This window comes from Vigna angularis, chromosome 5 (assembly GCF_016808095.1).
Source record: "Vigna angularis cultivar LongXiaoDou No.4 chromosome 5, ASM1680809v1, whole genome shotgun sequence".
NCBI classification, from domain to species: Eukaryota; Viridiplantae; Streptophyta; class Magnoliopsida; order Fabales; family Fabaceae; genus Vigna; species Vigna angularis.
Genome location: NC_068974.1, coordinates 34,933,280 through 35,004,198, shown reverse-complemented (window position 1 = coordinate 35,004,198; position 70,919 = coordinate 34,933,280). Strand labels below are relative to the sequence as shown.

Genomic DNA, 70,919 nt, shown 5'->3' with positions numbered 1-70,919 from the left:
AATTCAATATAAAATGCATTGAAGAATTAAAAGCATGTTTGATATTAACTGGTTTATATTACCAAAATAAAATCAAAATTGATAATGTTACTCTTGGGCTATAAAGACAAATTTTACCCTCTCTTTATGAAGTGAGTGGGCAAACGAGAAAGCGGGCACATTAGGGGCAAAGGGAATCCTTCCTGCCAAAATGAACACTGTCAAAGTGACAGACTTGACAAATTACCAATGACAATTATGAGATATAACCAATCTCAGTCAACAAAAATGAATTGGGTATCCCACAGCACACAAATGAATTGTGTAACCCAAAATAGACAGAAACGTTTCTAATAATACATAACCGATCACTTCCAGAGAACAATCATGTCCCCAACATTATGTTTATACACAAAGGTTTTCAGCTGCTCCGGAGAATGCAGAATAGAGACCGGTAATAGAGATATGCCCAAAGTTAATCATAACAAAGGCATGGGTCACGCCGTCCCTGCTGGTTATATTAGTTCGAAGAACAGTATCAAAATCAGAAGCCACCAAAATAATAACCAAGAAACGGGGAGCACAAAAATTTAGGGGGAAAAGCAGTGCATCAGACACTTGTCTCGCGGTAAATATAATATGAAACGATTATAAGAATAACTTCACGGAAAAAGAAGAGGTAAATTTAATAATAGCTATGAAAAACATATGTAAAAGGAAAAATATGGCTATAAGCTATAACAGAGCGCAACAGTATATCATTCACATCACATGGATCTTTCCAGTTAGAAAATGATCTATCTCATACCCAGCAGTAGACAAACTCTAGCATGTAAACTTCTAAAAACAAAATTTGCTTTCACTAGTCGCATCCAACCACTACCAACAAGGGTAGATAAAACTAAATGGTAAGTTACAAGCAATAGATAAGACTGATCTACTTGATTTTGAATCAAGTTTCCATGCTCAGTAATATGAAGGAACACTCAACTATGATCAACTATGATCTACCTGCCAGTTTGATCACGTTAGCACTGACAGTTGATATCTTAAAATCCCAAAACAAGCTCACTTCAGCCAATCCAGAACTACAAAGAAAAGAGAGCGAAATGAGTACACAATCACCTTAAAAAAAGCAAACACCAATGCCATCTTCACATGGAAAACATGAAATCCACTTCAAAAACGTATTAGTTTTTTTATACAATCTCGTTTTGGCACAGGTAGGTAAACACACTTTCATGAACTTTATGCAATATGGGCAAAGCCACTTTAAGCCAATTAAATCATGAAAACAGAGCAAGTTTACTAATTACCAACTGTAGCCATAATTATACTTTGGGGAGCTTCATCATTAGGTAGCACAATACCCGCCAGCAAGAATAACTTCCATGATCCTCAGCAACACAAAAAATTGTTTGTCCATTTCTGCTAGGTTTTACCATTTCCAACAATAACAATGACACAACTAGCAAAAGGTCACATCCCAAATGTTCTGTTGTAAAGATCCCCGGAATTTGGCATCCGAAATTTTGAATCATCGTATCCTGAGTAAAATTTATTAAACCCAAGTCTTTCATTTCTCAAAAGCTCGGCCACACCCAAACCATTTCCAGTCTGCACCTCATTCCACCCATCCCATTGCCCATTTGACAAGACTGCATTTGCAGACTGCTGCATAGACAGCTGTTGGAATGGGCTCAGATTACTGACTTGTGATTGATCTAACCTTGAAGAAACAGCAAAAGAATCACCAAGTTGAGAAAAAGTATTCCCAATTTCAGAAAATCTATGGTTTTGCTGTGGTGACAGAGATCTTTGCATCAATAATTGCAGTCTGGCATCATTTTCAAAGTAATTTAGTTGAGGCATAAAATTGGATCGAATGTCCAGTGTGGGGCTGTTCAGTGCACCTTGAAGTCTCCCTTTGCCAACTGCCAAAATAGCAGGGTCCATGTATTCAATATCCCCAGCACCACCAAGGTTTCCAGCTGAAGGTGACTGATATGAATTTCTCAAGAGGGAAGAATGATCAAGCATAGAATTCCCTGTCAAAAGGACTAATAAATTCAACTAATACTACAAAAAAGGGTGACTAGAAAGATAATAAGAACCAAAACTAACCAACTAACCAGAAATGGAGTCAAAAGCCTGATCCACTCTCTCATTGGAAGAAAAACCAGGTGGTGGTGGCCTGCTTGGAATGGAAAATCCCGGTGGGGCCGAAACTTGTGCTCTTGAGATGGCTGTAACCATAATGAAAGCAAGGTAAAACGTTAGATGAAAACAAAAATCTGAGACACCTGTAATCAATATAACACATTGCCAGGCACAAATTCAGAGAAAAGTAAACATGCAGTGCCCAAATAGTGGATACTTAACCATAGCTAATAGTTTTGAACTCTCTAACCTTACAGGAAGCAATCCAGTAACAGAACCAGCAGCTGGTAAACCACATTTTGTTACAGTGTACATAATTTTCTTTCACATTCAGCAATTCAATAAATAATCAAAACAATTGAAAATTTAAATTCTCCAGTTATTTTTCTCACACTCAACATACAATTTCTACCATTCAACATACACAACACTTTTCAGAATTTTTAAACGAGCCAAATAGGCTTTGAAGTTCCCTTCCAGCTGAAGATTTTCACTATTTAGTTATTTAACTCCTGTGACGTTAAAAAAATTACTCAATATTGGCTCACTAGTTTCAGCAGCTATTGAGTTGAAGACAATTACATCACAAGCCAAGAAAAATGTCATTTCTCAAAGTCTTCCAACCTTGTTAAAAAGTCAACACAAAGATACAACTTTCCCCTTTCCACGTGCACATAGAATACCTTCAAAGCACAGTTGTGTAATCAAATGCCACAAACAGCACAAATAATCAGGTTGCAAACAAGTATACACGAGAAACAGTAATTCAGAAAGTCAAGGAAGCTATAAATTTTCAATTTTCAAGGCAGAGAAAATTATAATATACAATGGAAAAGAGAGTGTAACCAAAATGTGCCTAAGATTACAATATCATGAAGAAATATTTCAAATACATGTGCGTTACAGCAGCAACTTTTCCCCTTTCCACGTGCACATAGAATATCTTCAAAGCACAGTTGTGTAATCAAATGCCACAAACAGCACAAATAATCAGGTTGCAAACAAGTATACACGAGAAACAGTAATTCAGAAAGTCAAGGAAGCTATAAATTTTCAATTTTCAAAGGCAGAGAAAATTATAATATAAAATGGAAAAGAGAGTGTAACCAAAATGCGCCTAAGATTACAATATCATGAAGAAATATTTCAAATACATGTACGTTACAGCAGCAGAGGAAATAATAATAAGAAATGGCATCGTATTAAAGAATATATAAATAAGTTATAGTAGGCTGCTAAAGGAAGATAGTATTACTCACCTGAAAGCTTATTAGATGAAATGAAATGACCACTACCAATATTTTCAGCTTCCTCAAAGTTACTTGTACGAAATCCATTCGCAATGCCCAACTTATCCATATACAAGTCTCTTTCTGAAAAATTCTGGAAAACTTTATTATTTGGACGTTGATGGTTTACACCATAAGAAGCATTCGCATCAAACATTTGGATTTTGGATTCCTCCTGCCTCGCAAAAGAAAATCTTGATTGATTGTTACTGTGAACTTTCCAAGAACTAGATTTGTTTAAAGGACCAGACTGGTTCTCAGTATTGTCACCCAACAACTTAGCTAAATTATGTGGTGATGTTAGTGAGTCATCCCAGGCATCAAAGTCCATGGACAAAATATTTGAAATTATACTACTTTCACCCTTATCCATAGTAACATCATGTCCAGAATTTACTGCTTCACTAACTAATCTTTGAATGCTATGACCATTTCTTTCGTCATTAAGCAGACTATAGGAGCTGCTGCTGACCAATTTATCAGAGTGGTCGTTGCATAATATATTAGATGCATGTAATATAGATTCATCAACAGATACAGAACCTGCACTCATGGCAGTACAACTTTCACCATGCTGCAGAAGACGAGGGCTGGAAAGGTCTGATACATGAAGGAAACCAGTTGACTTGGGCAAATAAGAACGACAAACAACTTCTGGATCCTTGAGTCTTTGATTGTCAAAAGATGTTACATCATCATCGAATTCCATGGCATTTGATGCTACTTGAGATTGAGAATCCAATTTCCAATCACCCTGTTCCATAGAATTACAAACCTCGTTATCCGGCATAGCTTTACCAGCCACATTTGTAGTTATTACATCCCTAAATCTGTCTTCATATTGTGATCCTTGAATTTGGGGAGATTTAATCAAGACATATTCGGTAGGCGGGCTATTAGGTTTGGTTATACTGCAATGTTCAGCATTTCCATCAATGTTAATTGAGGACAACTCAATGGACAACTTCGGAATCTCTTCATTGGTAGCAGGCATTGCTTCCTCAGGACCGGAATTACAAGACTGTCCAGTCAAGTTAGTAGAATTTATTGTGTTTGCTGTAGTACAATTGCCCTCACTATCTCGGGACAATGGTAGAGAAGACAACTGGCTGTTCAAATTCACAGGAACAGGAGCATCAGAGGATAAAGATTTTTCTCCTGAACTAACCAGACTGTCCACACTATTGTTGTATTGTTTAACAGGTTTCAACAATTCACTTTTCACTCTAGTTGTCATACTATGACTCCCATCACTCGATGGTGGTCTCTTTGGAACATCAGAAGCCTGAATTGAGCCTGTAACAGCTGCAGAAAATGCTAGTGAGCTGCTGCCTGTATCAGGTTTGGGCTTGGATGGCCCATTTGGATAAGATAGACCTCCAGCTGGGGGCTGACAATTTGTTGCCGGGGTACCCCTGTGAAATATAAACATAGCTTGGAACCATAACTATCTTTGGATAAGTTCAATCTTCAAAGCCAAATACAAAATTATACACAGTACATACCACGCAGCACTAGCAGGGAGGGGAACATGTCTCTCATAAATTCCATTCGGAGGTGAACCTCTAACAGTGCTAACAGAGTTCTGCCTCAAAAATAAAATTAAATGTCAGTTTCAATGCATCACTGAGTGTATATACACTTAACTCAGTTCAGCCCTTAAAGAAAAAAATTCAAAAGAGCTCTAAACATCAATATGGCAAAGGCTGATATACAAACAAAATGGGTTCCAGGGAAGATTAAAAAATGTCTTACACTTGAAGGATTTTTCACAATAGGATTTGCAGAAGTAGAATTCATATTGTCATCCAGTGGAGGAGGTAATACATTCCCTGACCGCCGTTGCATATTGTTAGTTGTACCAGTGATCTGCTGAACTCGACTTCTTCAAAATATCAAAGTGAGTCAAGATATAATTATTTGAAAAACACTACATTCAGTGCAAGCAATTACAAGTAAAGTAAAGCACAGTCAGTAAACATGCTTCAGAACGCATCTTTTGTCCACCACAATATATAATTTAAACACTCTTCTTCGTTTTAACCAATTAAATAGCTTGAATACAAAGATCGCAAACCTGGTGTAAGCTGAAATTATTTCATCTTTAGTAAAGCTATCTTCTTGAGAGCCAATCTCATGCAAATATAGACAATCCGGATTGCTGCAAGGCTGGGTCATGGAGATCTCCCATCAATTATAAGCACAATTAATTGCATAATTTGAAAATTTTGTGTAGACTAGTAATTCTCATACCACACTTCGAAGCCATGCATGACAATATTTTGTGGTTCCAAAACAAGCCCTGAAATTTTAAATTCAAAAACATAATTCTAAGCATCCTATTTAAGACAAGTTTCAGTGAAAGCAAATATTTTGTACCTTAAAGGTCTACCCTCCAACACAAATCCATGTACATTTTGAATACAACGAATTGCTTCCTCTTCTTTTGAATAAGTTATATATCTGAAACAGGAATCTTTTATTAGGAACTATGCTATTCATATTAATACAGTATAACATAAGGATAAAGATAATCATGTGTGCTAATATGGCAGCAGGAAATAAATCAAGAAAGGGAGAAGATGCCCCATTCTCAGTTTTTTTTTTAACCAAGTAAAGCAGCTTTTTCGTGTTTTCCTTCCATGAAAGAAAAAGATTACAGTACATGAACTCTTCTTTTCTCTAGTTATTCCTCCCTTCTTAAGTGGAAAGAAATGTCCAATAACCCAAAGCTATTCAATTCATATCAATGACAACAAGATTAAACAGTACAGGTTCCATTTACTGTGGCAAGCTAATAATTAACAGAAACCCACAATATCATCTGAAACCACAAACTTGAATAGAATACACTTACACACTGCATGTATCATTTGGAAACTGTTGGATGACACCAGCAGCCGTTCGAGACATTGATACTTTTAAGACCTTCCCATACTGACCAAAATACTCTCTCCGCTGAAGAAGCTATACAATGAATGATTAAAATAAGAAACAGACCCAAAATATCCAAAATAAAAAAGAGAACAAACGAAAAGAATGGAAACATTCAGGTGCTCAAGAGAGAAGGAGGTGAAATGTATACATCTTCGTCTGCAAGATTGAGAGGTAAACCAACTATGTAAACAAGGTTCCTCTGAATCACTCGCACACTGCTGAGCTGCTTGCGCCCATCAGATGATTTTGACTTCGCCTTCTGAGTCTTCATCTTTTTCTCCATAGTAACTTCATTCACCAATCTACAGGAAAAATAGCATCACCATAAATGCACAAGAAAAGTCTAATGTTTCCTCAGTATGCATAACCAATAGAATAATAAGGTCTGAGGAACAACAAATTCAGCTCTTTTGCTTCATATCAAGCAATGAAAGCTTCAGAGTTTCTAATATATATCTAATTGAATTCAACAGACTATTTTGACAAGTAATACAAACATACTCTTCTTGTTAATGCATTATCTACAATATGTTGAAAATTATTAAGAATGAAAAACTCATTGCTAGTGCTATCATCATTTCCTGAGTTCTGATAAAACTCAGCACGTACTAAAAATTTTGTTGCCACCCTTTCTCATTCTGACAAATAGTTATACAAATAAATTAACGCTCATTGAATAAGGAGGTGAAGAAGAGAGCTTCAGAAACAATAACACAAAAACAATCCTACAGAAATAAAATAGGGCTCACAGAATAACCTCTCACAGTTTGCAGCCATCCCAACAATCTTTTCCTTATCATAAGGAGAACGACATGCTGGGCATCGCCCCTCGGTGTCATCCTTCTCAGCCATATCCATAATATGATGCCAGCACCAGACACAGATCTGCAATCAAGGAGGAATGAGACTGACATTAATCATAATGATGCTCTGTGATTAAGACATATCACCCAGAAACAGATCACAGACAGCATCTACATCACATCATGTACAAGTCAATTTCCAAAATATGAAATAATGAGATTTAATTAGGAGTGAAATAATATCAAAAGTGCTGACTAATACGAGAAATAACACCAAAACTCAGTTAAAACAACATAATAGTTACACTGAATCAAAAGACAAATGCTACTCAGCACAGTTGTCGGTTGAATAAAATAACACAACTAATTAGATCAGCTAGCGGGAGAGAGAAATCATAAACTCTGGTAAACATTATATTCTTTAGAAGACAAGGAAAACTTTTTTACAAACCAAGGAACAAGTCACTGACTTCACAAAAAAATTAATCGAAAAAATACTTAGAATCAAACCTCATAACCACATTTGCAAGGCTTCAACTGCTGATCCGTCAAATCCATTTCTTCAGCACAGAGGGGACATGTTCTTTCTCCTTTGTCACTCATGATTGCCCTGGAGGAAAACAGGCATAAACAACAAACACTGATGTCAAATAAAAATACGAAACCATGACATCAAAAACTTAAACCAGAAAAAAAAGAAAAAAAAAAGATGAAAAATATTATCCAGCGTACTCTTGAAAACTATCCAGATAAAAAATATGAGGGGAAAAAAACCCACACCACAGCTGTGATACTGAAAACTATTATATACCGGTCAATACAACAAGTTCACAATGTTTCAAGATTGTTAATCATTCACTGAATGAATATCGTAACCAACAACATACAGGTGAGAGCTGGTGCATTTGCATGTGAATTTCAACATTAAGATGATGACTACAAGAACAACAATAATAATAGCATCGAGGAATCTAGACATAAATCTAAACAAAACCCCCCACAGTCTTTCGACTCTAACATCATTTGATTGATTAATAAAAGCACCAAATCACTCCCAAAAAGATTAATAACCTATGCATTGAAGTACGGCCCAGCACAGACACCACAGATCAACTAAATCGTTAACAAGAACAGAAAGAATCGTGCAGACATACAATAATAAAACCCACAAAATCAACAAACGAAATTCAATATGCAATGATACGAGAACTTCGAATATTTAACAAGAAAAGGGGTAAAACACGGACGACGAGAACATTAACCGTAATTTGAGAAGCAATTAGGGATCTAAGCAGAAATCGCATTGGATATGAGAAATTAGGGTTAGAAATTGGGAGTCGATGACTCACAGTGAGATCGAGAAGACGAAACTGTGAGGAGGAGATTGTCTGTGAAATCGATAAGAGGAGAGAGAGAGAGGGCAAAAAGTTAAGAGGGCAGAGAAAAACCACAGGGTGTCTTTTAAAAGAGAGAGAAGGGGCTGTTTGGATGATGGCGTTTTTGGTTTTTGGCTTTCTATCTCTATCTCTTGCGCGTTGCTGTCATTTGCACTAACAAATAACCTCATCTTATTGGCTAATTACGAAAATTGCCCCTGCCTCTTTTATTTCATCTCTCCCTTTGGGTTTTTCAACACCTCAACTTGTTCCAGTGTTCCACTTCCTATACTACCCATACTCTTCACTCGCCCCTAAGCGGTGCATTAGATATGCGACACGTGTCTAGTCTTTTGATCCTACAAACGTGGTTGTCGAACAATTCAATATGCTGGGATATGGATGCATAAATAAAAAGAATTAATTCCATCTTTTAATTATTAATAGTCACTTCTCTAGACAATAAAATTAAAATAATAGAAAACAAAAACTGGTTTTCTTATTAAGGTGAAGAAATCCTCAAAATTCTTACCTACTAATTTTAAATTTTAATAAAGCCAAGGAAATATAAAACTTATCAATATTACTATAATACTAGAAAATTTTTTTGCTCCGGATTTATGTCCTGTACTGTTTGGAAGTTTAAAAATATTTTTTCTTTTTTCTTAGATTTTTTATCTCAATAGTCAAGTAATATTATTAGCATCAATCACTTCTTATATAAAATATTAATTGTTTTGAAATTTATCTTCTATCACGATTTTATTTTTAAAAAATTGAAAAACATATTTAAATTGTCATAGATGTTTTATTTATATTTATATAATATTTAACTGGTGAAAACATGTGATATGCAAATAAGTATCTTTTTTTAAAAATAATTAAATTTAATAATTAGTGATTTAAAATAATAAAAAATAAAATAATAATTATAATTTAAAAAATAAGTAAAATTAATTAGTGGTGATTTAAAGAATAAAAATATCATTTACGTGTTTTAAAATAACTAATTTATTCGTTATATTATGTGAATATATTGCATAGTATTCATTTACCTTTGGTTTTTTAAAATATCAGGTTAAATATCATGTAAAATTATTAATTTATTTTAGGAAACTATTTAAACTAATTGCTTCATAGAAAATTAATATTGATTTGATAAACAATATTTATCAAATCAGTTAAAATAAATCATATCAAAATTACTGTAATAATATTTAAAATTTCAAACTAAAATATAAATTATTTAATTTTATGTTGTGAAGTGCTTTACAAATAAAATAGAATAATTTGTGTCGACTAAGGTACATTTCTTTTTAAAGATATGTGTATCCACAATAATATATAATTGATATTTTTCTTTTCACATCTTTTCTATTTTTAGTTATAATTTAAATAATAATAAAAACATATACTACCTATCTTCTTAAAGGAACTCCACACACTTTAATTAATAATTACAGAAACTTCAATCACTTTACAATACAGTCACGGCTTTCTTTTTCATGCAGACTTATTATTAATCTATGTCTATAATAAAACATAATGCGATTTCATATACATCTTTAATATTTTTATTTTAACCCGTTTATATTTTTAATTTTTTAAAATATATATAAATTACATATCTACAAAAAGTAACAGTAGACAGTTACACTTATTCTTTTGGTAATCCTACAAATTATAGTCTATATTCTTCTTCTAAAATAATTTTATTCAAAACATAGATTACATATACAAAATTATAAAATTACCTTTATTCAAAATCAGAAACGCAAACACGTTAAGCGATAACGCATGTGTTTTTCTAGTAAAAATAATTATTTGATTCTAATTATGTAACAATTAATTATACACATACACACACACACACACATATATATATATATATATATGTGTGTGTTGGGTAACAAATTAATGAAAAATTATATTTGTAACTCAAGTATAATTTTTCTACTTTCTCTTATAGAAAAAAACGTTTATTCCCATCTTAATATTTTTATATCTATGTATACTATATAAATTATTTTGGCTAGGAAAAATATAATTATAATATTTCTTAATATGAAAAACACGTAAAAATCAATAGAGTTTTCCAAATATAATTTTACTATTAATAAAATTACGTGCTCATAACCCCAAAATCGTGTACCAAAATCAATATATAACTTAAATTTCAATTATCCTCTAGTGATCAACATATACTTTCAAACATTCAAGCAATAGTCAAATACAAACTAAAATTTGTGTTAAACACTACTCTCTCTTTTTTACCTTCTACCAAAACATTGATTAGGTAAGTTATATTTAATTACCTCCTAACAACTTCAATCATATATATATATATATATATATATATATATATATATATATATATATATATATATATATATATAGAGAGAGAGAGAGAGAGAGAGAGAGAGAGAGAGAGAGAAAGAGAAGATGAAAAATGACTTAAAAAAATAAAAGAAAATGTTAAGGAAAACTATGGAGAATTTTATTTTCTAAGATATTGACTTTTAAAGATAAATAATTAAATAGTTAAATTGTAATTTATATTTAAAACGTAACTTCAAATTTTAGTATTTATAATTGTGAAATCTTCTATTTCAAAAAGCTAAACAAAATTGTTATAGATATAACATTACAATTTATTATGTAAAAATAAATATATTTTTTTATATCTTTAGAATAATCCAAGTTGCTCACCAAGATGAATCAAAGATTATAATATTACTAGTGGATCTACTTTTACGTGAGATATCATGAGAAAAATTAATATGTGTATGTGACTTTATTCAATTTATATAAGAAATTGAAATTAATTTTATCTCAAAAATTTATTGGATTTATGTTTTTTAATGACATGTGATTTTCATTTAAAATTCACACTCATGCTTAAATTATTTTTAATATATATATATATATATATATATATATATATATATATACATATATATATATATATATATATATATATAACAAATATCTCCTCATCACATTTTCAAATATATGCATATTTCTACACATTTAAATAGGTGTGTATATATTCATATTTATACGCATTTAAAAAGGTGTATATAGTTAGACAAGAAAATATCTCAATAGAAGAATCAAAATCATCTTTCTAATTCGATACAAAATAAATAGACGTTACTTAAAGATGTTCAATACACTCATATTTTTAATTAACTTCCATTACTTCAAGATATTGTATCACTGATTGGATAATTCCATAATATCTCATGAGCTTAATAAACTATCAGTACTTTTAAAGTGTTAAGTAAATTGAATTTAAGACAAATGATTTTGAAGCCATCATTTAGACAGAGAAACAAACAGAAAAGTGGTTTGAAGTTATAAAAATAAATGGTAAATAGATAATGACTTTTGAAAAGGGGGATAAAGCAAGAGAAAGTATAAATAAAAGTGGCTTTAGTACAGGTACATTGGGAAGTGAAATGTGTGGACATAAATTGTGAAAAAAAAATACATATAGATTTAACTCAAATATTTCAACTATTTATTTTTAAAGAAATGATTTAGTGATAATTTAAAAAACTATATTCAATATTTTAGAAGTATAAAAATAACTAAGAAAAAGTGTTATATGACTTTTTCTACTAATATTATATTATTGTAAGTGTAACATTAAGTTTATATATAAAAAGATTGTAACATTGCGCGTAATTCTTTTTCTAATTAAAATAATAAATTTTAAAATTTACATTTTAATTTATTTTTAGCAATGCTTCTATTCATAGTTGATTTTCTGGAAAGGAGAAAAAAACCAAAACGTAAATTATGAGAGTGCTTTCTATTGACATTCCTGTAAATTTTTTAAAAATTTAACTTTGAAGACCTAATAAAATTGTTGAAAACGCTTATAATGATATAAAAATATTGTTTTTTTATATTTAAAACCATTATGATATCGGCCATTGAGATTTTTAATTAAAATAGTGATTACATTTTATAGTTGATTCACGTATTTCGTAAAAATTTTATTTCATTAATAAGAAACTACTTATTGTTGAACATTTGAATTAATTATAAATGAATTTCTCAAATCTTTGACAATATTTAGTTTTTTTGGTCATAAAATCAAATTAAAGATTTGAACACTCGTAAAGAAATTTATATATTGTTACTAGTCTCCTCGTCCGTGGGTAGCCACGGGTTCAATTTTTTTTGCTATATCACTTTATTGGTTAATAATATGTTTTACTTATATAAAGATATAAAAAAATGGTTAAATTATGACATAATAAGATATAGTGAAAAAGTAATGGTAATTGTTTCGGGTGTAGGGTTGAAGTCTCATACTCAAAGCATTCCAAGTTGAAGACTGGACGGATGTTGCTCAAAACATTCCAAGCCAAAGATCGGACGAACGTTGCTCAACGCACTCCAAGTTGAAGACCGGACGGATTGCCCAAGGCACTCGAGGTTGAAGATTGGACGAACGCTGCTCAAAACAGTCCAGGTTGTCTTGAAGACCGGACGTGCTGCCTAGTAGTCCTCTAGTTGGCACGTAGGGCGGACGGGCTCCCTGGTGGTCGTCCTTCCTCCTCCTTTGTCCAAGTCGTGTGGGCGGGCACATGTCAAAGACATTCTGACGCTCAAGTTAGTAATGTAACCGAGCGGTTAGAAGAGCAAGTAATGCATGTATATTGTGTATCGTGATCCCAAAGTCATACATGAGCCCTTTATTTATAGTAGTTGTGATGGGTCTTCACCTTTCACAAGCCTAATAACGACTCAGTCAATCCTTAATCTGCATTAGGAGCTTAATGAGTCATTATCATTTATAATCTAACATGTGGTCGCCCCGAACCTAGTCGGTCGATCTGGTAGGTGGGCGGCCTGACGGGCGGTGGGCCTAACGGTCAACCGCTTGATCAAATGATCGACCTAGACGGTCGGCATGGTGGTTAGCCGATCAGTAGGTCAACCTGATGTTCGACTTTGTCTGAGGACAACCTAGTCTAGTGGAGTTGTGAGACAGTTCGGTACACAAGAGTGTTAGGAGACCATAGGGAACAATAACTATTGATAGTAAATGATGAAATAAGTGAATATTGGTTGACATTTTATTTTATCACTACAATTTTGGAATTAGATTATATTATTGTAAATATTATTATTAAATTAATGAAGAAGTAAATGTAATTGATATTAGTTTTAAATACAATAAATGTAACTGGTATCACAATTATGTTAAATTATTGCACCTTTTGCAGCTTCCAACTGGTTTTGAAGCTCTTGGACTATATTGCATTTTCATCCTGGAAGGAAGGCAAACACAAATTGTAACATATGTACATGAAATATAGAAAGCAAGTTTTCCACTCTAAGATTAGTGATGCTATTTAGACTCACAAGTCATAGAGATATTTCAATGCTTTTCTTTCACAAATTATTCATAAATCATTAATTCCATAACACATCATCATTTGTATATGATAACAAAATTAATTAATAAGATGAAAAACACCTTAATATTTGATGAATTGTCAAAACTATTAACCATTACTTCATTTAGTTTTAATTTTGATTATTTATTTTAGTTGAGTCGGTAATCACATATCATTTAAAATAATTATATCACAGAGTGCAATTTATAAACAAAATATATAAATAACTTAAATATATTTTTACTGTAAAAATAGTAAAATATTATTATTCAATTTTATAAAAAAAAATACTTGTATTAATTTTTATAAACTTAAATTTATATAATAAATGTTTTCTATTTTTTTTAATCCAGTGCTTCCCTCGGTGAAATTGGCATATTCAAGTTTTGACCAATGTCTAATGGTATCCCATCAAAAGAAAATTTTTGAACATCACTTATAGTATGGGTTTTATGGATCGTTTTCCAAAACTGTCCAAAACGCGGGCTTTTTGTTTTCTGTACCCACAATTTCTTCACTCATCCCTTCAAAATTTCAAAATAGCCATCTTATCTTTCATTACATATTTTGAAAACTTTCCAGAACTATATTTTTGAAACATAATTTTTGAATAAAATTTGAAAAATGTGATTTTCCGAACAGAATTTCCGAAATGTGTTCTAAAATAAATTTTCTAGAATGTGATTTTTGAAAGAAACAAAATTAGAACTCATAAAATGCCAAACAAAATGAGTTTTCCAGAATATTCATACATAAAATACGTTTTGAAAAGAGTTTTAAATACATGAAATATATTTCAGAAAAAAATTTCCAGAATGAGTTTCTTTTTGCATTTTCTCTTCTTTTTTCTATGCAGCATTCTCCCTCTGTTCTTCTTCCTGCGGTGGTAAAACTGATGGTGTGATGTGGTATAGTGGTGAAGAGTGTTAGAGTCTTTTTCTGATTTTAATGGGTTGCAGTTAGTAATTGTGGGGTGTAGAAAGAAATAAACAAAAACTTATAACATTTACAAATGTGGATTTTCTTCATGCAATCCCACATTTTTCTTCCTGAACCCAAACTGTATGTAAGACAAAGATGTTGTAGAATGCACAACCTAAAATAATATCATATATATTAATAACAATCTTCTGTAGAAAAAATCATTATTTTAGTAACATTTTAAAAGAAAAAGATAAAATGTAACAGGAAAAGTGAAAAGCCTAATGTCATTAATATATATGATATTAATGTAAAAGAGTTGAAGGAATTGGTAGGGAGTAATGAATGAGTGTTGTTTTCGGGAAGATATGGATGAGGTTTCCATTGACAGTAGAGAGACTGTGACAAGGATAAGTCCAGCTCCATCTGCTACTGAGAACCAGATGCCAGAATTTCATTAATGCGTCAATTCTTATCAAAATTTATTGCTTTCTTTGCCCAAAAATACTTAAACGTACTTCCACATGCCAGAACATTTCCCTTCTCCCCTCATGCAACCCTAACCTTTCCCCGTTCCATCACTCACCTAATACCACTCTTAGTTCTGCTTCAAATTAATAAGATACTCTCTTTTTTTCATTATGTTTTTAAACTTTCAAAAATAAATATAAATAATTTTAATTTCAATTCAATTAAGATGACATCACTAAGATAAATTATCATAGATATTGATATATTTTCTATTTTAGAATTTGAAATTCTCTATTTTGTTATAAAAAAACATTGGACTTAGGTTAAGAGAATATATTTAAATTCTTATAGACCAGTTTAATCCATATTTATCTTACTATAAATAAAGGTATTTAACAAAAAAAATATTAATTATATACATATAATTTTTTATTATATTCAACATGATATCTAGAGTATAAGATTATTATATAAAAAAATATTGTTGTCTATGTCACCAAATCTACCGCTATCAACAACGATGTCATCTATCGTTGTCAACAGCGACACCATTAGGGATGACAAAAAAACCTGTACCCTTGAATATATACGGATAAAATCCATGGATATTTAGTATCTGCAGGTAAGAGGTACCCGCGGGTAGCGGGTATTTTAATACCCGCTTGTTAACGGGTCGGGTTCGGGTTTCACACTATCTGTACCCGTGAGTACCCGTTACCCGTTAGAAAAATAAAATTACAATTTTATTCACTAGGTTTTTTATTCTGACTTTTTAATTAGGCTTTTTTTTCTATTAAATCTACTTTAAAATTGGACCAAAGCCCAAATTCCTTTTTTAGGGTTTCATCCTCTCGTGTGCACGCGTCATTGAAGCTTCCGTGTAGAAGCCGCTCCACCAACATATCCATTCCCACCACTCTCAATGGTAACAACAAACAAAGCATGTTTTTTCATCTTCTACTACAATGCTCCTACTTCATTCAATGCTTCTTTAACTATTGAAAAATAAATGAAACTTTCAGGCAGAGGCAAACGTTTGCTCAAACCCCAAAACCTGAATTTAGAGGTTTCTCCCCGTGCCTTACCACATCAACAACGCACCATTTCCTTCGCACAGAAATCACGTTTCATTTCCTCCCTCGCGCAACAAAGAGCATCTCACTCTCTCAAGAGCGCTCTCCTCGTCGCCAACCTATTTCACGTCTCACCATTCCAAATCATGTATTATCCTCACAGATCCACATCTCCTCTGCCAGTTCTTATACTTTCAATGATTAAAACGTCCTTTTCCACCTTTCCCACCGATCAAACACTTCTTCACCGATTGATATTTGATTTCCACTATTCAACCTCTTCTTTTTCAACCCGGAGTACACTGACGAGGCGCGCACGACGGTGACGACTGAGTCTGCGACGAGGCGGCAGAGGTGGCAGACGAAGTCGTCGACGATGTGAGGAGACAACAATGAGAGGCAGATCTGAGATGCTTTGGTGCAAATATGAGATGCTTTGGTGCAGATCTGAGATACTTTGGTGCAGATATGAGCTTGGACAAAATGAACTCAACAACTTTTAGAGTCTCGGTTTCTCTTTGATACAGATTTGAGATGCTTTGGAGCAGATATAGGATTTGTGAGTTTTGAAAAAAAAAAAAAGAATAGAGTTTGGGCCATTGGGCTTGATTAATAATGCACACACTATTGGAAAACGGGTATAAACGGGTATCCGCGAGTAACGAGGCGCGTAACAGGTACAATTTTTACATGCAGGTTGGGTTCGAGTATCACACTATCCGTGCCCGACCCAACCCGTTGCCATCCCTAGACACCATCTACCACTATTGGCGTCATCGTCTACCGCTACAACTACTGGAGTTCAAGTTTTGATCGACAATCACACGGTTTTGATCATCACGGCCAGGTGACCACCATATCGTCAATGACGCCTTCATTAGAGCTCCTACACGCTTTTAGTGTCTTTTGAAGTTGTGGATCTGCTCCTTTTTTTGTCGTATCGTCTCCTCTTAAGTAACGATTCAAAACGTCGAAGTCACTATTTTTCCTTTTTTAGGTTTGTCGTGCATTGTCGCACGTCCTATCTCCTTTCAAACAACTATTCAAAGCATCGATATAGTTTTGTTTCCTTTTTCAAGTGCCTTAATTGGAGAATCTAAGATTTTTAAGGTTTTTCTATGCTATTCATCTATGGTTTTTATCCTTGTTATCTCTTCTAACCTTCCTTTTATCATCATCGTGTTTGACTCGTCCATATTTTTTTTTCTAGTGACAAAGACGAGTTTTGTTAGTTTATTTATAGTTGTGGTGACTCTTGAACAATGACTTCTTTATCCACTAGATGTCAACAATGCATTCCTTAGCAACAATTTATAATAAAAGATTTATATGGAACAACATATTTGTTGCTTAGGGGAGTCTTTTGGTTTAGTATTTCATCTTTCATATTGTCTTCCTAAATCATTAATAACTTGGTGTCACTCAAGTGCAAAAACATATATTTTCATTAAGTATTTATTGATTATATCAATAACAAACTTCTTGTATGTACTAGCTTGAAGGGGAATGTTGGATATACTATTTTTATTTTATATTTACGTTTTATCTTTAATTAATTTATTATTATTTCTTATTTGTATTTTGGGTTTAGTCTATATTTCTTCTGTTATAAAAAGAGGACACTGTGTATATATTCAATACAAGGAAAATTAATCTCATACATAGTTTTCACTATATTCAACACTATGCATATTTTAGAGTGTATTCAAACTAAAAAAAATACACACAGCTAAATAACAAAATAGATAAAATAATAAAATCACATCTTTATCACTTAAACACGTTACTCATATTGTACAACAAGAAATTTTCACCAATCAAGTGACAAAATTTTATTTTCCTTATTTACTTTTAGTCTTACACTCAACACCCTAGAGCATAAAGACTCACTGATCTTAACAACGCTCAACACCACAAAATGTTGCTCAACGCCACACCAAAAAACTGCATCATTCAAAATATGATCTAATTGTGCTCAATACATATTCAAATGACCAAATTGGTATTCTTGACACTATGATTGATTTGACAACATGTTTAAATATAAGATTGAATACCAATTTATTCAATTGGCCAACGACTCAGTCAATCAGATCAAACCAATTTCAACCAAAGTCCAAACATAAATTCATCATCATACCAATTATTCAAATTTGAGCAACACATTTAACTAATCAAGTCCTAAACTTCATAATCTAAGACCATCAACACCAAGTTCATTTAATAAACAATCACCATAGGATTTCACTTATTATACCACTAATTTCATTTCAATTTCCAACATATCAAATTACACCATATCATCAATCTCAAAGATATTTTACAATGATGAAATCAATGCAAACATACATTCCAAATCAATCACAGTCGACAAATCATGCACAAACAAATTATATTACATTAGGACTTAAGAACAATGCTATTTATCTTCTCTTACGTTATTGATGACCAAAACAATTTAAAAAGCCTAAAATAGCACCAAACACACAGAAACCTCTATTTGCTCCTACAAATAACAGAAATATAATCAAGGTATACTGTTATGACTATTAATTAGTAGAAAGTCTTATAGAAAACCCAAACATCACATGCAACCACGAAAAACTTACATGCAAAAGGAAAAAAGAAACTAACCAAAGAAAGAAACAAAAAACAACTTACTCTTTTGTAGAAACTGATCAAATAAACTTGAAGATCTCACATCAATAATCACTTAGGCGGTCTTTGATTTTCAAACAAATGAACAAGGAGTGAATAGGGATGACAACGGGTCGAGTCAGGCACAGATAGTGCCTACCTGCTACCCGACCCGAAAAAAAATCACCTACTACCCACACAAATACCTGTCTAAAAAATATGTGCGAATATTTTAAAACCCGCAGTACCCACGGATACTCGCAAATATTTAAAAAAATATATTTTATAAATTTTCTAAATAAAATTACAATATATATATAATATAATATAAATTAAAATTTAATTTTAATTAAACTTAACCTAACAAAATATAAATTAATTTTATTTTTAATTAAATTTAACTTAATAAAATATAAATTAAATTTTTATTTTTATTTTTTTCGGATAGTGGATACCCACGACTCGATCCATGTATAAGCAAGTAATAAATTACCCATTACTTGCTTCCTACGGGTAATAAATACTCTTGAGTACCAACTATTCATCGCGAATTTTACCTATAGATACTCGCGGGCACGGGTATTTTTGTCATCTCTAAAAGTGAGAATTCTTAAAGAAAAGTCAAAGAACTCTAGAGAAGTGGTTTTTAGAGAGATAAGGTGTTATAAAATTATGAAATTCATTCATAACCAAACTATTTATGTTAAAACCTTTTAATTTTAAAATAATCGAATCTCACTCTTTTTAAATCACTACCACATCTAAAATGTTATTTTCTATAGTTTTACAATTAACATTTCAACAATTCTATAAGAGTTAGGGATAAAAAAAAGATACAGAAAAAATAGACTTTCATTAACTTCTAATGTGTCATATACAAGTTTATATACAACATTTAGAAGAAATGAAAAACAAATGTAATAATACAAAAAAAAAAACTAACTTTCATAATAAACAATTTTTGACTTAACAATAATACACATCCTTAAATTAAATTTTCATTTACATTTACAACACCAATTAATTTCCTAATTTTGTCACGTTTTAGGACTTTGGTTAGTACATTTGGTAGCTTCAATTCTAATATGCAATATACAATCTTTAGTTTCCATTTCTTACTTACTTACGTATAAAGTTATACTTGGTTTTAATGTGTTTGCGAGAAGTTGGATTCTTAGCAAGATAGTATGTAGTAATCTTTAGAGCAACATTTGTGTTTTTTTTTGGAAATTGGATTTCAAAACTAAGTGTACCTTACAATTAGCGTATAGGATCCTCTTAACATCATTTATGTGAGATTGCCTTTAATTTTGCATGTATCTGATAATCAATCTAAGAATGAAACTGAGATAAGATCGTGTATTGCACAAGTATCTCAAACTCCTAACTATTTTCTGATAAAAGGTAAGATCAATTGTCTTTTTTGTTTATTTTTTTCCAACCTTAGACCAACTTCAACGTTTGTATTGGTTAAATTAATTCATAGATTTTAACCTTACCTATTTGTACAGTTAGAATTTTATCATCAAACACCAGTTTAGATGCTTCCTGTTAATTTCAATTCCAACTCTAATTTGTAGCCTTGTATACTATGACATCTTAGTTATGGTAACCTAAATACCAAATAAGAATGTGGAATAGAATCTCTATATACATAAAGAATATACTTTCATCAACTTCTAATGCTGTCATATACATGTTTATCTACAACAATTAGAAAAAACAAGAAAACAAATGTAACGCTTCATAGGAAAGAACTTACTATCATACCAAAGAATTTTTCGCTTAACATTAACAAATTCAACGTGATTAAAAAATGTTAGTTTGTATAACATTTACATTCTAGAAAAAAAAGTTTCATTTCTTAATAATTTAAAAGTTTTTAGACTTAAAACATCAAAACTAGGCAATTGTTCTAATATTTTTGGTAATTTAAATTTTTGTAATACTTTATATATATATATATATATATATATATATATATATATTTGTATCTATTTATTTTTCGTTGATGAAAATATGAATGACAACATAAAAAAGAAGATATGATACAAGTTTAATTATCTTATTTTCATCCTCAAAAAATAAGTTTATTCATATTCTGTTTTATATAATTAATGAGTAGTTTTTCTTTTCTTATCTAATTTTTATTAGAAATTAGAAAATGAGTAGATTTGTACATGGATTCCTCCACTTATAAATTGTTTTAAATATTAATTAAATATTTAAAAAAAAAGTAAATATTATAACAAATAAAATTTAATATTATTAAATATCCATAAAAAGAAACACATCTCCTTTTTTCCAATATTAAATATAAAAAAGAAAATTAATAACTGTATAAATATTAAATTTAAACTTAATAAATATTAAATAATTATATAAAAAATATATAATCATTAAATATATATCTTAAAAATAAATCAAGGAATTAATAATTTTAATATAAGTTTGCTACGTTTTATAATTTAAAACAGGTGTATAAATATTAAATAAATATTAAATAAATATTAAATAATTATATAAAAATATATAATCATTAAATGTGTGCCTTAAAAATAAATTAAGCAATTAATAACTTTAATATAAGTTTGCTAAATTACCTGTACAGTATTTTTATAATTTAAAACATGATTAAGTCCAAACATGTGAATTTCATGGTTTTGAAACAATAATAACCAATAAGTGAAATTATTGAAAAATGAACAATACAAAGTCAGAGGCACGTGTTGTGAATTCTTGGTCTTTTACCAACATTTTACGTTAAGGGAGGATTTTTCATTATTTATTTATTTATTAACTATTGAAATAATTACTCACATGTGATATATATTATTTCATCCCATTAATGCGGAAAGGATATTTAACGTTAGTCTTTTAACGTCAGCTCCAGAACCGACGTCTTATGGGTGACGTTAATCAAACATCAGACTCAAACAGGTCCGACGTCTTTACAGACGTCGGTTACTACATGACCCTGACGTCTAAAGGGCTCCATAGACGTCAGACATTGCATTAACCGATGTCTACTACAGCTCGTGTCTTTAGGTAGCGTAGTAGCACCTTTTTCTTTTGCTAGTTTCGTCATAGAAAATGTTGCGTCTTTTGGATCTCTTATGGCATTTCAACCGAAAACCGAATCTGGATTATTGCCTAGTTCCACTAAAATCGCCAATAAAAACGAACGGTGACAATAGAATTAGGCAAGGACTGAAGTTCGGTTTTGGGTTGAAACGCTATAAGACATCCAAAAGACGCAAGCTTTTCTTACAAGGAAACTAGCAAAAGGAGAATGCGGTACAACACTAACCAAAGACACGAGAAAAACTACACCAAAACACAACAAAAACTCATTTTAATCGGTTCAAATGAACGATAATCAACCAAAGACTAATATAATCGGAATAAAAGTACGTTTAAACAGTTCAAAAGAGATAAAAACGCGCCTGAAAAAGCAATGCCGCAGAGAGAAAAGACGAGAAGGAAGACAATGAAGTGTTCGTAACAATGGGTTTGATGTCTGATTTAACAGCAAACTAGACATCGGCTCCCCAGGTGAACCGACGTCTATTTTGGCATAGACGTCGGGGCCCTCACTAATATGACGTCCAAAACAACTTTTCATCAAGCCATTTAGACGTCGGATGGCATGATCCAACGTTTGTACGACGAAAAAAAATAACTTTTCATCTACCTGTCAAACATATACACGTCCGTTAGGAGGGGCACCGACGTCTATAATCGAATATAGACATCGGGGTGGCTGGATCGGACGTCTCTAAGACGAAAAAAAATGACTTTTCACCTACCTGTCAGACATTAAGACGTCTGTTAAGAGGGTCCGACGTTTATAATATTATAGACGTCGGGGCCCCTCCTAACAAACGTCTATATATATGCCCACTTATTTACAAAAGTGCCACTGGTCAATAATTTACGTTGGTTATTTTGTGATCCGACGTTTACGTTAAGTTAAAGTTCAATTATGCAATAGTGTCCTATTTTATATTGTGGTGTTCTAAATTAATAATAATCACTCCTTCTAAATAATTATCATGAAGATGCAATGCTTTCACACCAAATCCAACAACACCAAATTTTATACCGTGAATAGAATAATTTCAACCTAATTCCCATACTTATTGTGTTAAATATTTAATCTCTTAATAATAATCAAATATATTTCCAAATTAGTATGAACATGTTTCTAGACTAATATACGTTAACACAAAGGTGATATACAATTTCATCTTATGACAACTTAATCACTTGTTTTAAACTTTAAAACCCTAATTGTAAACGATAATGACTAGATTACCAATCTAACCTATTTCATAAACCTTCTTATTCAGTCTTTAATTGATGTGTTTTATCCAGACAACAAGCACATGTGTTTGTACTATACTTACAGAAATTAACAGTCAGAAAGACACGCCATATACTTCTCAATAATTGAACAAATCCATATTTATATAACATTGGGTTATTTTTGTTTTGTCATATGTTTATTTTCTTTTGTTATATTTCTTGAGTGTTTTTATCCTAAAATTATTAATTGAATTCATATAATTAATGATTTTATATTTTAATGTTTATAATCTTGTTTATTTTAATTTATTTAATTTGTGTGTACATGGACTACAGACTAAGTATGAAATGCAGAATTCCATTAAAACAGACAATGATTTCAGACCACCACGTTTCGCCCGTGGTATCCTCACATTTCTTAGTTTTATAATAATAAAAATATCTTTTGCAAAAGTTATTGAATATCAATGATAATTACTTATATATATATATATATATATTGTATGAAATGCTGAGTCCATTGAAATAAGAAAAAGTTATTCTAGGATCACCACTGTTTTCACCTGTAACCCCAATTATTCTTTACCTATTTAGATGTTATAATATAAAAAAGATTTAATGCAACAATTATAGAATATCAATCACAATTCGTAACAAATCTTTATGAAATACTGAATTTATATTAATTATTTCAATATCACCTTTCACATAGTATCAGGATCATCATTATTAATTCGATATTTATAATTACATTAATTCATACAAATACCTTGGGCAACACAAAAAGCCAAACATATCCAAGTCCAAGAGGGATTATATTGCATCAGCACAGAAGGATTGTGGAAGTGACTATACCTCACAGGTGACATTAATATTGCCCAATATGGAATCTTCCGGAGTGGAACGCGTTCACACTTGAATTTTGAACATTTTTTATCAGTTCAGCCACGCAAGCCTCCCGCTCCGTTTATGCATATAATCTTCAATTACGAAAATATCCTTGCATGGAGACTCACGCTGAACGCAAGTTTTAAATTAATGTTGCTTCTGAAATTAGGTATAATTATTTTAATGTGAAGTTAGGTACAGATGTGAATATTTAGCAATATTTAATATAAAAATTGTTTGACCATTAATTTATTTATTATTAATTACTGAAAAAATAATAATCTACAGATAATTATTTGAAAGGTTTTATTTATACTATAAATAATTATTTTTACTCTTTTAAAATGTTTGATATTAATATTGTATTAAGATAATTCAAGGCAGAATGAAGTGTACATTTTTTTTTCTTTTCTAGAACTAGGTTTAGCCAGCTGCAAAACTTGCCTTCTGCACCCCAGTGTTTCTTCCTGTCAACGAGGGTAACTTCGTCATTTACACCCAAATTTAATGGTCAAAGTGTCTTATGGCATAACGCCAGGAAATCCGTTCTCACTTTTTCCGAAAACAACACTTCCATCCAGAACCTAATCCTCTACGGTTTCCAAAGCAAACAGCAAACCCTCCACGTACAGATCTAACCGTTGCAATCACTTAAAAGATAATTTAAAGCATCAATTTATTATTTATTCATTATTTGGATGGAGGTGATTAATGCAATCCCAGTTGCAACTACAGAGGATCAAAATCCAATCAATGACCCTTCACTTCTTTCTCTTTTATTTCTCTTTCTCTGTACTGGTCAGTCATAAAAGCTTTCTTCACCTACCCCACGATGTGTACTGTGTAGTTTACACGTGCAAATCCATCTGAGCCATTGATTTCTGAAATCAACAAAAGCAGCACATCAGAAAAATCCAACGGTTCACAAGCACCTACTAGAACTTTCTCCTCTTCTCTCCATTATATCTACCTTGCTCCTCTCGGCTGAAATACTCGCTGGGGCTCGTGGTCTGCTCGTGTCACTAGGGTTAACATTCTATTTCTTCTCCAGTTCCAAGGTTCGTTAGCCGGAATCTTTCTCGAAAAATTGCATGAATCCTTGACTCTGTTCATGATACACATTTTAACTGATTGGTCTTTATCTTGCATAATTCCCTGTTCATGCGTTTTAAGTGACTGATTTCTCATTTTTGTTCAGGATCGTAAGCCATGGGAAAATCTTACCCAACCGTCAGCGCCGATTACCAAAAGGCCTTTGAGAAGGCAAAGAAGAAGCTTAGAGGTTTCATCGCCGAGAAGAGATGCGCTCCTCTGATGCTCCGTTTGGCGTAGGTTTTCTCTTTTTGAGTTAGATCAACATTACGCTGCACTCTGACTTTGTATATTATCGTTTTGATTCGTTTTGGTGCGTTTTGTGTGTAGATGGCACTCTGCTGGTACCTTTGATGTTAGCACCAAGACCGGTGGTCCCTTCGGAACCATCAAGCACTCTGCTGAACTCGCTCACGGTGCCAACAACGGTCTTGATATTGCTGTCAGACTTTTAGAGCCAATCAAAGCGGAGTTTCCTATCTTGAGCTACGCAGATTTCTACCAGGTGAGAAGTTATTTTTATTTTAGATCTGGGAAGTGTTTTTTATTTCTGGAGATTGTGCGTGTAATGATACTTTTCTGTAAAACGCAGTTGGCTGGCGTTGTCGCAGTTGAGATAACTGGTGGACCCGAAGTTCCTTTTCACCCGGGCAGAGAGGTATAATATTGCATGTCTAATTGTTTTTATGCCTGCTTATTATTGATATAATGTAACACTCTTATTTGGTAAAATGATATGACTTTTTTTTTGTTTTTTTTTTCTGGTTGTGTAAATATTAGTATTGCTAGATCATGGATTCAGTGTGTAATTTTTGTCAGTTTCATTGAATATCTGTTTATTTCTACTGTGTTCACGCATTTAACTGCTTACTATTTGATGGAGATTAAGCTGTTAATCTTTTATTACTATTTGATGGAGATTAAGCTGTTCCTCTTTTATTGGATTAAACCTTTGACAGTGCACACTTCAGACATATGATCTATTTTCACTGCACTTAATTTGTTTCCTTGAATTACTACAATTACATGCTTGTTTGACTGATTTATGGATTTAGCTATTCAAACTATGATTAAGGTTCCAGTGTCTGAAATGTTTTTTCATATATTTTGTTTTATTAGCAATGCTCATAATTTATGGCACCAAATTTTGCTTTGATGATTTCTCAATTCTTTTTAAATGGTTATTTTTGATACTATTTTTGTCCTCTGAACTTTTGTTTTTCTGAATTACCATGAAATAATTTTTGTTTCTGAATTATTATGAAATAATTTTTGTTTCTGAATTATTATGAAATAATTTTTGTTTCTGAATTACTATGGAATTTGTTTATTTTGAAATGGTATTACTGTGCAAGTAATTTTTATGATCCATAAGTGTTTAATGGTACTATTTTCTTTCTGAGTAGGACAAGCCAGAACCACCTCCAGAGGGTCGCTTGCCTGATGCAACCAAGGGTCAGTACTCTGTCTGGGTGATTGTCAACAAAATCTCTCGTTCATAGGGTTTGTGTTAATTACCGTTGGGTCCTTGATTGTTGCAGGGTCTGATCACCTTAGGGATGTGTTCGGCAAGGCTATGGGGCTTAGTGATCAGGATATTGTTGCTCTATCTGGTGGTCACACCATTGTATGTTATGATTTTGTGCTCTTCTTTTGAGTTTTAACAGAGGCACATTGAAAATGACATTGAACGTACTTTAAATTGTATCCTTGCTGGTGCAATTCTAACAGAAGTATTTTGCAGGGAGCGGCACACAAGGAGCGATCAGGATTTGAGGGTCCCTGGACCTCAAATCCTCTTATTTTTGACAACTCATACTTTAAGTGAGTACTTTTATGTTTTTCACATTTCCTTCTCTCTCCGTTTTAAAATTCTTACCTAACTCTTTTATTGATGTCCAAAAATGTTTTAGGGAGTTGTTGAGTGGTGAAAAGGAAGGTCTCCTTCAGCTGCCTTCTGACAAGGCACTTTTGTCAGATTCCGTATTCCGCCCTCTTGTTGAAAAATATGCAGCGGTGTGTATATTTCACAGTCATCCTAACATTGGAGATAAAATTGATTGATCAAGTGTATGTATCTAATCTCGGTTTTCTGATGATTTCAGGACGAAGATGCATTTTTTGCTGATTACGCAGTTGCTCACCAAAAGCTTTCCGAGCTTGGGTAAGTCTTGGTATTCAGTGTTCTTATTTTAAACCTCTTTGTCTAACTTCGAGTTGATAACAATTGGATTCTTATGTGTATGAAATTTACCTCAGGTTTGCTGAAGCCTAATCAACATATAGGCAGTTGGAGATCTAGAAAACAAAAGAAGTGGTTTTAAATTTCGATGTGAGGATGTGTTTTGTCCCCCCTTTATTTTTCACCATTGGCAAGTTGGATTGTTTTTTTCCTTTGTTGTGGTTGATCCTTTTGTTAAATAACATTGCTAAGATGCTAAGAGTTAATGGTTGAACTCATTGGGACCTCACGTCTTCTTACGTGCCTACTGGTAATTTGTTGTTGGTATTCTTATTATGTAGCCTTTTTACGTGGTTAGAGTTAGACCATTCTTGGTTTTCATATAGCCAATGCGAATTTTGTTAAGTAGTTATATCTTTATTATGTGGGCTTTTTTTGTTTTTGCTAATATTCAAAACGGAAATAATAATTGTTGTTTAGTTAATGCAATATCCGATTAAATTGTAGAAGTTTGTAAGTCCCTATGAAACCTATCTCACCTTGTTGAAGTGTACCTAAAAGCAACTGAGTGATAGAAAATATTTGGACTGGCTTTAAAATAAGCTTATTTGATTTTTTGACTCAGGAAAACTTTTCTCCAGATTAAGATTGTATGCTTTTTAAATCTGAAAAATACCATGCTTCTTTGTTATAAGTGAAAATCAAAGTTTTATTCAAGTACTTTGTATAGCTTTGTTACTCTTTTGTATAAATTATTTAACTGAACACTTTTGCACGCAATTTATATGAAAGGATAGATTAAAGTTATAAAAAATGTATAAAAAAAATACAGATTATTATTTAGTTCGTAGTTCTTTTGTTTGTTGAAATTCTTATTTTGGTGTCTTAATAGTAAATTTTTGTGTCTTATAGATTGGTCCAACATTCGTATGAAATTAACTAAGGTTCTTGTGTCATCATAATTAAATAAGATTTCAGATATTCTTGATTTTAATCCTATGTCTACACAACACTATTTGTTTCATATTTGCTTTAGTATTTAGGATTTTATCTTGTTAAATAAATAATATTGAGTATCTCATTGTTGGTCCGGGTTTAAACATTTTAAATAATGTGTCATGGAATTATTTGGTCTTATAAGGTAGTTTTTTCAAATAATAACAAACTAAATTTACCATGAACAAAATAGAAGTTGCAATAAATGTTATAAATAGTATAGACTGCTTGTGCGCCACGATCACTCCTACAAAAATTTTTTGGGAGCTTCTGTACCTCTAAAAAGACACATTTACCCTTAGAATAAAATAAAAAATACACATACAAAAAGTAATTAAATGTTACCGTATTATATTTGATCAACTAAATTTAATTCATGTAATATATATTTAGGTTTAATGTTTATGTAGCTCCTTATTTTGGTTCGAAATTTTAATTAAGTCTCTTTTTCTTTGGCGTTTCAATTGGATTCTTGTTTTTGTAAAATTGGAGCAATTAGAGATCTGTCGTCAAATTCAACAAACAATCGTTTAATTGTGCATTACGTGGCATGAAGAGTGTTTTCACTGGTAACACTGTGCGTTACGTGGCATGGTGAGTGTTTTCACTGATAACACGTGGAATTAAAAAAGAATTTTGTATTAAAAAATATGAAAACACATGTTAAATGAGCTTTTGGGAAAGGGTAAGGGGGAACTTATTACGATTCCCACTTCAATCATCCGTTTCTCCTTCTCCTTCTCATACACCACAAGAACAGAACATGAATAGAAACGATAGAGTCTAAACCTCAAACCACGCCATTAGCTCCAACAACCGCTCGGCGTCAAAAACCTCCATCGCAAAGTCGCAATCGGGGTCGGAACGAGAATCGTCAGAGTTGGAGGAGGAAACAATTTGCGGAGGACCAGGTCGACACCCTTGGCGAAGAGAGTCTGGAGGAAGGTTCTGGAAGGTTCCCAATAGGAGAGGGAGTCCTTGAAGTCGGTGAGTCGGAAGTCGAGGGGGATGGTTGAGGTGGTTCTGTCTTTGCTGAGGCACAGGGGGGAACTTATTACGATTCCCACTTCAATCATTCGTGTTCTCCTTCTCCTTCTCATACACCACTAGAACAGAACATGAATAGAAATGATAGAGTCTGAACCTCAAACCACGCCTTCAGCTCCACCAACCGCTCCAAGACGGCGTCAAAAACCTCCACCGCAAAGTCGCAATCGGGGTCGGAACGAGAATCGTCAGCGTTGGAGGAGGAAACGAATTTGCGGAGGACCAGGGCGACACCCTCGGCGAAGAGAGTCTGGAGGAAGGTTCCCAAGAGGAGAGGGAGTCCTTGAAGCCGGTGAGTCGGAAGCCGAGGGGGATGGTTGAGGTGGTTCTGTCTTTGCTAAGGCATTTGGCGATGTAGACTTCAAAGTGACCGAGGTGCCAGGTTCGGGAGCCGATTTTGACATCCATGACGGAGGGTTTGGTGTAGGGGACAATGAGGTCTTAAAGGAGAAGGTGGGTGTGGGGGCCGGAGCCGTCGGAGGCGGGGACGACGGCGGTGCCGTGGAATGCCAGGAAGAAAGGGCGAATGGAGGGTGGGACGGCGAGGGAGGTGTAGAAGGAGAGCTCGGCGGAGCCCCTGTCGTGTTCCTGCAGTGGTGTGTAGAACTTTCCAGAATCGTCCACCAGCGGACCCAGTACGTCGTTCTTTGCCATGTGACCCGCCACCTGGTGCTCCCACACCTTCAACATTTTCACAATTCCGAAACGGAGAAGAGAGGTATGAGGAAGAAAACACCCACCACAATACAACAAATCAACAAAACCAATTATACTGTCTGGGGAAGTAGAAAAAGGTTGGAGGAGGAGAAGTAGAAACATTGATCAGTTCGGTCTGCCTGGGGAAGAAACAAAATTGGATTGATGTGTGGAGGGTGTTCGTGTTTAAATGGAGCAAGACGTGAGAGAAGTATTGGGAATAGGTTTGGCTTTCGGAGAGAAAAAAAAATTTTAATTAGAAAGAAGGAGAGTTGGAGAGAGGTGCAAGCCGTAAGTACTAGAATGCTAAAATTCTTTGTTGAGAAGAGAAATAGGAAATGGTTATCTAGTATTGGGTGGGCCCCATGTGTAGATAAAGTAATTTAGGTTTTAGAACGGCAGGGTACAAGGTTGCAGTAGAAAAAGGTTGGAATAATAATATTTTATAGCTTTCATATTTTTTAATACAAAATTTCTTTTTAATTCCACGTGTGATTAGCAAAAACACTCTCTGTGCCACGTAATGCACAATTAAACAGCCGTTTGTTGAATTTGACGACAGGTCTCTAATTGCTCCAATTTTACAAAAACAAGGATCCAATTGAGACGCCAAAAAGAAAGGGGACTTAATTGAGATTCCGGACTAAAATAAGGACCTACAGAGACATTAAACCTATATATTTACTTGTACTCCTCTCGTTTCATCATATATTTTTGTTTTATTTTCTGTTGACCTTTAATTCTCCTGGTGATCCTCTTGCTTTGTTCACTATGGTGTTTTTATATTTGTGATTGTCCATGTTGTGATTTGTTATTTTAATTCTGTGGTAATTTTTTGTTTAACTGTTGTTTGTGGTATCCGTGGAGTACATTTGTGAGTTTTGTGGTATAGGTAATTTAATCAAAAATTCTCTTATGTAATGTTAATACGAGTTTCAAAAATTATTGAATTCTTAACCGACTTTTAATATCTATTTAAGAGTTCGTTGGTTTTCGAAAATTGGTTAAAGTTTCAGCGAATTTCGAAAATCGTTGAACTTTTAATTGGTTTTCGAAATTCGACAAACTCTAAAATTGGTTAAAAGTTTAATGGTTTTTGAAAACGGTTAAAACCTTGACCGACCACGAAAGGTGACAAACTCTTAGTTGGATTTCAAAGTCAATTAAGAGTTCAAAGATTTTCGAAATTCGTCAAAGTCTTAACCAATTTTCAAAATCCAATTAAGAACTTGTCGACTTTTTAAAGCCGGTTAAGAGATTAATGGTTTTCAAAAATTGTTCCGTCATTAATTTTTTTTATTTAATTTTGATTATGTTAGAATTTTATTATTATTAGTATTCAGTGGGGTGTTTGAGTGACAAACTTGTTTATGATATAGGTGGCTAATATTTTAAGATGAACAATTATTCATTTAAGTTGATGGAGTCATAAATAAATTCCAACTTCGTGTCTAAATTTTCTCTTTTCATCAATGAAGTGACAAATGGTGGTTATACCAATAATTTTACAACCGATAAAATATTTTCCTTACGTGATGAGTTAATTGAATGAGTTTGAGGGATTACATTTGATATTGAATTTGTTGTGGTTATTATAAGATCTAACACCTCAACTGGTGAACCCGGAAGAAAAACGTTCGTGTTGTTAAGTTGTGAAAATGAATGAGAAATATAGGAAGTACAAACCTTATGATTAACTGAGTGTATCAAACACACAAGAAAATGTGAGTGTCCCTTTAAGTTGAGGGGAAAACCTTATTCTAATGGAGAGTGCTGTGTGTTAAAGGTAATACGTGAATATCACAACCATAAGTTGGCTGAGACTTTTAGTTGCCACCTTTTTGCTGACATGTTAAATCTTACTGAACAATCATTATTTATCGACATGACTAACAGTTAAGTAAAGCCTTCAAATATTCTACTCACTCTTAGAGAACATAATGATTGTAATGTGACAACAATAAAGAAAATATATAACGCAAGATATACATACAAGCGATCGTTGAGAGGGTCGGGGAATGAAATGCGGTAGCTGATGATGATGTTGGATTACGATAAATATATCCAATGGAGTATATGTGTCGACTAATTCAAGGTGGTAAGTGATATCTTCTGTACACATTTTGATGCAATGCACTTGTTGAATGATTTAATATTGTGTTCTTGATGGGATACCATATACAAGACAAACAAATATTGGCTCCCCATACTTGAGATAGTTGGCATCACATCTATAGGGTTGACCTTCTTAGCCACCTTTGCATTGTTATAAAGTGAATCCAAAAATAATTTCACTTGGCATGATTCAGGGGTTTATTTATGACATCTGAGGACGATTTACATATGATTGTTACTTATAAAGACCTTGCTCCGATGAATACCATTGCAAATGTATTCCCTCAGTCTTATTAGATGATATGATGAATGCATTTAATAAACCTAAAAAAAACTCCAAGCACATACATTCAAAATTCAAAAACAAAAACATCAGAAAAACATACATTCAAAATTTTAAAAAACAAATAATACCTAATTTCAAAATTCGTCGAAGGCTTAAATGAATTTCAAAATTTAGCGGAGGCTTAACCGACTTTTGAAATTTGTTTAAGAATTCGCTAACTTTAAAAAGTTTGCGAAACCTTAACCATATTTCGAATGCCAATTCATTTTCGTTTTCCATCAACCACGAACCATGAATATACAAATCTCCTATTCTCTAGGCATTTACTATGTTGAATTCAAATCAATATTAATCATCTTAATCGCAAAACGAAATTTAAAACTAATGCTTACTGATTTGTGTAGTAAGGACGAAGGGGGGGGGGGGGGGGGGGGTGGACAAGTAGTGAGGAAGAAGAATGGTGGATGTCTAAACCTTCCTAAATTCGCCAATGCACTAAACTATGGAAGGAGTGGAGGAAAAAAAACAAGGTAAAGGAGGAGACCAATGTGATGCAACAATGTAAGGAACAGGGGAGGAGAGGGCAAGAAGTAACGATGCAAGGAGTGGGTGTAATGGTTAGAGAAACAAAATCAAATTTAAAAACATGAAAAGAGACAAGTAAAAAAAATTATTTTGGTCAAAAGAATATTTACATGGTTAAATGAGTTTTTACTTTTGTTAGAATGTTATATTTGAAATATTTACAAAAGTTGGAGGTGCACGAAGAAAGTTGTGAAGTACAAGAATATGTCTAAAATTTTCAGGTGGGATGAGGCAAAAATTTGATAGGGTGTAGGAAGCTACAACCATAGAATTAGAATTATAAGACAGGGCAAAGCTCAATTCAAAAACTTTCGCTACATGGCTTTTATTTGCACTAAATATGATTTATTTGCAATAAATATGAGGGTGAATGACAATTATCGTAGTAATTGAGTAAAAAATGTCTTTTATATCTTTTAAATTAGTATAGATAGAAATTATTATAGATACAATAATGTTAAAGACTTATCTATATTTTACGTTTGAAATTTATTTAACATGAAAAGAGTTTTTGTATATCTTTTAAATTAGTAAATGTTATGAGTATTTAAAAGAAAAATACAAAAGAGATAGACTCAAGTTCATTATATTTAAAATTAATACATAATCTTTTGAGGTGTAAGGTCGAGGTCAATGTCCAATATCTAGGTAACACTTTAAAAGATCCAAATGCTATCTTCACTCTAAGTTCTTTGTAGGTGTTCGTCCAATACCATTCAAAGGACACCTGTAGAAGATGCATTAATGTCAAAATCAAAGTCGGTGGTTTGACAATTCATATATATTAATGTCACAGTAAATGCAACCACCTACTAACCTATATTATAGATTTCAGAGTGAGTATTTGATTAGTAACAATCTAATTGTTGTCCAATTGGTGGTAGTTACACTTTACCTTAATTTTCTCAACATTAGAATTAATCTCTCCATCGATTGACTATTTGGTCATATTCTACGGCTATCCGGTTACAAGAATAGTTTGTTGACGTGTTTGACTAAAGGTTGACTATCCAGTCTGTAACTGACTGAACAATCATACAATAAACATAATATTGTAAGTAAGAGCCATATGTAACACATTCCCAAGTTATGCATATAATGATATAAATTTTATGTACTAAGTTTATTATAAATATAATTAATTATAAGTCTTCACAAAGAATTGATGAAAAGTATACTAATTGATCACTTGAGTTAACAAACTCAGTTTTAATGTCTTTAAATATGATTTTTTTCAAATAAAATGTTAATCAATTTCAATGTGTTTGGCCTTTTTGTTAAAGACAATATTAGAGCTAATATGAAAAACGATTTAATTATCACATAAATTTCTTCTAATTAACATTTTCAAATTATTATTTTATAAGTAATTGTTTAAGCCAAATAAATTCACAAGTGTCTAACACCATAATTCTATATTCTTTTTCTCCACTAAATCTTATTATTGCACTTTTTTCTTACTTTTCTAAAAGATAAAATTATCAAATAAATAATAGTTTTTTTAAAAATAATTACAATAATGTAGAGAATCTGAGAAGAAGAAAAAACCACTAAAAGACTCTTAATTTGAAAAATATTAAATTACACAAAAAACTTTCTAAAAATTTCTCAAATTACTTTGATATCCCAATTTTTTTCAAAATCCTTCACAAATAAGTCATTTAAGAAAAAGTAATTTAACTTATTAATTTTTTTGAAGGTCTGAACTTGCTTAAGTGTTTTTCATCATACTAAATTCTATTCAAGTCATTTTCTTATGTTTTCTTTAGGATATAGTTAATTTATACTTTTAACACGTGAATTGTTCCGCGGAATTGTTTTTATTTAACCATAAAAGTTCATAAAATGCTGTACCTTATTTATTTAAACCGAGATTAGTGTTAATTTAAATATTATGCCGAGGGCCCAGAAGTATAGAAGGCGATTTCGGGAAGATTCTTCATTGATGTAGATTGAAAAGGTTGACCAATAATAACTTCAGTTATTATTCAATCACTGCTTGAGGAATAAAATCAAATAGTATTTTTTAATCACAAATAATTGATAACTACGATTAAACTCCAAATATATGAACTATAATTTCTAATTATGGACAAAAATTTAAATTTAGATTTTAAGTATAGGTACGCGTCACGGTTTTAAAAAGACTGTTAAATGGATAATATACGGATTTAAATAAAAAGATACAAATAATGTAAAATAAATTCACACTACCATTCGATAAATTTTAATTTTGGAATTTTATCCTTCCATTAAATTAAAGACACGCAATACATTATGTAAAAAATTAAGTCCAACATTTGAATTATATAAGTATTTTCATAATTAATAATTATAAAAATATTCTGATTTAAAATTTAGTAATTTGAACCAATGTATTTGAATGATTTAAATTTAGGTTATGTTCATATTTGCAAAGAGGAATTTCTCTTGAAGTTTACACATGAAATTTCTTAAATACTGAAAACAACCTCTTCACAGAAGTTGTATACTGAAAAATTAATTTTGTGTTTTGAGTTGATTAATTCTTAAACTTTCAGTAATAATACATCTTTTTTTGGGGTAAACTTAACCATAAAACAATATAATAAGATGTATTATCTAATAATTCAACTTTAAAATATTTCAATAGAATATAAAAAATAATGAACTTAGTCGAGACAACGCAGTGGACTTTTTGGCATTGTCACTGGCACAGCTTTGTCTAATGTAGTTGTTAGTGATAGATTAGCAAATAATGGAATTGTTTATTATCCTAATCAATTATTTGCGCAATAGTAAAAAATAATTTAACGAAAGTATTTATCTTAAGTGAATGAAAGGGTCCAAAAAGCCCAAACAAGAGAATCAAATAATTTTATTGGTTATACATTAAATATATGGAAATCGGCACAAGTCAAAATTTGTACAAAATAATTACACGCTTCTGACTCAATTATTCAGTTTCTTCAGGCTAAGGATAACATTTGATATTTATTTATTGTTATAGATTTATTTATTTATTTAAATCTATAATATAAAATCCACGAGGTGGCTTTGACGAGCATACAATACTAATCACGTAATAATACAAGAGGAAAGAAAGGTTGATGGCTGTTGAAATAATTGAACAAAACGGTGGCCGTAGATGAGAGGCGGCTGAAATCAGAGCCGTCCGATTAGTCCCAAACGCGTCGCACGTGTGCGTGTGTGGTTCGTTCTGTTATTTTTCTTCTCATGGCGCGTTTTCGCCCCGTCTTCCTGGCACCTGCTCCGAAAGAGTGTGAAGACTCAACGTGCTTACCAGGCCGAGTTGACCGAGCGAAAGTAGTTACACGTACGCACGCACGCACACACTGACTCGGTGACTCACTCGTTCGTTGATACTATTTAAGTTAAAACCGCTCCACTCGCCTCTTCCACTCTCCATCTTCATCCCTTTCTTCTTTGACGGTTTCTAGAAAGAGAAAGTTTGTTAGAGGGAGAAAGCGCGGTGGTGCGGTTCGCGAGTGAGAAGAGAGAGAAAACGCTCTTCTCTGAACGGTTTCTAGAGAGGGAAAGTTTCATTGAGGGAGAAAGTGATGGCCGGAGGTAATCCGAATGGCGTAGCTGATTTTCCGGCGGTTTCGACGCACGGCGGACAGTTCATTCAGTATAACATATTCGGCAACCTCTTCGAGGTTACGACGAAGTACCGTCCTCCAATCATGCCTATTGGACGCGGCGCTTACGGAATCGTTTGGTACTGCTTCGTTTTCTTCGAGTTATTGTGGTTTTGGAAACGCGATTGGTTTAATTGAGAGATTGTGTGGTTCTCTGATTATATGAATCCGATTCGGTTGTGATTGAATGTTGGCTAGTGCATGAGTGTTTGGTTTTGTTGTTTTTTTATTTTTATTTTATTAATGTTTTTGTGAGATTATGAAATCTGAATAGTCCGTTGATGTGATTTTTGAAGCTCGCTGTTGAATACGGAGACGAATGAGCTGGTGGCTGTTAAGAAAATAGCGAACGCTTTCGATAATCACATGGACGCTAAGCGAACGCTCCGTGAGATTAAGCTTCTTAAACATTTGGATCATGAAAACGTGAGTGATCTCTCCTTTGTTTGACTTACAGATATATCGTATCATCGAATGGTACAAATGTAATACATGCTTGGTTTTGGTTGGCGAAATTATTTTCTTAAACTGTTTTTATTGTGACACGTATTTAACTGAAATTTTCACTTTATAATCAATTAAAAATGAATAAATGGAGTATGGACTCAGAATTATCCTGATTTATAGTTACAAATTAACATGATAAATTTATTTCCCTTATATTTATCATAACATCCTATCAGTCGTGTTTTTTGAGTAGTTGACATTTTTCGTACAAAATAGCAGTACATAGAAATTCAACCCATTAAAATTATGCTAATCACAACTTGATATGATAAAATTGTTAATTTTACAGTCAGTATCTTCAAAATTATATCATTAGTTGACATTTTTATACAGTAGTGAAGAAATTAAAACCTAAATTCTTTTGAGATTTTGTATAACTTATTTACGAAAATTTGTAGAAGCATTAAATGCCAGTAAAATACAAGCGAGTGGCGACTCGTTTGTTGGGATTTAGCAGGGTCAAGTCCCGAGATTGAGCATGACTTCCTAATTTGGGGAACACATGATAACATGGAACTGGGATTTGGTTATAAACGTTTGCTATTAATAACATTGAATTTAATTTATCTTATGAAACAAGTTGGTTGTGTTGGTACACCTTTAAGGTTTCACTATAGTGAAAATCATAAAAAAATGTGGATTAATAGAATGTAAAAGCAGTGTCTAATTTGTTGTGATTAATATGTCTGTTTGGATACAGGTAATTGGTTTGAGAGATGTTATTCCTCCACCATTGCGTAGAGAGTTTAATGATGTCTACATAGCGATGGAACTCATGGATACTGATCTTCATCATATCATTCGCTCTAATCAAAGTCTTTCGGAGGAGCACTGCCAAGTGAGTGCTCTCAAGCTGTTGTTTTTTAATTTCTATGTATCATGATTACTATGTTTTCAAATTGGAACCTTTTGTTTTTCTGATGATTGGATGCTCTTGTTCTTGCAGTACTTTTTGTATCAGATTCTTCGTGGGCTAAAGTATATACATTCTGCAAACATAATCCACAGAGATTTAAAACCGAGCAACCTGTTGTTGAATTCTAATTGCGACTTGAAGATTATTGACTTTGGTCTTGCCCGACCAACTATGGAAAGTGACTTCATGACAGAATACGTAGTCACAAGATGGTATAGGGCTCCCGAATTATTGTTGAACTCCTCAGATTACACCTCTGCGATAGATGTGTGGTCTGTTGGTTGCATCTTCATGGAGCTTATGAATAAAAAACCTCTCTTTCCAGGCAAAGACCATGTGCATCAGATGCGCCTATTGACAGAGGTGAGATTGAAAAAACAAGAAAAGACAATGACCTAAAAAATTGCATAAAATGCTTGCCGTAGCCTCTCTTAAAATTCGAGGATGACATGTTTCAAATTATTTAATACCATGGATAATATAGTCAGTAGTTCAATTTTAAAAATTAATTTTATTTCCATGCTTACGCTTCTTGTCTTATCCACAGCTTCTTGGCACCCCAACTGATGCTGACCTTGGGTTAGTAAAAAATGAAGACGCAAGAAGATATATTAGACAGCTTCCTCAATATCCTCGCCAACCTTTAGCTCAGGTCTTCCCCCATGTTCATCCCGCAGCCATTGATCTTGTTGATAAAATGTTGACAATTGATCCCACCAAAAGAATTACAGGTACCTTTCCCATTCCTGTCATATTTTATTTTATTTATAATTTTGTATCTGGATGAAGCTACATGTAGGTTCATTTTGAACATTGATGATATATGCAAACCTACATATTGAATGAAAATGGGCAATTTTTTTTATATATTTCTGTTTAAATATTGGCAGTTGAAGAAGCGCTAGCCCATCCATACCTTGAAAAACTGCATGATGTAGCTGATGAACCAATCTGCATGGAGCCATTCTCTTTTGAGTTTGAGCAACAACCATTGGATGAAGAGCAAATAAAAGAGATGATATACAGGGAAGCATTAGCACTCAATCCTGAGTATGCTTAAAGCAGAAAGACTCAATCAAGGACTTGTAAGTTGTATCTTTAGAAGGAAAAATAAAAAAAATCTTCATTTTTTAATCACTAAGTTCGCTCCTTACAAGCAGGAAAGTATCAAGTTGAATGAAATTTCAATCTTGTTCCCAGCCAAGCTCCTTAGGTATTTTATTCAATCAGTGTGACTAGTTAGGTGCAACTACGTCTTGGTGAGTGCCCTTTTGTTGTAAAGTGCCATGCAACGATATTAGGCTCCACAAATTTTTTTTAACCCTGATGGGTTATTTATTATTTTATTTTCTTTTGGGCTTGGGTTACTCATCATGTATCCTGCCTAAGTTATTTGCATTGTAACTTCTTGTATCTTAGTTTTATCTATTTTCTGCTATATTATATGTATAGTGGATTTGAATTCAGTGAGCAAACCCTTAAGAGTAGTTCCTGTAATGGTTCAGAAAATTGAATGAACGAAACTTGGTCTGACTTTTCTAATTTTTAAGTTTAACGTGTGTCTTGAGTATGATATATATAGATTTACATTAACATGTTTCTGTGACAATGAGTCTCCTTACAATATTATGTCTACATTTATTCCACTTTTTTTATATAACTACTTGATCTATAACATCAGGCTAGTAAAAAGATGGGGTTAATTGTTTTCCAGACATCTAGCCGAGTTTAAGTCAACAATAAAGGTATGCAAGTAATCAGATTCAGGATATGACTTAACCTCTATTCAGAACCTCATCTTTTATGGATAAGATGTAAGCTTTTTCATGCTTGTTTGAATAACCTTTCCTATCAATGAAAAAGCATCATGCAAAAGAAGGTGAAAATGAATGCAAAAAAAGTGGAGACTAATTACCCTCATATATATAGCTCGTGGAAAAAACAAAAAGTTCTTTGTAATAAGTAGAACAAAAAATATCATTTACAATTCGAGAACAATCTGAATCAGGATACTATTTACTATTTATTTATCGGGCATCTTCAGACTATGGCATGATTCTGGTAACCGGCAATTCTATATGCGTAGCAGAAAAATTGGTTAGTAATTTACTAAGGACTGAATCTCAGTTTTGTCATTATGAACTGGAAGGCTGGATATTGTGTTTGGTACAATCAAAGGGTCCAATTGATTGATTCTTACGTCTCACCTGCAAAAACCAAAATAAAAATAAAAAAATACAAGAAATTAATGTTACACACAATAATGTCAAAATACAAACATATATAGAGATAAAAAGAGATTCATGACATAAGAGAAACTGATTGGTAAACGGGTTTGAACCCCAAAGTTGTAAAAATGGGGTGCATATATGTTTCTTGAATATTTTCTAGGTAAGAAAAGTACTCCACTTGGTACATAATAATATCATGAGTTCTTTTCTCTACATTTGATTTTCCACTTTTACCAACAAATATTTAAATTTTGTTAATTAAAAAATCGTTTTAATATTATATATTTAAAAAGTTGAGTCCAATTCAAAAATAGCAATCATTTGACTGTAACTGATAGGGTTTTCCTGCAATATCATACTCACGGTTTGATTTCCAGATGTTTCGCGAGGATTTTTCTCATCTTTACAAACTGAGCTCAGAGCATGAAACTCGAGCAGCTTTAGTATAATTTCTCGAAAGATATTAAAACTTGATATTTTATAAATAATGTCCAAAATTTTTAAATTATCCGAATTCTAATGTGCAAAATAGTAGCAGGAGTTCCAACACCAAGTGCTCTTAATTCTCACGCACATTACTTCTTTTTAAGCGATAAAAAAAGTTAAATATTCTCCAAATTTTCTGAAACTACAAAGGCATGATAAGTTCTTTTTTATTCGTGTTGTTTCGAGTGACCTCGTCCTATCAACATTGTGTTATCTTTCCATAAATATTTATGAATCTTGATAGGGTCCCCTTTATTTAAAACTGTAAAAATAGAGACTGAATTATACACAATTCAGTTAGAGAATTCATAGGTATGTGAGTTTACTTTATCATCCGATTAAAAAAATGTAAATTGTCATGCTAGATCTCTAGGTTTAAAGTTGAATCAGGTTTAGAGGGCGAAGTATGAACCTACCGGGGACCAAGGACCAGGTTCGTGCTGAGGCTTCTCAGTGGGAGAATTTTGTACAGCACCGCCTTTCATCGTTAAGATCTCCTGTCAACACCAGGTGTAAAGTGAATCTAACATTGCAAAGAACATACTTTATATAATGCCGTGATGCTAATTGAAAATAGAAAAACAACACTACGTGACATGAAAAATCGCGCCATGCGAAAAGCTATTAATCAGTCATAAAAAATGCAGTTCCGTCAATAAATCTGTCACCTCTCCGGCGGCTTCAATTGCAGCTAACCATTCTTCAGAAAATGGAGCAGCATTTGGCGGAGGCTTCAATGTAGGAACTTCCCGCTTGCTTTGAGTTGCGGATTCCTGCCTGCCATTCAAAATATTAATTTGCATCACTCAACTTGTCAAGTTTCAAGACCGTATCTCAGAAGTAGAAACGAAAGAATTTCCAAACTGTGATTATCAAATATTATCAAGAACTAAGAAACTTACAAATGAATTATTTTGTTGCTGTCTTCTGCATAATTAATGTCACCTTTTGATTGGTGCTCCATGTCGGTATTAGGAGACTCGTCTTTCTCAAAAATATTAGTTCCAGCTTCTTCTGAAAAAGTTGTAGAGTTCAACAAACTAATTTCACAGACCTGCTGGACTCTCTTGTTGGAGGCAAGATTATCTGAAGCTGGTAAGCTTGAACTTTCACTTGAACGATGCTCTTCAGGTTTCCAAGCAACTTCATCTGTAAAGGAGTCTTTGCTCTCTTCTATAAACGAATTGCATTCAGAAGATACAACGTTGTCTTTGAGTTGAACTTCAACTGCTGGCAATATGTCTGAAGAACCTTTCTTTGCATCATTCGTTTGCAAATGCTCTCGCCTCTCATCCGCATAAAGATATCTATCTTCGTTTTCAGGCATGGCCTGAATATGGTCATTGGAAGCCTTGTACTCACCTGTACGGACATCACATCCTTTTAATGCATTTTCAGACAAATTTGTTTTCTTGGTTTCTTCAGAAGAAGCTGTATTTGTGGACAGCCAATTACCATCCAAGGGTAACTGTATGTCATCAACATTCTGGAAATCTACACCAACAATAGCACAAGGCCCTTGAAAATCAGGATCTTGAGAATTTTCATTTACATTGTCACTGGCGGCCAATGGAAACTTACCATAAGAAACAGCAAGACATTGTTTACTGTTGCAGTTGTATAACACTGGGTTTTCAGTAAGTGACTGCACTTGTGTGGTCAAATGTGATTCCTCAATTTCTCTGTTAGTCTGATTAAATTCGTCGACAAACTGACCCAATAGTGAATGCTGTATATGGTCAGAAGGTTTTTCTGCTCCACTGCCCATAGAATCTTTGGTGTTTGAAATGAAATCTTCACATACTTCAGAAAATTGATTGTGATCAACCACGTCATCATGATTTGGTTCCAAACCCTTGTACTCACAAAGCATTTCTTCAGCTTTAGAATATGTACTCGTGCTAGTTTGTTGATCAATGTTTCCCGTCACATCACCGTGAACATGATGCTGAATAGAAGCATCCCTAGAAGAACCATCATCTCGAAGCTGCAACTCAAAAATGGTACTGCAGTTATTAGTTGATACATGAATCTAAATCTTCTTTCACCATTGGAAATAGTTGGGCTATAAAGTGGAGATTTTCTCCATCATTCTCACTGAAAGGTCAGCTTTCCACAAAAACATTGCTTACCTCAGTATCACAAGCAACAGTTTCCCGCCTATCTCCACGGGGGGGATTTTGATTCAACTTCTAAATGCACAAAAAAAAGACCATAAATTCAACAAAGAAAACCAAAAAATCATTATTATAAAAGGATCAACGTTTAAAGCCCAAAAAAAAGCATCGTAAGAATTGAAAGCAGAAAAACAACCACCAAAGTGGCATGAAACACCACCATATGCAAAAAACTATCATTAAGAACATGCACGTGCAGTCGATAAATCTATAAGTCACCTGTTCAGCGGAATCGGTTGCAGTAAACCATTCATCAGAAAATGGAGCAGCATTTGTTGGAAGATTCCCTGTAAGAACTTCCTGCTTGCTTTTAGCAGCAGATTCATGTCTGTCATTCAAACGATGTTAGATGTAGAAATGAAGGGGTTGTCAAAGCGTAATTGACCAAATAATATCAGAATAAACTAAGATACTCACAAGTGAATTATTTTTCTGTTGTCTTCTGCAAAGTAAATGCCACCTTTGGACTGATATAGCATGTCAGTATCGGAAAATTCATCTAGGTTGAAGGTTAGATGATCTGAAGCTGGTAAATTTGAACTTTCACTTAAAGAACAACGCTCCTCAGGTTTCCAGGCAACTACATCTGCAAAAGAATCTTTGTTCACTGCTGAAGAAGAAATGCGTTCAGAAGATATAATGTTGTCATTGACTTGAACTTCAACTAAAGGCAATATGTCCGAAGAACATTCTTTTGAATCATCCATATCAAGATTTCCCTCATTGTTTTCAGACACATGCTGCATATTGTCACTGACTTGAACTTCAACTAAAGGCAACGTGTCAGAAGAACCTTTAGCAAATTCCACTTGCAAATCATCCATATAAAGATTTCTTTCACTGTTTTCATACATGGCCTGAATATTTTCATCGTGTTGAACTTCAACTCGAGGCAATGTCTCAGAAGAACCTTCTTTTGCATCGTCCATGTCAAGCTTTTCATCATTGTTTCCAGAAATAGCCTGAATGTTGTCAATGAGTTGAACTTCAACTAAAGGCAATATGTCAGAAGAACATTCTTCTGAATCATCCATATCATGATTTCCATCACTATTTTCAGACACATCCACAATGTTGTCATTGACTCGAACTTCAACTAAAGGCAACATGTCAGAAGAATCTTTTTTTGCATCATTCATAAAAAGATTTCTTTCATTGTTCTCAGACATGGCCTGAATGTTGTCATCCAGTTGAACTTCAACTAGAGGCAATATATCAGAAGAACCTTCTTTTGCATTGTCCATGTCAAGAATTTCATCATTGTTTTCAGAAATAGCCTGAATGTTGTCACTGAGTTGAACTTCAACTAAAGGCAATATGACAGAAGAACATTCTTTTGAATCATCCATATCAACGTTTCCATCACTGTTTTCAGACATATCCTGAATGTTGTCATTGACTTTAACTTTAACTGAAAGAAACATGTCAGAAGAACCTTCTTTTGCATTTTCCGTTTGCAAATCATCCATATCAAGATTTCTTCCATTGTTTTCAGTCATGGCCTGAATGTTGTCATCGAGTTGAACTTCAACTAGAGGCAATATATCAGAAGAACCGTCTTTGACATCATCCATATCAAGATTTCCATCTTTGTTTTCAGACATTTTCTGAATGTTGTCACTGAGTTGAACTTCAACTAAAGGCAATATGACAGAAGAACATTCTTTTGAATCATCCATATCAACGTTTCCATCACTGTTTTCAGACATATCATGAATGTTGTCATTGACTTGAACTTCAACTGAAAGAAACACGTCAGAAGAACCTTCTTTTGCATTATCCGTTTGCAAATCATCCATATCAAGATTTCTTCCATTGTTTTCAGTAATGGCCTGAATGTTGTCATCGAGTTGAACTTCAACTAGAGGCAATATATCAGAAGAACCGTCTTTGACATCATCCATATCAAGATCTCCATCTTTGTTTTCAGACATTTTCTGAATGTTGCCATTGAGTTGAAATTCATCTAAAGGCAACATGTTAGAATAACCTTCTTTTGCATCATCGATTGGCAAATCATCCGTACGAATATTTCCATCTTTGTTTTCAGGCATAGCCTGACTATGATTATTGGAAGCACTGTTTTCACTTGTATACATATCACATAATGCACCCTCAAATAAAATTGTTTTCTCTATTTTTGGTTCACTTGCAGCAGCACATTTGATTTCTGGTGTAGACTTCTGACAACTATTTACATGAGATTCACTTTCTCTTGTTGACATGATTTCCCCCACCCTAACAGCACTTGTAGTCTTAAGTTGTTCCCCCTGGAACTGTTGATTAACTGCCTCTAAATTACTTTCGGTGGTTTCACTACAATTGACTGAGAGATTCCATTTCAACAAATGTTTTTGAGCATCTCCTCCACTTTTAACAAGATCAGCAGCACCACCATGATGGTGCATCGATAGTCGTTGCTGCAATACAGATTGATACCCTTTTAACGAAAGATCAGGCTGACCAGTTTCTTTCTCCAATTTCACTTGAGCGTGACTCTCTGAAAGAAGCTTTTTTTCATGTCTAGGAAATACCGCATCCTCCACGCTAGAAGCATTATTACTGCTACATAGTTCTCCGTGTTCCTCGTATGTTACGTTGACATTACCAAGAATGTTTTCAACATTTTCTTGCTTGCTTATTTTTTCAGAGCCCACAGAATTATCTTTCGCTTCTACACAAGTCATCTGCTTATCATCCACTTGCATGCTCAATTCTGACTTTTCATCTAAAAGGCTTAACTCCTCAGTGCAATTCTTCCCTTTGACAATTTCAGACCTCATCGCAGGTGCATGTTTGAGTCTTGCCTCATTAACAGAATTTGTTTCTAAATTCTGTAATTTAAGAATGTTACTCTTAGCAGGCTTGCAAGGTTTAGAAGTTTTCTGTAATTGGCTATGTGAACTGGGAGCTTTTGCCTGCAAATAAGTAATAAACATGAATATGAAATCGTCACATGAGCATTATATTACTCATGATACATGTACTTAAATAAAATAAAATAAAAGAACCAAATAAAATCACACACCATAGAAAAGAATCCCAGTGAGGGAGATGGCATCCGCAGGCCTGATAATTTTGTTGTTTGAAGTTGTGTCTCTTGCTTTTTCTCACTAACGTCAGATGGGCCTCGTGAGAGACTAGTTTCTGACACCTTATTTGCTTCAGTTCCTGACTGAATCTTTCTGGCTGGTGGATGTGTTTCAACTGAGTTATTCTGTGCAGTCAAAAAGTTTCAAGAGACGAATCATGAGACTACTAGTTAAGTAAAAGGAATTGAAAACTTGATAAATGTTATAAAATCACAGCCTCCAGAAGTTTAAAGTTCCTACCAAGTGTTTCCCAACTGGCGTGGCTAGTGTTCTGGTAACCGAACCTTTATCAGCATGAACAACCTTAGGGTTACTTGGGATGGTTTTAGGATTTTTTGACAAGGCTTTTACTCCAGCGTGCTTCAGAGGATTAGTGGCTGTAGAACAGAAACAAAATTAACTAAATATTACCGCTAAATTCATGTCATGTAAAAGTTAGAAAAGCTCATTGAGATCACAAACCTCAATCAAAAATAAATTTATTAGATGATCTATTTTCACATTGTATTATGCAACAGATGTATCTCTTCTATTTAGTCTTGTCAAAGTTCATAAGATAAAAAGGAAGAAACAAAAGCGAGTTGAACAGTATACCAGGAGGTGCATTCTGATTTCTCTTGGAGAAACCTGCGGTCAAGATTCGACTCCTAGCAGTTGTTGTACTGGCAGAAACATCCAATTTAGGACCAGGTGTCCTGGCGACTTTCACTTCTTTACTCGGCGCTTTCACTGTGCTAGGTCTTTTTAATTTGCAAAGGGGTCAAGGTAAACACTTCCATAATTCGACAGAGAAAGAAAGAAAAAAAAAACAACTCAATTCCATAGCAGAGACACTCCACTTAATATCTATCCTAAACAAGAAATGACAAGGATATGAGGACGAAGCTACTGGCAGCCGTGGAGGACAAGCATTGCGTTTAGGTCTGTTGCCAACGGAGTCATTGACAGTAATTATTTTCCTCTTGGCCTAACCAACAAGTAAACAAAGTAACGAGTGACATAAATCAGAAGAGTTCAATTATACACTATCATCTTTCGCGCAAAGAGTATAAAGACTGACCGATGAAACCGGGGCAGTAGAAGCTTTGGCTAATGCAGCAGGCTTTGGAGAAAACCGAGCACCAATCTTTCTATCTTCAAAAGGAAGAGCATCGGATGAATGCATAAACAAATTTTCTCCAATCTCCTGCAAATTTAACGATGTACCTACGTACTCTTCTTCGTGGATCACTTCCAAATCCAACCCTGACTTAGAAGAGGCAGTGCCACTAATCATAGAAAGCTCCTCCGGATTCAAAACACCTGAAAAGTAAGATTCAGAACAAATCAACCAATTAATTAATTAATTAATCAATCAATCAAATAGTAGAACAATTAGAGTGATCGATTTTCATTGTTAATTAACGGATAATGGAGAGAAGATAGTGCCTTCTTCAGTAAAGAAAGCTCGATTCCACGCCAAGCTCTTGCGCAAATTGTAACCGCCTCCTTTCTTCTTCTTCTTCATTTGATGAGGCTCCAAGCTAAGCTTCTGCAGTTTGTTCCAATCCGCGTTCTCTTTGTTCGCACTGTCACTAACGGAGGAATTTCGATTTTCAGAATCCGCAACTCCGTTTTCTGCAGGTGCATTGCGTAAATCAGTATTAAATCAACAATTATTCATAAAAAAAATCATCCAGAAATGGAAAACAAAAAGAGAGAATTCCATAGCAAAAAATACTAACCGGTTTGAAGAGGAATCGATCTGATAGGTATGAGAGGGGAGCAAGAGAAGACATCTGCGGTGGCCGGTGCTGAATCATCGAAGAGCAACGAATCGTCTTCGTCTAGAAGCGGAATGTTAGAAACGGAATCCATGATAATACGATATTATCACTCCTTTTCTGTTAGTTGTAGTTTTGTGTTTCCATGAATTGGTAATTGGATTTGGAATGAATAGATTACTGTGTCTGCTTCTGCAAATTCGTTCGGAATTTCAAACTACAGTGAGCGGGAGTGTTACAACGGTAGGGTGGGTAGTAATAAATATAATTGGGCCCACATGGGTTTGGTTTGGTCAATTACTTTCTGAAACTCAATATTTACTTCCTACACTCCTCATCTTTTAAAACTACCTGTATTTTGTATCGTGTAGAAGTGTTAAAACAAGCTAATCCGGTTGCTCACCAACGGATTTAATAAAAAATGAGTAAGTTCAAATCAGCTTACATTTTGAGGACACTATAAATTGAATGATGAGGTGGATTGATGTTTGTTTTCTTAATTTATTTTATATATTTGTATGTTTTTTGTTCAATGTATTTTTTTTATTAACAGAAATAATAGACAATTCCTAAAATATGGGGTAAACATTTATCTGTCTTCCATTTAGTTTGAGATTAATTAACTTTTATGTATTTATCGTTTGAAATAATTCGTGTTTTATTAGACATAAAATAAGATTACATACATACGGTTGTATCATCTTTTTATACGAAATACTTGTATTTATAATGATTTATTATGTATTTAGTCATAATATTTTTATGTTTAGGTGTATTTAGCATTTTAAAAAAATCATAAAGTGTTGATTTTTTTCTCTAATATAATATATATAATGTGATAAATATGTATATAGATGACACAACTTGTTTCGAATTTGTAAGGTCGATGAATGATTGTCTAGACTTGTTTGTCTCGGGCTTCTTGTCTTTGCTTTTTCTCCAATTTGCTCCAAACCGTTGACCTGTAAAAAACACTTCAACACTCAAGTTAGATGTGTCTCAAGAAGTTCAAAATATACACATCAAACCTTTATTTATAGAGTTGAAAATAATCAAACCAATTAATTAGTTGTTATCAGCCGTTGAGACATAAATTAACCATCCATTAATTATCGTCACCGTATTAATAAGCTTTAAATGATGTCTAAAGTCTATCGTTACAGATAGGTCCTATTGAACAAATAGTTAATTTACCTGGATATGCATCGATCGGTATATCACATTATACAAATGGTTTTCCCTAGTATTGGTCTACAACTAAAATGCAATTTTTTAGAATATAATAATGCATAAAGATGTATTTTAGAGTAAAAATATAAAATACTTTTGATTTACTTTTCCTTTGATTATTTTATATGCATAAAATCCTTTCAAATCTTATAACTTCATATTTTATAATGGTTTTGAATTTAAATTACAAAATCTTAATAATATAAATACTTTTAAAAATCCTCAAACTACCATGATAACTTACAAGATATTTATTAAACACTCTTAAAAGGAGGAAAAAAAAAGTGTAATTCTAATTCACAAACGGACGAATTTTAACCTTTTACCTCAAATCAACAGAAATTATCAAAATGCTATATATTTTAGTTACGGTGGACAATTTTCCTCTCTTCATAATGTAAATGACTAAACTAACTAATAACTATTTTTCATAAATTAATCTAATGAAATTACTCAGGTAATACCAAACCAGAGAGAACTGTGAATAAAAGTGATAAATAACCTATGCATATATATACTTTTTTTTGGAAAAAAATAAAGCACGATGAATAAATAAATTAAACCTGTCGGTAGGTGTGTCCGCAAAAAGGATATTTGGAACATCACTTTATTTTATTGCCAGAGAAGGGCACAGATACCAAACCAGATCACATAGGTGGTTCTATAACTTGTGATTAATCATTAATCATTACAAGAAAAAAATCAGAGTAAACGCCTACATGACTGTGTCCTATGAAGGCCCGCGCTACATTATGTGTGTATATGTAACCCCAAATAACCAATAGATAAACTATGATGGATTTCTTTTTACAAAATTAGTCTAACCATTCCCTTCCCTAATCTCTTCCCATTCTCCTAGTCTAAGAAAGAAAAAGAAAAATTAGAAAGTAAACATTCTGTTACAGATGCCGTTCATTACTGTTGGTCTAAATCTGTCACACCAGCATAGGCATGGGAAAATGAGCTAGAATATTGTTGCTGGGTGAAATTATCAAGCAAACCAGTAGTTATAGCCACTAAAGTGGATCCCACAATTTCTAATTGTGTTCCTTCTTCTACTTTTGTATATATGCTTTTTGCACATATTTGCCAACAGTGTTGTTCCAAGACAGACAAGAATGGATCAACTTTCATCCTCTGTTAAGGAAGCAAAGGAAAAAGGCTTGAACTTGCATCCATCGCCATGGTAAAATTTATTCTGAAATTCCACCCAGTGAAGACGCAACGCGTGAAGAAAAGCACTGAGACTCTCCATCATTAATAGTATAAAGGCAGTTGCAAAGGAAAAGACAGCTAGTCCGAGCAACCGAATGATAAGATTGTCATACCTGTTATAATTGCAACCAGCGATGATATCAACAATTGAATATTAAAAACTGATACTAAAATCTATAAAGGCCGAAAAGGGAATGCAAACTTATCACAGACGTCACGCTAATCTAAATTTGCAAATGGCTCGTGCAAAATACATTACACAGAAGGCTCTACTGGTTTAATTTTAAGATAATTATGTCAGCCATATGCACATGATCTGTTCAAAATTACTCTGCACCATTAAATACCTTACTGACTTATCCGAGTTTCTAACTGTCACCATTGCAATAATGCTGCTCATTCCATACCGTGATCTCAATTTACTAGACTTTAAGTTTAACTTAACCCAACAAAACCGACTTGTAATATGATATGAGACTTGTATCTATTTATATATTATAAATTGATTTTATTTCTACAACACTTGTCTTACTTCTAATCGATGTGAGATTCCAAACAAAATCTATAGATGTTACTTGCACAATATCAAAAAAATACATCAAAACTAATGCATGCTATTGCCATAGATCAAACATAAAACAGTACTTCAAAATAACAAAATATAAATGATGCAATTTATTGCAGCCACCCTTCCTCTGTGTTCACACCAAAAATATCACATCTTCCCGGTGTTGTACTTTGAGTCTTCTCTGCTCAAAAGATCAAGTTTGGTTTTATGGACTATGAAAACCTTTTCCTTTATTTGCTTTTCATTGTAACCATTCAGACAACTTTAATTATACATTATAATTTTGTCTGTCACAGGATGCCCATTGGTTGGGGAGGGGGATTCAAAAATAATAAAGGAAATAGTATGCCATATTAACGAAATATTATGACTCAAACTCACCCCCAAGCAAGTAGCAGGACTTTCTCATAAAAAACAGTAGAAAGTTCTGAGTGAGCCAAGCTGCATTTTGGTAAAAAATATCAACCAAGGATGAATACTTTGATAAAATAAGGACCCAAGACAATGAGTCAATCATAGCTGACCAAACCTTAATGCCCAAAGTCGTAGATATGAGGCCGTATTTGAAACTGAACCTAGAACAAACTCAATGGAGTGAATCATTTGGTGAACGAAGACTTCTGTGAAATTGAAGTCATCGTCACGTTGCCTGGCAGAACCTGGTTCCAACTCAAGATCAACCTCAGAGGAATTAAGCACACCGTAAGTGCGTCCTTGAAATCTCTAGATTATCATAAATGTAAAAGATTAGTAATCTTTATAAACTCCTAGCACTTCTTTAATAAATAGCTGCTAACAGAAGTATAGGATTGGGGCAACTGTGTAGCTAAAAATTGTCTGTATAGCCATTAGAGGTTGTAAGTGATTTGAAACTTGCATATTTAGTCTTTAGAAAAATGATCTTATCGTGGACCTCCAAGAGAATTAACTTGATAACCTAAGAATTTTTTTTATCAAAAGGGGAAAATCAAACCAACAAGGATATGTGTGTAATGTGAAAATATTAACAATTAAACAAAAAATGTGGTGAACAACGTTCTCAATTTTCAAGAAATAAAATCACACACGCATGGGAGGCAAAAGTGGCACCTCATTATGAAGCTTCTTTAGCATAAAAGGTTTTGGAAAGAGCATCCACGGAACTGCAATTACAGACAAAAGCAACAACACAACCTGCATATCATGAACAGTAACTCAGAATGATGTAAAATAGGAAAGGAACAATTATTAAGCAATAAAGAAGCAAAGAAATGAATCATACTTGAAGTGGTCTTTGGCCCCAGAACAATTGATTATCACCAAGATTGTCGAAAGGGCTTAAAAACATGTAAATCATTACATGATAAAGATCTGCCTGAGAGCCAGTGCACCACTTAACAATGATGAGAAGGGAAAGATACCCAAATAAACAATTAAGGAAAATCATCTGTGGCACAAACTGGTACCTAAAAACATCAAAAAGAGTATATTACAGCATTATACTCAAAGGAAAGAAAAAACATTAACTGTGGGAAGAAGTTAGAAGAAAAGTGTCCACCTTATATCCAGTGAGCTGCCAAAGAAATGAGCATTGAAATAACTTAATATAATTCCCAAGTTCATGTGCACCACACCAAACAGAATGGACATCTTCATCTTGAGAGAGTTTAGAAAAGGCAATTCTGATCGACTTCCCCGCCAGCTGGGATCCACACCAAATGGATATGGTTCTCGATATTTTACTAAGCCAGTAGTATGTGCATCCCTGGGATGGAAAGTGATAAAAAAAATACACATCACGTAAAAGCCTTCTTAGAAAACAACTTAGCAATATTTTGCAAGCTCTGACAATATTAAGTTTTGAAGGAGGATGGAGTGACCAAGAGCATAACTAAAGAGGGCAATTGTGGAAGTGATATAAAACAAATTATTCCTAATGATGCAAATTTGAAGGAAACATTTTTAAGTAAAATGAGAATCAATTTAAGAACTTGGTTTTCCAACGTAAGAGTCATAATATCAGTCATGATGTAGATTTGGAGATAACATCTTAGAACTGGGATGTAAGTGCATAACTTATGAATAGCAGAAAGATTTGAACCAACATTTGTAAATTAAAAATAAAAATAAAAATCTTCGTAACCATGGAGTCATTACCAGGAATTGAATGGTTGATTATAAGTTTCAAGTTTGTTTTTTTTTTTTAGGAAAAAAAGGCAACCTAAAACACCAGCAACTAATGCATTGTGGATCCACATTATGGCACCCAAAAAAAGAGAAAGAATTGAAACTGGCAATGGAAAGTGAGAAATAAAAGACACCTGCATGTATTATCTCGGCATTTGTAAGCAGAGGCACCAAATATGTGATAAGGAACAGAGAAGAATTCATTGTATATTAACCCACAATAAATAGAAAATAGTGACATCAAAAGTATCACATAGCGCCCACCAAATAGCATCTCCATAAAGCTTCCAAGGCGCTGGAAGAAATCAAATCGAAGAGCTGTTATGCACTTTAATTTCAATTCCAAGAGCAGAACAAAAGTAAAGGAAATTGTGCAACTCCTTTTGCACTTGTATGCGGTACAGTAGAATTATTACCATACTGCACTTCAAGATACTTAAGGCCATAAAATCACAATAATCATAAAAAGAAGGTAACTTAATTATTGTGTTGTTTACCAGCTAGAAAACATTGGACAATGACGATCCTACTATAATAAAATTGATAAGACTATTGATCAAATTTGATATAACTCAATTTAATTTTTTTCACAAAGATTAGATGTCACACTCATTTTTTGGCACAATCCTCCCCTTGCAACTTTATTTATGCCAAAGTTAGAATGAAATAACCTGGGTGCTGAGCTTGCTCTCACGTGCTATAAGAACCAATGCTCCCAGCAACAGGCAAATTCCATGACCCCAGTCGCCAAACATCACCGCAAAAAGAAAAGGGAATGTAATAACTGTATAAACTGCAGGGTTTGCTTCTTGATATCTTGCAACACTGCCGAGTACAAGGGATCATTAGGACTAGGAATCTTTTCAGTTTTTATAGAAAAATTGCAAAATAAGGGTTCCATACTAAACTGACTTTATCCAAATCTTGGTATATTAATAAGACATTCATTGATATATTTACATGAGCTAGCACGTTGCCATCATTTATTACTTCAAAGAAAGTAATTTGATTCAATACATTAACATATTGTGTTGCCACTAATAAACATAATGAATATTAGTCTCACCCATATGCATCAACAATTTCCTGATATGGACCTGTGAAAACGTTGGTCCTAAAATATGTAGGTGGTGATTCCAGTGCATCCATTGAATGAAAGATTATGCCAACCTCAGAATTGCTGTCAAATGTTGCACGTTGCAGTGCCTCCTGAATCTGGAAAATTGAAAGAGGTAATCTCTTTAATAGATAATATAAATAAAAGATGTTTTCAACTCCTCAAAAATCAAAGCGCAAAGAAATTGGTAAGGATCCAACAAAATTGAGGGAGGGGGATACCTGTGTTTTTGCAAATACAGGGCACCAGCCCTCTCCAACAAGACATTTTTTGGTGACATCAAAGTTTAACATGTTTAGTGTATCATACACAGACTTCTCTCTTCTTACCTAGCACAAAATGATAAGAATGAGAACCGTTGGTTCATAATAAATGTCAATCCCTTGCAAATGCTGATAAGGTATTAGTAACGCCTTGCAGGTACATCACAAGGAACAAAAATGAATTCAGAAGCTAATTCTTACCATATCCATCCATATTGTTAAAGGGCCTCCTACAGAAGCTAGAGCCTTGTTCCGATGCCTAATTCCAGCTTCCAGAGTTGCCTCTAAGTCTGCAAGGCGTGCCGAAACCTGTAACCATAAACTATATTTTCTATTAGAATCATAGAATCTCTATTATGACATCTAAAAAAATATCCTTGGTATCACTAGTGCATCTTATAATAGTTTAGAATATGATTAGAAAACCAAAAACTCAAATACTTCTACTACTTGATGTTAGACTTAGGCATCCAATAATACTGAGGTCCCTCTCATAATATCTTATATATCTCTTATATATTGATTCTTTATTCAATTAAACTAAGGAATATAGCATTCATGTTAATATTTTTCACTGCTTTGTCTATCACAATATTAAATTCAGATTATTCAATCTCCATTTTCACCCTTCCTTTTTAACACTATCTAAACATGATACTGAAGGAGTAATTTCACCATGATGACACACTGTTCAGCTCCTGCATTTCCTTAAATATTGAGCTCCACTTTATTTCCACGATTGTTTTCTTCTTTCAATTTGTCATATCTCCTGCCATGTTCTACTGCTATCTCTGTACACACTTGACTATTTTTCTTGGTTTAAGTGCATCTTTTTTCAGCGTTATTATTCTCAATGTAAAGTTACCTTTTTTTCCTATTGATAATGTCCAACAGTCCACTAATGATCATACCAATGGTGACTTTTCTCCCATGATCATTCCAATATCGACTCATTTTAACTGTATCTCACATCAACCACATATTTGTCCCGAGCATTCTAGCCCCTACATTTGTTCCAAGTGCAATTTGATGCCTATCTTTTGCCCCAAACTCTAGTCCAAAACATAGTATGGCTCTAATTGTAGACATTGTTTACCTGCTGTCTACATTGTTATACCTCTCCTTTAGTCTCAGTGGTGACTTTAATTGTAAGAACCTTCAAGTTCGATATACTTATGCTCGAAGAGGAGTGTTAAAATATCAAAAAATATCTAATAATATCACTATTATATCTCGTACTAATTTGGAGTGTTTTACATATCCCTTTAACAATGATTTCCAAACTTCTTATGTTTCATAATTTATTTCTTTTATTTAATTACTAAATGAAATCTAGTAATCTCTAAATTTGGGTAAACGTTTTATCAATAGTATCACATCAAATCCATCAATTTCACATTATTTAGTCTCTTTTTCTCTTCTTCCTACACCTAAACCCAATAATTTGAACAGTTTCCTACTTCCCATTTTTCAGTCAACAATAATAACTTGTAATTCTATTAAGGAACATTAAGAACCTGGAGGACAAGACACTATGGTTTCATTTAAAGAATGGAAGTATTAAAGAGCACCAAAAGACTATGTAGTTAAAATCGAGATTTAACTTTTAAAATTGTACTATCCATGATTTTGCACAGTATTTCTGATTCAAATATCACGCATGACCATGGCACCGCAAAATCGAACGGAATGTCTAACAAAATCGAGAAATAAATCAACATTGTTTTCTATATTGTTCATTGCACTGCCTGTTCACCATCTTAGGTGAATGGATTTGGTTCAATTAAAACCTAAAACTAATTAAAAGTTAATATGATTAAAATTTCACCCTGTTATTTGTGTTGTTAGCAGCAAAAACACCCAATTAACAGTTAATGCAATTAGAATTCACGTTTTTTGCAGCCACAACACCTGTTCACTTTCTTAGTGAATAGGGGTTTCAATTAAAAAAAAAATCCAAACCCAATTAAAAATTAAGGGTGTTTTTTATTGCCCCATTCACCTTCTTGGTTGAATGGGTTTCAAATAAAATAAAAACCCAATTAAGGCACTTGTAACATACAACATCTCTTCTCTTCACATAACTTGGATTGGTTCCGTGTAGGTTTTATATATATGTGTGTGTGTGGGTCATATTTTTGTAGAAAGAAAAATCTACTATTTGTGTTATGATCACACAATTTGATTTTGTAGACCCTTCACAATTCCAACCATAATCTCAATTTTAACTACCTTGCCAAAACAGAGCCTCTTGGATTGGGAAACAAGTTCTCTAGATAGATATTAGGATAAAGTTTGATATTTTTTCACAGAAATTTGGCTTATATATCCACAAAACCATTTTGTAAGGAGAAACCGCCCAAGGTTTATAAGAGCTACAATAGTCATATCTCTGGTTTAATGAAAGATTTAAACACATCCCCTCATGCCCAAAACATTATATCAAAACCATGGACAAACATGGGTCACCCAATAACAACATTTCCTCATGCCTAGGAATAAACATCTATTGCAGACAAACATGAGTGATGTAACGAATCTAAGATAGACTCAAATACAATTTCAGAATTTGTAAGTACGGCTTAACTCACCACACAAAAAATTGGCTTATATGGTAAGGAGTGTCCATGCCTTATAAGGACTACATTAGTCATAATATACGATACATCTGTAGTTGATGTGGGATCCGAACAATATTATAATGTTGAATTTTAGACAATTTTCCCCCACAGAAACTGTAACAGCAAAAAGTTAACTTTTGTCTACAAATTAGAGTACACCTGGCTCCTATGCTGTGATAGTAAGAATAGTTCAAAGAGGAAAAAATGTTCTTAATCTGGGCATACATACCTCTGATGTTATTTGCCTCTGCTTACTTATATCTTCAGGGACAGGGTAACAATTTGCACCAAATGCTTCACAAATTTTCAGGATCTTTGTTCTTGCTTGCTCCCCAGAGAAGAACACAACAAAGACAATTTTCTCAACCTGAAAAGAACAGGAAATAGTCTAGTCATCAGGAGGACTGATAATAAATTATTAGGAAATAAAAAAAACTAACCAAGGGATTGGTGAAAGTAATAACATGTTAAGTACAGATTAATAAAACTACAGCCTAATGATAAATATTCTTTAAATCAATAAGGAAGATAACCATCTCATATGAAATAGGATCTATGATTTGTTCATCAGCTGGTGCCTGATTGAAAAGCATATTCCCTCTCGTAGCTCGAAACAACATCCTTTCAAATCTAAGAACCTTGGATTTACAAATTATCCCACTGATAAATCTTAAACCAGATTGATCTGATGGTGCAGGTGTCATTTCCTGTAAAATAAACCATTTATAACTCACTTACATCACAAGACAAAACTGAAAAAAAAAAAAACTAGTAACAGAATTTACACTTTATAGAGTAGAAAGATATCCACAGTAATAAGACATGTTACAAGGAACCTGTTGATATAAAAATGGTGTCTCGACATAGTTTCCCTTTGAGAAAACATTCTCCTCCAATTCTCGCTCTTCTGAAATGACAGCACCATGGCTTGAAACAAGAAAACTACATGCCTGAAACATGTGCACGGTATTATATATCTTACATAAATGAGAGAGTAGGTAGGATGTATTCACTAATAAAAAGAACAGAATTACATCCATAGTTCAGAGTAAAATATAAGCGACATTTGACCGAATACATTAAAATCAGAAGTATAATAGAAAAGCTTATCAGTAAAAAATATCTCTAACAACTAGTTTTTTGTTACATTCAAGCAGGAAAAACTTTGTAACATAAAATCACAATTAGTGTATCAAAACTTCCCGTACTTTAAAAGAGAATGTGCTTATAGAAATATCTATCATACCTTTTCTAATACAATCTTGAACTCCAGCAGTTCATTATATGATTGCCGAAGTTTCTCACTGTTAGAGTTCATTTCAATTAGCTCATGTTCATGCTCAGCAAGTTGAATCTGTTTAAAGAGAAATCCAACAGAACTCACAGTGTCAGATTCAATAGTGATAAGTGATAACCACCCACCAAAAGTTTTAAAATTGCAGACAACCAACTTAAGTTTTATCATGTTATTGATGGCAACCAGACAATATGCATATATCGAGCACACCCTACAGACAGTGTTCACATTCGATGGAGGAAAACCAGTGCAATAGAGAAGGACCTCTAAATCCTCCAGATGAATATCTGCTTGCAAGACCGAAGGAGAAGACATTAGACCAGCTTTATTGATTTGATCCTTGAAGAATCTTAGCTTTCTTGACATTTCTGCACATCGCTTTACCTGTCAAGCAAAATGCAGTTAATATTGGTAAACAAAAAATATATATTTGAAGAATATTACAACAATCCGACCCTGGAGACAGATACCAATATTCAAAGAATATATGAAAAGCTAATCTGTCTGTTAGAATATCTACAAATCTCATAATATATCCTTTTAAAGTCCTTCGAATATTTTAAAATATCATTGATGATCTCTTATAATGGTTCCATATTTCATTATCTGTTTCAATATTTATAAGGATTATGGGTCAAGTATATAAAGATTATTTACCTTGTCTTTTGAGTCGCATATCACATCAATATACATTGGAGAACATATTCCGTACTCTCTTTTATATCTCTTTTCACATCCTCTATCCTAATCCCAATTATTTAAACAATGAAAATATTTTATAAGCCAAAAATTCAGTTTAGTTCTAGAAAAATAAAGGGAAAACAAAAAATAAATTATTTCCAAAAGTTTGACCAAGTTTCTACCTTATTTTAATATGAAATCTGGATATTTTTGAAATAATACTCTGATTAACATGAAATAAACTAGGTAATTAGAAGACATTTCCTTTCTTTTCTAACTGGAAAATGGAAAGCATAGCTTCATAATATCTGGTCCCATACGAGACAAAGTTCTAACCTCAAAAAATAATACTAATGAGTTACCACTCCAAAAGTTGACAAAATTAAGGGAATTCAAAATGCAATAGAATTTCTAATAATTAGCACAGTGTAGACTACCTGGTTAACAAATGTTCTCTGGAAGGGGCTTTTTTCAGCATTTAACTACAAATGAGAAAACAAAATCCATAAGTAATGCAATGATTAATATCAGAAGAATTCTAAAACTGAAATTTTAGAATACATGGCAGCAGAGGAAAAAGTAAAATCAACTTTGAAGATTTCCTAGCACACACACCTAAAAGTTCCCATCCAAAATATCATTTGTAATAGGATACAGGAATATATGATATTGCGAAGAAGATAAATAATTGAAAATTTAAATAACTTCACCACTTTTAGTTTGTCCATTCAAAAATGTATGGGAAAATAGACCATGATTGAACGTTAATATCAAAGTTTTCACATATCCAGAAACTTGACCTGAAAGACCAACAATTCTCTACACATACAGAGATTCTCCCATGGTAAGAAACAACTTCTAAGGAGAGCCCTTCTTATACCACAAAATACTTCAAATAGTAATGAATAACTATTTTAAACAGTATGGCTCTTTAATACAAGAGTAAGCCTCGGTGCAACAGTAATATTTTTGCATGTGACTTGATGATCACGGGATTAGCCTCAGTTTATGATCTGCCTGCGCATACCCCAAACCCTATTAGGTGAGAGCCTCGTGCACTAGATCACCCGTTTATAGTTATCTAACACTACTACGGACATAATGAACCATTCATTAATAGAATTCACCATTAAAGTCATTGGAGGAAAAAGTAAAAAAAGAAACCAAAAATCAAGTTTCTAAATTTAGCCTTCTGAACATAAATTTATATGCAGCACAGAACAATATAAGACTGCGATAAGAGAGCAGCAATCTTATTTGGAAGGAAGAATTCAAAAGAAACCATCATCCGTATCAATACAAGACAGGCAATAGAAAATTTTAAGTCCCACTTCTATTACTATTTTCCGTTACTTCAGTAACTCAACTTATCCTTAGAGGAACCCAATCATAGATGCCTAAGTTTTAAACACAAAATTAAACATGACTAACAATGCAACTAAATTTTCATCAACAAATCTCTCAAATCATAATTTGATTCGACAAAATACAAAATCTATTCTTCAACGTTAAATCATATTTCATCTAAACTATCTATTTGTGCATGCATCCATATCCAAATCAGCCACAAAACAAATTAAAAAGAGAACAAAGCGTTCAAACAAATCCGCTCAGTTGCTCCAGATTCCAAAAACTCAACACACGAAAACAATGTCGCGCATTAACGGAAAACGCGCCAAACCTTCATGCACTCACAAACACCAAACTAATGCAGAGAAACATGTTTCCGCAGAACAAAAAACAAGAGGCGCACAAAATGAGAAAAAAATTTGAAAGAATTGAAGAAAGGTTGGATCTCAGAGAGAGTTACGTCTCGAAATTGGATGAGGCCGAGTTCGCCTAAATAGGTGATGGCGCGGTGCGAGGACTCTGCGGGGATGATGAGCTGAACGAAGGTCATCATCTCCGAACGCATCAGATCCATTGGCGGTAAGTTTTCTACGAACTGATTCATTTTCCCGGCAATGGAAGTTCGACTCTGGATCTGAGAAAACCGTTTTGTTATATGTTTGGTTTTGTTTGTTTGAATTTGAAGCGTGCTGTGTTGGTTTGTTAGAGCGAACCACTCTGTTTCAGTTTCCCTTTGGCAACTGCCACTGCATTAGAAATGAAAAATTCACATTAGTCCCACTGAATCTTATTCGCCAAAATGAAAACATAGCTTTCGGCTTATAATTCCTAAGTGCAATTGCCTCTTTTATGTCTTAAGTAAGAAAGTGCACGTGCTTTTCTATAGTTGAATTTCTTTTTATCCTTATGGTGTTTATTATATTTTACTTCAGTCAGTGACAAGTGTTTATTTTATTTTATTTTACTTAACTCAATGATAAGTGTTTATTATAATAAAAAATTGAATTTAACTGAATTATATTAATAATAGCATTTTCTTAAACCATCATTTGACAATAGCTTCTCCTACAGTGTTATAGTTCACTATTGTAATAATTATTTTTAAATTATGTATAAGCATTTTAATCAATGAATAGACTTATATATATATATATATATATATATAATGTTTTTTTGTTTTTCAATTAAAATAATTATTTTATTAATTTTATTGACTTTTTTTAAAATTTAATTGTTTCCTTTTTTAATTTGATCAAATTTTTAAATTTAATTATTTTTTAATTAAAAAATTATATATAAAATAAATAAAAAAATATTCACAATAAAAAAAATTATAATTTTAATAATAATAAAAATTATAATAATTTAATTATTTCTATTATCGGTTAACATACATTCTGTTTTCACTGATATATTTAAAATAAGTATAAAACTATTGTAATTTCTTTTTGTATTTAGGAGAATTAAGTAGAAATAAGTGTACCCTTAATGTAGAAAAGTAAACCTGGCTTTTTAACCATAGGTGCAATTGGGAGCAGACTCATTCATGTATTTATATATTTTACTCACAAAATTTTGAATGCTATAAACAATTTTTTTTTATATTGTATGATGGTGAACATCAAGAAACTGGTGTATGAATTACTATTGATCAACATCAGCTACAAATAGTTTAGTTTGAGAAACTAAAAAAATAATTGTGTCTTAAATTATTATTAATACGTTTAGTTTAACTTTTATTTTCAAATTTCTTTTATTGCATTAAGCTAATAAAACTTTATAAAAACCACAATGTTAAATAATACAATTTAATTATGTAAAATTACTTGAGAATAAAAAATGTTACATTTCATTATTTAGTTATTAATTTGTAACTGTTTTAGTAAACTAATTACAATAGATGGATCTATTTAAGCAATGTTCATTATTTTTTCTGATTTTGTGTCTATAGTACTAAACAAATATTTATTTTTCTTATCATAAAACATATTAAAAACATTGTTTAACTTTAATTGAACTTCAAGTGAAAGGAATGTTTACTTCCCACACACTCAATAATTATTATTATTATAAACTCTAATACTATCTCGTATTCAACCTATAATATAATTTATTAGTTATTATTAAAGTTAGATAAAACTTAAGAGGAAAGACCTAACAATTTGGAGGTTTGAGCCAACATTTAAGGCTTATTATGACCATAATCAGAAATTTATTGTTTTGGAGTAAAAAAAAGGAAGAGAGGGAAAATTGGTGTAACAAAGTCTACATATAACAGTATATATAACCAAAATTTGCTTATATTTTTTCTTATGAATAAAGGTAATAATATGGTACTGTAAATATAAATTTTTTAAGATACCTTTGTTTGTGATATTTATATTAAAATGTTATATTAATAAAAATATCTCATTAAATATACTTGTACTTAGTATTTACATGAATATGTAAACATAAAAGTTTAATTAAATTTTGAATTCTTGGTAAATGTAAATTTTTTGTCTTCACTAAATATATGAGTGTATTAATATAAAATAACATGTATATTTATAATTTTATATAGTATATATATATATATATATATATATATATATATATATATATATATATATATATATATATATATATATATATATATATATATATATATATATATATATATATATATATATATATATATATATATATATATATATATATATATATATATATATATATATATATATATATAAAGATATCGAGTTATCAACTCTTATAGTATGGTTGTAGTGTAAAGATGTTTGGTTTAATACATGTCGTCTAATCATGATAGCGTTCCTCACATGTCCGAATATGGATTGGTCACCCGTGTCTAGATTTACTTGATCTTCATGTTATGATCTCACATCATAACAACTTGGCCAAATACATGTGGATCAATGAAAATCAATAAATGAAAAGTGCTGATTGAGTTAACTAGCTTAAAGATTGTGATTAAGGTATGGTTAAACAAACCAGTTAACCAAAGACTAATTAAGGTAATTAGTTATTTGAGTCAAACTCATTTAGGTAAAAAATAAAAACCATAAATATTGTATAAAAAAAATATTATATGAAATATATTAATTATGTTCCATAATTATATCATTTATTACCTTCTTATGCATTTGGTTGACTTAAGTACATACATAATTCTTGTCCGATTAGAAAAGGATGAATAGTCTTAAAGAGGACAAGTATCTCTTAGTGTTAGCTTGGAGGATTCAGAGAGAGAGAGAGAGAGAGATGGAGGTTTCGAGTAGTTAGAGTTGGAGTTTTAAAAAAAATATAGTTGATTTTGTAAGAACAATAATATTATTTTATTAATCACAAAATCATTTCACATTCATTAATACGATATATAATATGCAAAAAAAAATGTCATATTATCTCTTAACGAATAAACTTATTGAAAAATATAAAATATTTTGGTTCTAAAAATAATTTATTAGAGATTTAAAACTTAATTAAATTAAAATAAAAAATCTAAAAAATAGATTATACCAAACTGTATAACTCCTCATTATATCATAGATGAATATATGATCATGCATGTTGCCCAAGTATTGAGATATTTGATTAAGACAATGAACACAAAGACATAAATATCTCTCATTCACAAAAGTTTGCGTGTTCTTGAACATATTGTAAGAACTTGAAAACTCTTTTTTCATATTCTTGACTCATACAACATTCGTTTATCTAGTTTCGATCCATACTATTTTTAAAAAGTGAATAAAAAATAAAATACTAAAAATCACATTAAAAAAATTATCCAACTTGCAAGAAACATACAAAAATCAATAACAGATACAGTAAATAACCTACAAAGTACAATAAGGGAAACTAAAAATCATGCATCGAATAATATATCAGTATATTATAATGTATATCAAAACCAAGAAACTAACCTTGACAAAAGGGAGTCGTTGGTAACAATGGAGAGGGGAGAACTTCCCGACATTGTTGTTCGTTGTAGTAGACCTTCAATGGAGTATGAAAACACGAAATGAATCCATTAAAACACACAATATCGTAACCAAGGTAGCGTAAACACGTACATTTATGATAAATAACCCAAAACTGACCTTTGTTCTTCCTTGTACTGGTGAATGAAGTTGTTAGTTCACTTGGAAGTGGTGGAGTTTGAACTCATGTACAAATGCAATAGGACGTTAATGCTAAATGAAAAAATGATATAAGCCGATCAAAACTAATGAAATATCTCAACTAAAGCAACAAAAACACTTTAGCTAGAGGTAAGTGACATGAAACTAACCTTTGTTCTTCCTTACACTAGTCAACCAAGATGTTGGTTGAAGTAGAAGTGAAAGGGTAAGGAAATAATGTGAGTGGTTTTTGTTTTATAAAATTTTTACAGGTCGTATGACGTCGGAAAATGTAGAATCTGACATCTTATAGGTTTTTGACGTCTAAATCTAGGTTATCAGATGTCTTATGTGAGTAAATTTTACACCTACGCGCCAAACATTTTAATGAATTCACCTAATTTATAGGACATATAATGTCAAAAAAATGAAATTCCAATGTTAATTAGCATCAAAATGAGGTTTCCGATGTCTAATTCATAATTTGGCAGCCTAAGGGTCATTTCTATTCAGGTTGTAATGATTCATGCAATTATACAACATCGAAAAAGTGAATTTGTAACGTTAATTAATATAAAAAATTGAGCTTTTCGACGTTTTACGCCTTTTTAAGGTCGAAAATTTGACATTTTTGATGTCTAACTTGAACATTTATTTACAACATTGTCACCAGTCATTTCTAACATTGGCTTTTGTCTATTCTAGTGTAAGACTTATTTCGGACTAGTGTAATAACTCAAAACTCTAGTTTTAAATATTTGAAGACATTTTTTTTCTCTTATTGATTAAATGATACTCAAGTAATAATAAAGTTACTCAAGTATTGAAACGAACTATATATCAGTGATGAGAATTATATAAACAAATAAGAACCTATATGAAATTGAGAGAATTATGTTTTTATAACGAACTATAAAACTTGCATAATTGAAAAATAAAAATATTGATATTAGAAAGTGGGTTTTAAGCCTAACTCAACCCCACAAAACCGACTTGTAAGGTGAGGTTTGCACCTCACTTATTAATGGGTAGTCTGATAGTGGTCCGACAAACAGAAATGCTCACTTAGAACTCGCTAGGATAGACTCTAACCATGTCTTTGATACCATATTAAAAGTGGACTTTAAGCCTAACTCAATTCTACAAACTGGCTTGTAAGGTGAGGTTTACACCCCACTTATATATTATAATTTGACATTATCTTTAGTCGATGTGGGACTTCCAACACACTCCCTTCACGCCGAGGTATAGACATTTGGTGCGTGATAGTAGAAAGGGTGTTGCTCCCTCCACCACCTAGGTGCTCCTGCACCTCCCCACTTTTTTCTTTTATTCCAAAAATACTCTACACCTCCCCACTATTTTCTTTTATTCCAAAAATACCCTACACCTCCCCATTATCTTCAACAATCTTTCTGTTTCTCTCTCTGCGTTAATGGAGCATTCACATTGCTCACATTTGAACTTGTGATGTAAAATATAAAATTCAGAGAAAACTTCAATATTAGTGCTTCTACTACTTCCATTTTATAAACTTAAAAGTTATATGCAAATACAAAATAATAAACATAATAATATTAATAGTAAATAATAATAATATATTATTATTATATACTAACTTTATACGAAAGAACTAAATAAATTCCAAATCTTTAACAAACAACTTTTCTTTTATATTTTAACTATTTAATAATATTTTTATATTATTTATCTAATAAATTAAATACTTTATTCAAGTTATTTGAGTCGACAAGTTAAAACATAATATAATGTTAAAAATTATAGATATTAAATGTAAAAAAAAAGAAAACACACATATATATATATAATCATTTTTCTAGAAATTTAGAACAAAATTTTACTATTTATTAAGTAATTTGAAGGAAAAAAAATATTAAACAGCAAAAATAAGATTGAATAGGCTCTGAGAAAATTATCGATACCATCAATAGTCATAGCAAGAACTTTATCTCACCTCAAACATTAATTAAACACCTTTATATTCATTTCATATTCAAATTATTTATACTTCTTTTATTAAAAAAAAAAACAACAACTTGTTTGTGGATCTTTCAAAGTCTAATCATTTTAATCTTTTTATTCCATTCCAAGCAACAATACATGTAAATAACATTTCTTTCACATGAGTCTTCACATGTTGAGCCTATCATGTAATTGCATTTTCGTTATATTAGTCACCATCTTATATTAGTCACCATCTTTTATTAGTCACCATCTTTTATAAAGATTTTTAGAATAATTTAGCTTTTGCTTTTGTCACTTGTCTTCTAAGTCTTGTATTGAGTCTTAGACTTTCATATGATGTTAAATATAAATTTCATAGTTGGTAAGAGTATGAGCATGATCGTCAATTAATTAATACTTAAGATTCAAAACCATGTGAAACATTGAATTACATGTTAACATTTAAATATAATTTAAAATTTTAAAACTTATTTTTTAAAAAATATACATACTAAATAAAAAAACATAATTTTTAAATTAACTATTATAAGTTATTGGTTACTGAAGAAATCGAGCAAGTGAAGAAATAAAAAAAAATGATTTGGAGGAATAAAGACAAATCAGTGAGAAAATTTATAGAAAAAAATAAAATTAATTAAAAAAAATATGAAAATGAGCTAGAAAAATATGAAAAACAAGGAAAAATAGACAGAAAAAATATCCAAAATAACATAAAAAGTATAAATGGATAGAAAATTATATAAATAGTAGAGAAGTAAGTTTATTGTTATTTTTTTAACAATGTGTAATAGAATACAAATAGTGCCTTTTCATCTTTACCATAATTGAAAAAAAATTATAACTAAAATAAAATTATATTTATTAAATTTTATCATTTAAATTTTTGAAGTTGCAAATATAATTTATAGTTTTTAAAATTTTATTTTATAAAACTTTGTTCATGTTAATATCTTGCACCCATGAATGTAAAGAGAATGCAGAAGAAAATTAACTTTTCATGTCCAAAAGCAGCACTGTTTGACACTTACATGCTCTAAATAGTACTCTCACCTTTCTATTTTCTCTGAAGCAGTAGCATCGCTCGTTCACCTCTTCTGACGCAATCTCTACAACCGTGAGTCATTATCTGGTATAGGTTTAATTGATTCTTGCATTCTCTCTTTCTTTTCATTATTTTCTCATTTATTCCAATGTGTTCCAACTCAAATTCCAATGTTACTGCAAGATTAGGTTTCATATATAACAAAAAAAAACCAAGGTTTTCTCTCATTATTTGAACTTGGAGTTTAATCGTTTGCCCCCAAATTTCTTTTCCCAATTTCAAATGACAATAAATTAAGATAAGTTTTAATAACCAGAAATAAGATTACTCATCTCTTGACCCAATTAATGTATAAACTGTTTAAACCATCATTCACTCAATCAAATTGCATCACAATGAAAGTTTAAGCCTAAACACATCTATTGATTTGAATACTTCCTATGCGGGACTTGATGAATTTATCTTATCAAATTGTTCTTGAATTTGTTTTTGTTTTTTTGCTGCTGTTGATGATTCGAGTAATTTAGTTTTACCATCAGAAATTCTGATGTCTTGAGAAACATCTTTCAACTTAAACAAAAATTTGACAACTTAGATTTATACTAAATAATATATTCGTATTATTCAGTGTAGTGTTTAGGGGATGTGTAGAAGAACCCCAAGCAATAATAGATTATTTATTTATTTTTCTCACAATTATAGGATGTGTTGCCTTCAGAAGGTATTGCATGTTGTTGCCTAAACTAGACCATGAAATAGCACAAAGTACTAGTTCTATGTCCGCGTTCCTTTTCTTTTCCTTTGGAAATTGTAGGTGATAATTTGACTTAGACTTGTCTTAATTTATTTTCACCAGACTAGCCTTCATACTGGGATGAAGAAATCACGAACAGATGAGAAGATTCTCAGCTACAATGATGTGGTGCTTAGGCAATCCGATCTTGAAATCCTTAGTGGTCCATATTATTTGAATGATAGGATTATTGAGTTTTATTTCAGTTATCTTTCTTCAAGCCATTCCTCTCAGGATATGCTGCTGGTTCCACCATCCATTGCATTTTGGATAATGCAATGTCCTGTGGTTGACTCTCTTGGTGATTTCATAGAACCTCTTCATTTGCTTGATAAGGCGCTGGTTATATTCCCCATCAATGACAATGATGATGTTGACAGAGCTGAAGGTGGTTCTCATTGGAGCTTAGTTGCATATTGCCGCAATACTAATGTGTTTGTTCACCATGATAGTTGCAGAGGTATGAATGCAGCACCTGCCAAAAAACTCTATAAAGCTGTTGCTGGATACATGGGATCCTCTGCATCAGCTTCTGAGGTTAGCTTTCAGGAATGCACTGATTCACCCTTGCAAGATAATGGCTATGATTGTGGTTTATATGTGACAGCCACAGCAAGAACAATATGCAACTGGCATGCAAATCATAAGAATACACATAGGAATGATATGTGGTTTTCTGCTGTGAAGGAACAGGTTACTTCTTCTGCTGTGGCCAGCATGCGAGGTGAGATCCTGGCCTTGATCAGAGATCTAATGGCAAGACATTGAGAATAACATGTTCCACATTAAAATCTGTCTTATTTGGTACTCGGTGTCTTGAATTTAAGTTTGAGCTTCCTCTATATCTTGATTTATGAGAAGTGTGAATTCGATTGAACCACAACTTTGAATTTCTTTGATGAGGCGACTATGGTTTACTGTACGTTTAGATTTACGTCCAAAGAAAATGGATGCACGTCAAGCTGAAGCAACTAAGTGTTGCTTTTAAGTTAATCAATCTCTTTTTCACGTGAGTTTGCTGCTATACGTGAACACTATTCCAACATTGCTGAGTCTATTTGAGCCATTTGAAGCAAATGGGTGTTGCTTGGGCGGTAAGTACAAAGATGACGGTGCATATGGATCATTGAAACCGAATACTTATTGCAATTAGAATGTAATGGAGAAGTTAGTGATACTGATGTATGAGTATTTCAACCATTAACATTAGTGAGATCATATTTCCAGCTGTTATCATCAATTTATCACATCATTTTTAAGTCTTATTTGCAATTTTTATTTTGACACAAGATTTAAATGACTCTCACTTTATTAATTTTTCAATTGACCCAAAAATATGTTTTAAAGCAGGAAAATATGTTATTTATTCTAATAACCTGGAGTATTAAAAAGAAACTTGTAACCTTAAGGTCTTATACTTATCATCTTAAAAATGACTATCTTAAAATAAACTGAAAATTACTTAAGTATTTGATTGATTTGGTTGTTATCAATTACTGAGTAATAAGTAATATGTCTCTTTCGAGTATTGATATAGCATTCAATAACCTGGAGTATTAAAGAGACTAAGCTCTTAAACTTATCATCTTAAATATGACTATCTTTAAATCAACTGAGAATTAATTAAGTATTTGATTGATTTAGTTGTTACCTGATAGTGAGTAATAAGTAATGTCTCTTGCGAGTATTGATATAGCATTCGATATTGATTTTTGATAATCATTTAATTATTTATCAAATTATGATAATGAGTTATATCTGAAACAAAGTTATCAAACCGAATTTTTCATGTTTTTTATCCTCAATTTCTTATCTGCAATGAGAAAAGTAATAAATTTTGTTTAGCAATAAAAAAAACTAACATTTTCCATTTTTAAATTCAAATTAGCAAAGTAAAATTTTACATTTGATTAGAAAAGAGAACGTATGTACTGTACGATAATTGTATTTTTTATCCATTGTCCATACCCTAGGTCCATTCTATTTTGATTCAAGTATATCAGAGCCAGTACATGTGCAAACTTCTCAGGGACAATTGGTAAAGGGAAAAAAAAATATTTTAACTAACATTTAAAGTGTAAGAAAAAAAAAACATGACTATTCATTGTAGCTAGCTCTGAGAACATAGATAGCGGGCAGGGTAGGGGAAGCCCGTCAAAATTTAAAAAGTTTGTACATTTGATACAATTTTCTGTTCATATATACTATGAAGCAATCTAAACTCTGTATATCCATTAACATGATTTGACCACTGGAAGTACCACATCGCACGCAAAAGCAACCCTATTCTGCAGTCCTGCATCACCAAAAGCATACAGCAAAAGCGTAAAAAATTAATTAAATAAAAGGTGCAGAATAAAATGGCAATCATTAGCGATACATTTGAGTAAAC

The 70,919-nt window shown here is 32.4% G+C and overlaps 7 protein-coding genes and 1 pseudogene across 18 annotated transcripts in view; 3 read left to right on the top strand and 5 right to left on the bottom strand.

The window, feature by feature from the left end:
- Positions 1-16: 16 nt before the first annotated feature.
- On the bottom strand, positions 17-8,673 carry LOC108340287 (uncharacterized). 5 transcript variants are annotated; one of them, XM_052877457.1, is made up of 15 exons: positions 8,518-8,673; positions 7,679-7,778; positions 7,123-7,250; positions 6,514-6,667; positions 6,286-6,395; positions 5,808-5,891; positions 5,682-5,730; positions 5,506-5,597; positions 5,184-5,313; positions 4,934-5,013; positions 3,399-4,843; positions 2,112-2,225; positions 1,296-2,027; positions 991-1,067; positions 17-182 (listed from the first exon to the last, which is right to left on the bottom strand). In XM_052877457.1, exons 2-13 carry the CDS (start codon positions 7,769-7,771, stop codon positions 1,459-1,461), a joined length of 3,048 nt encoding a protein of 1,015 aa, XP_052733417.1. In that variant the 5' UTR covers positions 7,772-7,778; positions 8,518-8,673; the 3' UTR covers positions 17-182; positions 991-1,067; positions 1,296-1,458. The 5 variants fall into 5 exon arrangements, with proteins under 5 accessions (XP_052733417.1, XP_052733415.1, XP_052733416.1 ...); XM_052877455.1 differs by lacking the exon at positions 17-182 and adding an exon at positions 195-490; XM_052877456.1 differs by lacking the exon at positions 17-182 and adding an exon at positions 195-487.
- Positions 8,674-25,073: 16,400 nt separating this feature from the next.
- On the top strand, positions 25,074-27,822 carry LOC108340597 (L-ascorbate peroxidase, cytosolic). The gene is made up of 10 exons (XM_017578083.2): positions 25,074-25,317; positions 25,458-25,587; positions 25,682-25,856; positions 25,944-26,009; positions 26,758-26,806; positions 26,893-26,978; positions 27,096-27,175; positions 27,265-27,367; positions 27,457-27,515; positions 27,611-27,822. The coding sequence occupies exons 2-10, from the start codon at positions 25,469-25,471 to the stop codon at positions 27,624-27,626; spliced, it is 753 nt and encodes a 250-aa protein (XP_017433572.1). The 5' UTR covers positions 25,074-25,317; positions 25,458-25,468; the 3' UTR covers positions 27,627-27,822.
- Positions 27,823-29,597: 1,775 nt separating this feature from the next.
- Positions 29,598-31,122, bottom strand: LOC108339746 (inositol polyphosphate multikinase beta-like; annotated as a pseudogene).
- Positions 31,123-36,364: 5,242 nt separating this feature from the next.
- Positions 36,365-39,871, top strand: LOC108340246 (mitogen-activated protein kinase 3). 2 transcript variants are annotated; one of them, XM_052878355.1, is made up of 7 exons: positions 36,365-36,979; positions 37,196-37,325; positions 38,107-38,244; positions 38,353-38,685; positions 38,870-39,053; positions 39,213-39,407; positions 39,483-39,871. In XM_052878355.1, the coding sequence occupies exons 1-6, from the start codon at positions 36,819-36,821 to the stop codon at positions 39,380-39,382; spliced, it is 1,116 nt and encodes a 371-aa protein (XP_052734315.1). In that variant the 5' UTR covers positions 36,365-36,818; the 3' UTR covers positions 39,383-39,407; positions 39,483-39,871. The 2 variants fall into 2 exon arrangements, with proteins under 2 accessions (XP_052734315.1, XP_017432976.1); XM_017577487.2 differs by having other exon boundaries at positions 36,367-36,979; positions 39,213-39,871.
- Positions 39,872-40,223: 352 nt separating this feature from the next.
- LOC108340245 (uncharacterized) lies at positions 40,224-48,571 on the bottom strand. 5 transcript variants are annotated; one of them, XM_052878353.1, is made up of 11 exons: positions 46,903-48,571; positions 46,549-46,685; positions 46,245-46,433; positions 43,634-46,134; positions 43,436-43,544; positions 43,172-43,231; positions 42,621-43,026; positions 41,942-42,533; positions 41,708-41,816; positions 41,456-41,536; positions 40,224-40,529 (listed from the first exon to the last, which is right to left on the bottom strand). In XM_052878353.1, exons 3-11 carry the CDS (start codon positions 46,275-46,277, stop codon positions 40,458-40,460), a joined length of 3,963 nt encoding a protein of 1,320 aa, XP_052734313.1. In that variant the 5' UTR covers positions 46,278-46,433; positions 46,549-46,685; positions 46,903-48,571; the 3' UTR covers positions 40,224-40,457. The 5 variants fall into 5 exon arrangements, with proteins under 5 accessions (XP_052734313.1, XP_052734314.1, XP_052734311.1 ...); XM_052878354.1 differs by having other exon boundaries at positions 41,942-42,401; XM_052878351.1 differs by having other exon boundaries at positions 41,942-43,026; positions 46,903-47,275; positions 47,369-48,571.
- A 1,382-nt stretch (positions 48,572-49,953) lies between these two features.
- On the bottom strand, positions 49,954-61,394 carry LOC108340723 (V-type proton ATPase subunit a1). 2 transcript variants are annotated; one of them, XM_017578264.2, is made up of 18 exons: positions 61,040-61,394; positions 59,667-59,711; positions 58,813-58,932; positions 58,498-58,605; positions 58,088-58,201; positions 57,785-57,958; positions 57,481-57,618; positions 54,832-54,939; positions 54,589-54,696; positions 54,317-54,465; positions 53,922-54,075; positions 53,385-53,545; positions 52,622-52,828; positions 52,346-52,529; positions 52,174-52,257; positions 51,614-51,807; positions 51,466-51,525; positions 49,954-50,629 (listed from the first exon to the last, which is right to left on the bottom strand). In XM_017578264.2, the coding sequence occupies exons 1-18, from the start codon at positions 61,181-61,183 to the stop codon at positions 50,425-50,427; spliced, it is 2,457 nt and encodes an 818-aa protein (XP_017433753.1). In that variant the 5' UTR covers positions 61,184-61,394; the 3' UTR covers positions 49,954-50,424. The 2 variants fall into 2 exon arrangements, with proteins under 2 accessions (XP_017433753.1, XP_017433754.1); XM_017578265.2 differs by lacking the exon at positions 51,466-51,525.
- A 6,274-nt stretch (positions 61,395-67,668) lies between these two features.
- LOC108340615 (NEDD8-specific protease 1) lies at positions 67,669-69,762 on the top strand. Of its 2 annotated transcripts, none has more exons than XM_017578109.2 (2): positions 67,669-67,821; positions 68,591-69,762. In XM_017578109.2, the coding sequence occupies exon 2, from the start codon at positions 68,609-68,611 to the stop codon at positions 69,293-69,295; it is 687 nt and encodes a 228-aa protein (XP_017433598.1). In that variant the 5' UTR covers positions 67,669-67,821; positions 68,591-68,608; the 3' UTR covers positions 69,296-69,762. The 2 variants fall into 2 exon arrangements, with proteins under 2 accessions (XP_017433598.1, XP_017433599.1); XM_017578110.2 differs by having other exon boundaries at positions 67,673-67,806.
- An 804-nt stretch (positions 69,763-70,566) lies between these two features.
- The window catches only part of LOC108340614 (arogenate dehydratase/prephenate dehydratase 2, chloroplastic), a 5,075-nt gene continuing 4,722 nt past the window's right edge, over positions 70,567-70,919 (bottom strand). Inside the window, exon 12 of the mRNA XM_017578107.2 lies at positions 70,567-70,823. The gene's annotated coding sequence lies outside the window, so the exon portion shown is untranslated. The remainder of the gene's footprint in view (positions 70,824-70,919) is intronic.

What these genes read in the sequence shown, in the direction of transcription:
- LOC108340287 (XM_052877457.1), bottom strand. Translation starts at nt 7,771, where the DNA reads ATGAGTGACAAAGGAGAAAGAACATGTCCCCTCTGTGCTGAAGAAATG. An exon ending in ATGGCTGCAAACTGTGAGAG is followed by an intron (nt 6,668 to 7,122) that starts GTTATTCTGTGA and finishes TTTTTCCTGTAG; the next exon opens with ATTGGTGAATGAAGTTACTA. An exon ending in ATAATTTCAGCTTACACCAG is followed by an intron (nt 5,314 to 5,505) that starts GTTTGCGATCTT and finishes GATATTTTGAAG; the next exon opens with AAGTCGAGTTCAGCAGATCA.
- LOC108340597 (XM_017578083.2), top strand. Translation starts at nt 25,469, where the DNA reads ATGGGAAAATCTTACCCAACCGTCAGCGCCGATTACCAAAAGGCCTTT. An exon ending in CTTTTCACCCGGGCAGAGAG is followed by an intron (nt 26,010 to 26,757) that starts GTATAATATTGC and finishes CTTTCTGAGTAG; the next exon opens with GACAAGCCAGAACCACCTCC. An exon ending in TTTGACAACTCATACTTTAA is followed by an intron (nt 27,176 to 27,264) that starts GTGAGTACTTTT and finishes AAAATGTTTTAG; the next exon opens with GGAGTTGTTGAGTGGTGAAA.
- LOC108340246 (XM_052878355.1), top strand. Translation starts at nt 36,819, where the DNA reads ATGGCCGGAGGTAATCCGAATGGCGTAGCTGATTTTCCGGCGGTTTCG. An exon ending in GGCGCTTACGGAATCGTTTG is followed by an intron (nt 36,980 to 37,195) that starts GTACTGCTTCGT and finishes TGATTTTTGAAG; the next exon opens with CTCGCTGTTGAATACGGAGA. An exon ending in TCCCACCAAAAGAATTACAG is followed by an intron (nt 39,054 to 39,212) that starts GTACCTTTCCCA and finishes AAATATTGGCAG; the next exon opens with TTGAAGAAGCGCTAGCCCAT.
- LOC108340245 (XM_052878351.1), bottom strand. Translation starts at nt 46,277, where the DNA reads ATGCCATCTCCCTCACTGGGATTCTTTTCTATG. An exon ending in AACAGAAAAATAATTCACTT is followed by an intron (nt 43,545 to 43,633) that starts GTGAGTATCTTA and finishes TTTGAATGACAG; the next exon opens with ACATGAATCTGCTGCTAAAA. An exon ending in AGCAACAAAATAATTCATTT is followed by an intron (nt 41,817 to 41,941) that starts GTAAGTTTCTTA and finishes TTTGAATGGCAG; the next exon opens with GCAGGAATCCGCAACTCAAA.
- LOC108340723 (XM_017578264.2), bottom strand. Translation starts at nt 61,183, where the DNA reads ATGAATCAGTTCGTAGAAAACTTACCGCCAATGGATCTGATGCGTTCG. An exon ending in CACCATTTTTATATCAACAG is followed by an intron (nt 57,959 to 58,087) that starts GTTCCTTGTAAC and finishes TTTATTTTACAG; the next exon opens with GAAATGACACCTGCACCATC. An exon ending in GAAATTGTTGATGCATATGG is followed by an intron (nt 54,076 to 54,316) that starts GTGAGACTAATA and finishes TGTACTCGGCAG; the next exon opens with TGTTGCAAGATATCAAGAAG.
- LOC108340615 (XM_017578109.2), top strand. Translation starts at nt 68,609, where the DNA reads ATGAAGAAATCACGAACAGATGAGAAGATTCTCAGCTACAATGATGTG.